The sequence below is a fragment of the Symphalangus syndactylus genome, chromosome 12 (assembly GCF_028878055.3).
Source record: "Symphalangus syndactylus isolate Jambi chromosome 12, NHGRI_mSymSyn1-v2.1_pri, whole genome shotgun sequence".
Taxonomy (NCBI): Eukaryota; Metazoa; Chordata; class Mammalia; order Primates; family Hylobatidae; genus Symphalangus; species Symphalangus syndactylus.
The window spans coordinates 86,688,738-86,749,685 of NC_072441.2; the positions used below are offsets into that span (position 1 = coordinate 86,688,738).

The 60,948-nt window shown below is 35.7% G+C and overlaps 2 protein-coding genes across 2 annotated transcripts; both read right to left on the reverse strand.

Annotated features, from left to right (window-relative positions):
• Positions 1–31,041: 31,041 nt before the first annotated feature.
• Positions 31,042–31,987, reverse strand: OR10T2 (olfactory receptor family 10 subfamily T member 2). Its single transcript, XM_063628150.1, is given in 2 exon segments — positions 31,042–31,456; positions 31,458–31,987. Coding segments are annotated over 2 exon segments (945 nt in total).
• A 19,917-nt stretch (positions 31,988–51,904) lies between these two features.
• On the reverse strand, positions 51,905–59,925 carry OR10K2 (olfactory receptor family 10 subfamily K member 2). The gene is made up of 2 exons (XM_063628151.1): positions 59,629–59,925; positions 51,905–54,597 (listed from the first exon to the last, which is right to left on the reverse strand). The coding sequence occupies exon 2, from the start codon at positions 54,534–54,536 to the stop codon at positions 53,598–53,600; it is 939 nt and encodes a 312-aa protein (XP_063484221.1). The 5' UTR covers positions 54,537–54,597; positions 59,629–59,925; the 3' UTR covers positions 51,905–53,597.
• Between the last annotated feature and the right edge of the window lie 1,023 nt (positions 59,926–60,948).

Sequence of the window (60,948 nt, forward strand, 5' to 3'; positions counted from 1 at the left end):
AGCCTCATATATTATCTATAAACATGACACAGTTTTTTTCAAAGGGGGCTATAGTGATTCTAGCATCCACATTTTGGGCTGTAATAGTAATACCATAGCCGAATAGGTGTCAATAGTGGCAAGGCACCACCAGTGCTTGTGGCTAGGGGCCATGGGTTTGATGTGGTCAATTTGTCAAATTCAGGCAGGTCCTAGTCTTTGGTTAATTTGTCGTTATTTTTCTCTTTGGATGATGTGGGTCCATTAGCAAGAGCCACCATATTATACAGTGTCCTTAATCTTTGCATTTTCTAGGATCATCTCTTGGATCTTATCCAATTTTTATATTTAAGATGAATGTCCATTTTAAGTCCATAGGGGTGGTAGGCTGCCTATTGGCCACAAGTTTCATCAGCAGGAGAGTTAATTTATATTTTGTTTTAAAAGATCATTTGTTATATGAGTAGCATATTTTTTTCCTCACAGGCAGCAAGATGCGGCCATAGTTCTTGTCCACACACAGGCAATCCTTTAATAGTTCAGTCATTTAGTTGACCTTCTCCTGGTCAGGTAGCTAGGCAGTTCTCTGCCTGGGATTCAAGAGCCTATGGAGCATCCTTCGAAATATAGCTGGAGGTAGCTAAGTCCCTGCAGCTCTTGAATTATGTGCATCTGAAAAGTTAGCACCATAGGATGCTGCCAAGATTTATCACTTGTGCACTTTGAAGGAGCGGTCTGAGCCATACCTGGACCCACTTGAGCCACAGCTGGATTGCCAAGGAACTTTGCTGTGGAGTGCAGAGAGCTTTGAAATCTTTCTGTCCCCAAGGTCCTGGGATTCTGGACATGTGATGGTTGGAGCAGCCCTGAAGATCTCAGAAATACCTTTGGGATCATTCTTCCATTGTCTTAATATTGCCAGGCTTCTGCGCATTCATACTAGTCTTCTTATTAGAAGGTTTCTTGGCCACATCCTTGGTGTCCTCTCCTGAACTTTTTTTTTATTTTTTACAAGATAGCCAGGTTGAGAATTTTCCCAGTCTTCAATGTCTGCTTCTCTTTTGATTATACATTCTATCTTTTTTCCCTTTCTTTTCACATTTTACTGTAAGCAGCCAAGAGTAGCCCGACTACATCCCAACACCTTGCTTAGAGATTTATTCCACCAAATATCTTTTTTCATTGTTTGTAAGTTCTGCCTTCCACAGAACACTAGGGCATAAATAGAATTTAGTGAAGTTCTTTGCCATTTTATAACAGGACTTTTTTTTTTCTTCAGGTTCCAATAATATTTTCCTAATTTTGGTCTGAGATCTTATCAGAATAGCCTTTACTGTAAATATTTCTGCCAATATTCTTCTGATCACAATCACTTAGGTAATCTCTAAGAAGAGACAAAGGCTTTCTCTACATCTTTCCTCTTCTTCTGAGCCTCCACGGGAATCACCCTTAATAACCTGTTCACAGCAATATAGGGGTTTTCTTGCATTAACATCCAAACTCTTCCAGTTTCTACTTACTACTCAATTCCAAAACTGCTTCCACAATTTTATGTATTTATTACAGCAGCACTCCACTTCTCAGTATCAATTTCTGTCTCAGTATGTTCAATTTACTGTAACAAAATACCTTAGAGTAGGTGATTTATAAACAACAGAAATTTATTGCTCACAGTTCTGAAGGCTGGGAAGTCCAAGATCAAGGCACCAGCAGATTTAGTGTCTGATGAGGGCATGTTTTTTCCTTCAAAGATTGTGCCTTTTGCTATGTTTTCACATGGTAGAAGAAAGAGATAAGCTCCCTCAGGCCTCAATGAGTCTGTAACAGGGAAAGATAATCCCACACAAGACGATAAGCCTGGTACAGGCTGTGTGGGTTGTTTGTCTCTTGGTAAGGAAGTGTTCCAGGCCCAGTGACCATTGTTCTTTAGCCTATTGTGGATCAAAAGACCAACTGTATAAGACTGCCTTTCCCAAAACAAGAACATGTAATAAACAAATACAAAGTAAAGTCAATGGTATGTTCTAATATTTAAATTAGCCAAGTGTAAAAAGCAGAACTAACTTTGCAACTTAAATCTTCATATCCAAGTAATGCTATTCAAAGTATGGTCCAAGGAATAGAGTCAGACTAAGAAACATTTGTTACTCATTGTTGAAAATATAAGTATAGAAGAGTAAATGTTTAGAAACTTTTATGGAAATTCAACAAAGTCATTTTACATCTGTTAATTTCATAGTAAGAAAGAAAGGTCTTGTATGTCCTGTTTCATTTCATTTTTAAAATAATAAGTTTCATTGTGTTTTACAAAGTCTACAATAAATCTGGGAGAAAACACTGGTCTTTCACCTTAGGTAGGTTGAGAAGCATAGACGTAGAATGTGAGAAGGAGGACATGGCCAGGTGTAAACAGTATATGGGTAGAATGTACAGGCCTTTGTGTGTCATGCTACAGTATTTGGATGTGATCTCATAGGAAGGGAAAAAAACATGTGTTTATAAACTATTTTTAAGAATTTCTTAGAAAAATTGATCTTGAGAATGTGTCCAAGTTTATTAACATGTTATCAAGGAAATCAGCAAAGTGATAAAAAAATTTTTAAGAAGTGCAAGTTTCAGAGATGTTATAAATTTGGAGCGGTGATAAATTTAAAAAATAATACTTAAAAATAATAGTGATTATAATTTTATTTGAAAAGTTCATAAAGGCGTAATAGCCAAGTACTTTATTTACACAGAGAGTCTGTAGCAAAATTATCTGAGATGCCAGATGTGCAGCCATAAAGTCAGAAGAAAAAAATAAAAAGAAGCAAATGAGAGATACAGTGTAACTAAAATTGAAATCACATGCTTTTACTCTCAAAACTAGCATAAGAGCATAAAAATGTATTAAACAGAGATCTGAAAAAAACAATTTCTGATTTCAAAGATGCCATTGCCAGGGGATTTCTTCTACCCTGAGCTACAAACAAAGATGCTGATGACACAGTTCACTCATTTCTTATTTTGGGACTATTTTACTTTTTTTTTTTTTTTGACACATGGAAGAGTTTTTGAAAGAGTAGCTATGATGTTTGCATCTTGGAAACATAACTGAGTCTGCCACGTAGAGGTTGATTTGAAGGGTGTCAACAAAGAGACGTCTGGGCTGGGTGTTGTGGCTCATGCCCATAATTCCAGCACTTAAGGAGGTAGCTGAAAAGATAGCTTGAGCCCAGGCATTCCAGACCTGGTGGGGCAACATGGTGAGACTATTCTCCACAAAAAGGAAAAAAGGACAAAAAACAGATTTCTGTAGTAATCAGGGTGCAAATTAAGAAAGGATTGAACTAAAAATAACAGTGGTAAATCTTGCTATACAATTTAACCTAAACTAGAAGTTAAACAATACATTATGGAAAAAAATGCCAACCTGTATTAAAATGAAGAAGAATTGTTCTCTATGAGCTCTACATTAATTCATTCTTGAAACATGACCAAAATAATATAAAGAGTTACAAAACGGTCTCAGCAGTCACTGTGATGGAATTAGGGAAAGGCTCTCAGCCTGTACTTGGGCCCTTACTACATCTTGCATCAGGACCATCTTTATGGGAATAGCACTACCATGGAAAAAGTTTGTCTTATGGGGCCCCAAGATAAGATGTCTGAGAGTATTAATAAAATAAACAGAAAGTTAAAGATTATTGGGATTTTGCTCTTGTCAAATAAATAAAGAGGCAAATAGAAAGTTGTTAATTATTAAAAGTAATTTTCAAGTTTTTCAGTTTAAGTATTGCCTATGATAAAGATGATGGTCCCTATTTTAAAGAGAGGTACAGTTTCATCAAAAAAGCTGATAATATTTAATAAATAGGCTGTTCAAATATATATGTCATGGGAAAATAGAAAAAGAACTGAAGTATATTTTTAAATTTTCAGATAGAAATTAAGGGAATACAAGATGTCAGAAAAGAACTGGTTACTGTAATTAGCATTACTGTAAATTTCTACGTTTGTCAAGAATATGAGAAAATTTTAGTTTTTTCCCTAAGAAAGAGGCTATTGAAATATTTCAGTTCAATATGGCTAACTTAAGACATCTTTGGAAAGAAGAAGAAAAATTATAAATTGATAATCGTACATTAAAGAGAACATCTAGAGGAGAACACTAGAGTCCAGCAGAGAATTGATGGGAAAGATCTGAGGTACAGAAGGAGAAGAAAGTCCCTGAGTAGCCAGCTTCACTGAGTTGGGCCAGGAGCCCAAAGGGGCTTGGTATAGCACACGCTTTTCAGAGCCCAAGAGCTCCCTGTCTAGAGCTTTGAGAAGTGATCTTGACCTTAGCAGCAGCAAAATCTCTGTCCTTAGCATTGCAAGGGAAGAACAAAATCCCCTCTCACTGGCAGAGTGACCTCTGTGCTTGGCTTCATGAACAGAGAATGAAGCCCTTCTGCCCCTCCACACATCCTCTCTTTCTGTTACCAGAGACTGGAGCGAATGAGCCAGTAGGCTACATGTCTGGGGGAATGAGTCACAGCTATGACTCCACTAGCAGCACAGGCTCCACAGCTGGGATTTTCCCCTCTTCGTGGTGCTGTAGTGCTGCTGCTACAGGGAGCAAGAGAGATTGAAAGCAGTGTATCTTGGGGTGTTGGGGACTACCCCATACCACAGACACCGCCAACACTAGCCCACATTATTTGGGACCTAAAGAGTCATTCCACTACTGCTACTTCCGTGGCCCTTACCATGCTGGCTGCCCAGAAACCTGAGAACCTGCTCACCTACCTGGATCACTGCTACCACTATAGTCATCCAAGCAAGCCACCTGGGGGCTCAAGAATCAGCCCACTGGTAACTGCCAACACAGGTGCCAGGGTACACCACCCTGGGGCACAAAGATAGGCATGCACAGCCCACTGCTGCTACTACTGAAGCCTGAAGACTGACCCTGCTGGCTTCCTAGTCCCCAGCACAACTTCACCACAACTTCCACTAATAACTAAAACTCAACCCTGATAGGAAACCACAGATACCCCTATCATTGTTTAGAGCCAAAGATATGCAAAGACTATACTACTACATACACCCAGAGTCAAATCCAAAGTGCCCAGACGAATTGATAGATATGTCTTCAGGAAAAATTGTCTCTAAAAAAGTAAATTCAAAAAATAAAAGGAAGCAACTGTTACATCAGATGTACAGATATCAATGTAAGGACACAATAAACATGAAAAAGCAAGAAAATACGACACCTTCAAGGGAATGCAATCATTCTCTAGCAATAGGTATTAATAAAAACATCTCAGAAATCTCAGACAAATAATTTAAAACATTGATTTTAAAGAGGCTCGCTGAGATAGAAGAAAATTCTGAAAAATAATACTGAGAAGTCAAAAAATACTTTATTGATGAGAAATTTGCCAAATACATAGATATTTTTAAAAAGAACCAAACAAAAATCTTGGAACTGAAAAATTCATTGAAGAAAATGCAAAATACATTTGAAATCTTCAGTAATAAATGAGATGAGGCAGAAAAAATTCTCAGAACTTTAAGGCAAGTCTTTGAAACAACTCAGACAAAATTAAGGAAAAAGTTAAAAAGATGAGCAAAGCATTTATTACATTTGGGAGTAAATAAAGTGACCAAATATGTGGCTTATCACTATCCCCAAGTGTATTACTCAGTTCTCACACTGTTAATAAAGACTTGTTTGAAACTGGGTAGTCTATAAAGAAAAAGAGGTTTAATGGATTCATAGTTCCACATGCTGGGGAGGCCTCGCAAACATGGCAGAAGGCAAAGGAGAAACAAAGCCATGTCTTACATGGTGACAGGCAAGAGAGCTTGTGCAGGGGAACTGCTGTTTATAAAACCATCAGATCTTGTGAGACATTCACTATCATGAGAACAGCACAGGAAAAACCTGCCCCCATGATTAAATTACCTCCCACTGGGTCTCTCCCTCAACACATGGGGATTATGGGAACTACAATTCAAGATGAGATTTGGGTGGGGACACTGCCAAACCATATCACTGAGAGTGAAAAGAAAATGAAAGAATTAGAAAACCTATTTATTATTTATAAATAGTATAAATTATCATTTATAACTGGTATAAAACTAGAAAACCTATTTATTATTTTTGTAAAATAATAGGTGAAAATCTCTGAAGTATAGAAAGAGATTTAAACATTCAGGTACAGGGTTCAATTATCCCCAGCCAGGTACAATACAAAAGGTCTTCATCATGGCACCTTACAATCAGACCATCTAAAGGAATTGATAAAGAGCAAATCCCCCAAACAGCAGAATTATCTAGTCACTGATAAAAGAAACTCTATCAGGTTAACAGTAGATTTATGAGCAGAAATCTCACAGGTCAGAAGAGAATGGGACAACACATTCAAAGTGCAAAAGAAAAAAAGAAAAACCATGCCAGCCAGGGAAACTATACCAAGCAAAATTACTCTACATAAATGAAGGAGAAATACTCTTTCCTAGAAAAGCAAATATTGAGGAAAATTTGTTAACACTAGGCATGTCCTATAAGAAATGCTCCAGGGATTAAAGCCTACAACAAGTTGACAAAAAAAAAAAAAAAAAAATGCTCAACTGAGTACTAAACCTGGAAGTGAAAGGAGTGCATTTACCATCATGAAAACACACAAAAGTATAAAACTCACTGGTAAAGCAACCACACAAAAGAGGAAGAGAAAGGACTGAAATGGTACCAATCTAGAAATCCACCAAACCACAATGACAAACAAGGAAAAAATAAAGGAATGAAGAATATACAAACCACCAGAAAACAATTTATAATGTGACAGGAATAAAGCCTCACGTGTCAATGGCAATTTTGAATTTAAATAGATTAAATTCTCCACTTATGAGATATAGAATGGCTAAATGGATAAAATTACATAATCCAATTATATGCTGCTTACAAAAATATTACCTTACCAGTAAATACACATAAAGATAGAAACTAAAAGAATGTAAAAAGATAAGCCACACAAATTGAAACCAAATACTAGTAGGAGAAGGTATTCTTATATCCGATAAAACAAACTTTTAGTCAAGAACACTAGAAAAAGACAAATAATATAATGATAAAGGATCAATCCAGCAAGAGGATATAAAATTTTGAAAATATATGCACCCAACATTGGATCACCCAGATCCGTAAAGCCAATATTACTAAATCAGAAGGGAGAGATTTAGTGCAATACAATAATAGTGAAAACTTCAACACCCGACTCTCAGTATTAAATATATCATCTAGCAAGAAAATCAACAAAGAAACATTACGTTTATATTGGACTTTAGGCCAATGGGCCTAAGAGATGTTTACAGAACACGTCACCTGACTGCTGCAGAATACAAGTTCTTTTCATTAGCACATGGAATATTCTCCATGGTAGACCATATATTAGACTACAAAACAAGTTTCAACAAATTAAAAATAAGCAAAATTATATCAAGCATCTTCTCATGCCACATTGGAATAAAACCAGAAATCAATACTAAGATAAGCTTTGGAAACTATACAAATACATGAAAATTAAAGAACATGCTCCTGAATGACCACTGGGTCAATGAATAAATTAACACGGAAATAAAAAATTTCTTGAAATAATTGAAAATGGAAACAGAACATACCAAAACCTGTGCGGGGCAGCAAAAGTAGTGTTGAGAGAAATTTATAGCAAGAAATGTCTAAATCAAAAGAGTAGAAATATTACAAATTAAGCAAGCAACACAACACAAAGAACTAAAAAAGATCTAATTAAACCCTAAATTAGCAGAACAAAAATAATAGAGATTAAAGCAAAATAAAATCAACTAGAGGCTGCCCAAAATACAGAAGACCAATGAAATGAAAAATTGCTTCTTTGAAAAGATAAGCAAAATGGATAAACCACTAGATAGACTAACCAAGAAAAGAAGAGAGAAGATTCAAAGAAACAAAATAAAAAATGAAAATGGAGATATTAAAATGAATATCACAAAGATACAAAAGATCATCAGAGATTATTATGAACAGCTCTATGCTGACAAACAGGAAATCCTAGAGGAAATAGAGAATTCCTGGAAATACACAAGCTACTGAGATTGAATCAGGAAGAAATAGTAAACCAGAGTAGATCAATAATGAGTAGTAGATTGAATCAGGAATAAAAGATCTTCCAACAAAGAAAAACTGAATTGCATGGATTCGCAGCTGAATTGTGCCAAATGTAAAAAGAAGAACTAAAACCAATTTCTGCCATTATTCCAAAATATTGAAGAGGAGAGAATTCTCCCTAGTCATTCAACGAGGCCAGCATCTCCCTGATACCCAAACTAGAAAAGGATACAACAAAAAAGAAAACTATAGACCAATATCTCTAATGAACATAGACATAAAAATTCTCAAAACTTAAAGTATAATAAAAAAAATTCTCAAGAACAAAACTAGCAAACAAAACTCAATAGCACATCCAAAAGGTAATCAAAAGTGGGTAATAAATTCCACTGCTATCAAGTGGGATTTATATCAGAGATGCAAAGTTAGTTCAACATACACAACTGAATAAACATGATACAACATATCAACAGACTGAAAACCATACTATAATCCCAGTAGATACAGAGAAATCATATGATAAAATTCAACACTCTTTTATGATAGAAACTTTCTACAAACCAAGCATAGAAGGAACTACCCCAAAATAATAAAAGCCGTATATGACAAACTCACAGGTGACATCATATCGAATGAAGAAAAGTTGAAAACATTCCAAGAACTTGAACAAGACAATGATGCTCATTTTCGCAACTCTTATTCGACATAGTACTAGAGGTCCTAGCCGGAGAAAATCAGGCAAGGAAAAGAAATAAAAGGTATTCAAAATGGAAAAGAGGAAGTCAAATTGTTTCTCTTTGCTCTTAATATGATCTTGTATCTGGAAAAACCTAAAGACTCCACCAAGAAACTCATTAGTTTGGTAAACACATTCAGTAATATTGCAGGATACAAAATGAAGATATGAAATTAGTAGCAGCAATAATGATTTAACCAAGAAAGAAATCAAGAAAGCCACCCCATTTACAATAGCTAGAAAAACAATAAAAACCTTAACAAATAATTTTAGCCAAGAAAGTGAAAGATCTCTACAATGAAAACTCTAAAACACTAATGAAAGAAATTGTAGATGACACAAACAAATTGAAAAACATCCTATGCTCATGTATCAGAAGGATTAATATCCTTAAAATAACCATATTGCCCCAAATAATCTACAGAGTCAATGCAATCTTTGTAAAAGTACAAATGTCATTCTTTATAGAATCAGAGAAAACAATCCTAACATTCATATAGGTCCAAAAAAGAGCCTAAATTGCTGAAGCAAGCCTGACTGGAGGCATCACATTATGTGACTTCAAAATGTATCACAAGGCTATCATAATAAAAAACAGCATGGAATTTTTATAAATATATACACACAGACCAGTGGAGCAGAATAAAAAACTCAGAAATAAAGGCATATGTTAATAGCAAACTAATCTCCTACAAACCTGACAAGAACTTACATTGGGGACACCCTATTCAATAAATGGTGCTGAGAAAATTGGATAGCCACACGTGGAAAAATAAAACTGGATCACTTTCTCTCACCTTATTAAAACAACTCAAGATGGGGATTAAAGACTTAAACATAAACCCCAAAACTGTAAAAATACTAGAGAAAACTCTCCTGTACATTGGTTTAGGCAAATAATTTATCACTAAGACCTTAAATGCACAGGTGACAAAAATAAAAATAGACACATGGGACTCTATTAAACTAAAGAGATTCTGCAGAGAAAAAGAAACAATTAACAAAGTGTAGAGACAATCTGTTAAATGGGAGAAAATATTTGCAATCTACTCACCTGGCAGGGGACTAATATCCAGAATATAGAAGGAACTCAAACAACTTAACAAAATATACAAGGAACTCAAACAACTCAACAGGCAAAAGAAAATAATCTCATGAAAAAGTGGGCAAAGAACATGAATAGACATTTTCCAAAAGAAGACATACAAATGGCTAACAGGATTTGAAAAAAAAGTTCAACATCGCCAGTCACCAGATAAATGCAAATCAAAACCGCAATGGACACAATCTTATCCCATTGAGAATTGCTATTATTAAAAAGTAAAACAAACAAACAAACAAAAAACAGATGTTGACAAAGATATAGAGAAAAAGGAACTCTCATATACTGCTGGTGGGAATGTAAACTAGCACTCACAGTATGAAAACAATATGAAGATTTTTCAAAAAATAACAATAGAATTTCTGTTCGATCTGGAAATCCCACTACTGGGTATCTACCCAGAGGAATAGAAACCAATATATCAAAGGGACACATGAACTTGCATGTTTCTTGCTGCATTATTCACAATAGCTAAGATATGGAATCAACCTAAACATACATCAATGGATGAATGGATAAAGAAAATGTGATATGTATACACAAAATGGAATACTGCTTGGCCCTGAAAAAGAATGATATTATGTCATTTGCAGCAACATGGATGGAACTGGAGATCATCTTAAGTGAAATAATTCAGGCCCAAAAAGACAAATACCACATGTTGTCACTTATATTTTGGAGCTAAAAAATTTGATCACATTGAGATAGAGAGGGGAAAGATTGATAAGAGAGACTAGGAAGGGTGAGTTGGAGGAAGAAGCAGGATAAAGGGAGGTGTTCTAAAGGGTGCAAACATAACGGTAAGATAGAAGAAACAAATTCAATGTTTGATGTCAGGGTAGAGTGCTTATACTTAACATTTTTGTAACAAAAATCCTATAAAAATGTTTTATATTCAGGTGATCAACACCCTAAATACAAAACCTGTGGGGGACAGCAAAAGTCATGTTGAGAGAAGTTTATAGCAAGAAATGTCAAAATCAAAAGAGTAGAAATATTACAAATTAATCAAGCAACACAACACAAAGAACCAAAAAAGATCTAATTAAACCCTAAATTAGCAGAACAAAAACAATAGAGATTAAAGCAAAATAAAATCAAATAGAGGCTGCCCCAAATACAGAAGACCATACAAATGGCTAACATGATTTGAAAAAAATGCTCAATGTCACTAATCACCAGATAAATGCAAATCAAAACTGCAATGGACACAATCTTATCCCATTGAGAATGGCTATTATTAAAAAGTAAAACAAACAAACAAAAACAGATGCTGACAAAGATATGGAAAAAAAGGAACACTCATATACTGCTGGTGGGAATGTAAACTAGCAGGCACACTATGAAAACAATATGAAGATTTCTCAAAAAATAAAAATAGAATTACTGTTTGATCTAGAAATCCCACTACTGGGTATCTATTCAGAGGAATAGAAACCAGTATATCAAAGGGACACATGAACTTGCATGTTTCTTGCAGCATTATTCACAATAGCTAAGATATGGAATCAACCTAAACATCCATCAATGGATCAAGTCCATCAATGGACTTGATAACTATGCATTATATATATAACAAAATTTCATATGTACCTCATACATATGTAGAAACAAAAAATATGGTGGCTATCTTTACAATTCTAAAATAATCATCGCCCAATCAGTGTATCCCTCACCCAGGAAATAAACTTTTTGTGTCTGGATTAATCTCTTAGCTACGTGGAACTTTATTCCAAAATAATTTTTATTTCATAGAAAGTTGCCTATCATCTTGATTCTGAAAACATAATAGCTTTCTCTCTTAATTTCTCTATCTAAATCTGCCTGAAATTATTAAATGTTTGAAGTGAACCATGCCAGAAATGTAGAATTATATATCTGTTCTTCTTTGAAAACATTGCTGAGGGCTGCTTAATTTTGAATTAGGGGTAGGGATTCTCAATTTTCCATTTAAAAGGTGATCATTTGGAATAAAAGAAAACTGTTTATTTGGTCCTCACCTTGGTCTTGTTTTAGGAAATAGTATAACTCTCTGTAGGTCTTTATTTGCTTATTCATAAAATAAGGCCACCTGGTACATTATCTTTATCTTACAAACAAATACAAACAAAAAAAACCCTTTCATTTTTCTGAAAGTAGAAATATGGGCCCTATGAACATGTGGTATTTATGCTGTGGTGAAAAAGCCATGCAATGTTTTCACTGTCAAGATACTGGGTTAGTCTCTAATAATCCAGTTGTTGCTTCTGACTGGGTGCTAAATGTTTTGTTACAAATCGTAGAGGGATTACAGAAAGGAGATAAGAGATCTCTGAGATCTAGAGACCTGAACCACATTACCAACCAACTTGACCTAGCTGACATAAACCTTCGATCTAACAACAGCAGAAAGCATAATCTTTTCAATAGCACAAAGAACATCACCAAGAAAGTCTATATTCCGAGTCATTAAACAAATCTTAATATATTTAAAAGGATTGAAATCATATGAAGAATGTTCTGTCACCATAATGCAATTAAGCAAGAACACAAAAATAGGAAATTTTCTGGAAAACTCCATATATTTGGAAATGCAAATAACTGCTGAGTCAAAGAAAATTAAAATAAAAACTGGAAAGTATTTTGAGTTAGAAGAAATTGAAAATGCAACATATTCAATTTGCGAGATGCACTTAATGCAGTGCACAGAGGACAAGTTATAGGTTTAAATAATTAAAATTTTAAAAAGCAATGTGTAAAATTAATAAGCTAAGCTTCTACCTTAAATAACTGGAAAAAAGAAGAACATGTTAAATCCAAAACAAGTGGAAAGAAAAAATAACAACAGGGGAAATAAATGAGTTAAAGATGTAAAAAATTAGAAAAAAATTATTTAAATCAAAAGATAGTTCTTTTGAAAAATCATTAATACAGTTACATCTCTATACAGGCAAAACAGAGAAGACGCAAGTTACTAATATCAGGAATGAAAGGGAGAAGACTGTACTATTCATGCAGATTTCATAAATATGATAAAAATAATAAAACAACTTTATGCTGGTAAGTTCAACAACTTAAAGAAATTTATTAAAAGAAACAACCTAGAGTCACTCAAAAATATATAGATAATCTGCATAACTTTATATATCTTTGAAAAACATGAATTTATAGTTGAAATACCTAACACAATGAAACTCTATGTCCAGATGTCTTTATTGTTGAATTCTACTAAATATATAAGAAGAAATAACGTTAATTCGTCACAATGTTTTCCAAAACGATAGAAGAGAAAATTAAGATGAGTCATAGACTTAAGAGTAATAGATGAAATTATAAACTTTCTAAAGGAAAACAGAAAAATTCGAGTGACTTTGAGTTAAGCAAAGATTTTTTTAGATAGTACACGAAAAAATAAGAGCCATTAAAATTTGATCTTCAGAAAACACTATTGAGAAGCAGAAAATGCAGAGCAGGGATGGGGAGAAAATATTTGTAAAATATATATCTCGTAAAGGATTAGTGGCCAAGGAATATTCTTTAAAAAACTCCTATATATCAATAACAGGAAAAACAATTCAATAACAAAAACGCAGCAAAATATTTGAACATATTTTTTTATCAAAGAAGATATATAAGTGGCTCATAAGTTCATGAAAAGATGCTCATCATCATTAGTCAAATGCTAATTGAAACCACAATGAGACATTGCTACACAACCACTAGAATGCTTAAAATAATAATTAAAAAAAACCCTGACAGTACTGTCTTAGTGCAGGCTGCTACAACAAAAAATCATATACTGGGTGGCTTATAAAATATAGAAATTTATTTCCCACAGTTCTAGAGACTGGAATTTCCAGATTCGAGTACCAGCCTAGTCAGGTTCTGGTGAGGGTCCTCTTCTGTGCTGCAGACTGCCATCTTCTTGTAGTATCCTCACGTAGTGTAAATACTACGTGAGAGGGGCTCTGGTGGTCCCTTTTATAAGGACACTAATCTTGTTAATGAGGGCTCCACTCTTATAACCTAATTTCCTCCCAAAGGCCCCAGCTCCTAACACCATCACATTGAAGGTTAGGATTTCAAAATACAAACTTTGGGAAGAGACAAAAATTCAGTCTATTGAAGCACCAAATGTTGAAGAGGATATGGAACAAAAGGAGATTTTGTACATCACTGATAAAATTGCAAAACGGTACAGCTATTTTTGAAACAGTTTTGAAAACAGTTTGGTAGTATTTTACAAAGTTAAACATACCTAGTATGTTATTGATTGATTTATTGTAAATGTGAATACATGTGACCTAGTAATCTCATTCCTAGTTATTTACTTAAGAGAAATAAAGAGAATTTTCTGCACAAAGACTCGTATGTGAATATTCTCAGCAGCTTTATTTATAACAGCCCCAAACTGGAGCAATCCAAATGTCCTTTGACTGGTGAATTCAGAAACAAATTGTGTCATAATCATACAATAGAGTACTACTCAGCCATAAAAAGATGGGGAAAAAACCCTATTAATATACTCAACAAAATGGATGACTATCAAGAGCATTATGCTAAGTGAAATAACTCAGACACGAGACTGCATAATGTATTTCTATACTGCAATGCATATTTTTATTTATATGAAATTATAAAAAAAGACAAGTTATAGTGAAAGAGGATTAGTGCTTGCCTAGGGTCATGGATGGGGGAAAGGTTTGAGTGCTAAGTGTACATGGAAACTTTTGGAGTGATGAAATTGAAATATCTTGAATGTGGTGTTGGTTACATGACTGTATCCACTTGTGAAAATTTGATCTTTACATTTAAAATGAATGAATTTGAATTTTGTGTATTATTGCTAGCAATTCAAAAGAGTAGTTGGAATCTCAAAGTTAGACAAAGATCCCTTCTGGGTGAATTCCACCTGCCTACTTAATAAGCAGATGTGATTATTCAATATTTGGGTAGGTGCAAATTAAGATTGATTTACAATAAAAATGCATCTGAAGAAAATTAAAAAGTATTACCTGTGCAATATTTTGAAGAATTTTTCTTCTCCTTTGTGTTTAATGAGTGTATGATATTCTACTTTACTGTCATATAATTTATTTAAAATATATCCTATTGTTATATTTAGTGTAATATTGTTTGAAATTTACTTTAAAATTCTTTACATAGCCCATCATATTTGTAAATTAATCTTGAATTTACAACATAGGGACAGCTGTTCACCAAGTCAATCATTCTATTAAGGAATACTTCCAGCAGCTGTTAGTTAGCATTTTTAAACACCCTATTGAGGAGCTCTCATTCAAGAGGAAGATTTGGAAATGGCAAGAACTTTAAATATTGCTACCTAAATCTATACTAGATAATACACTGTTCTGCATCAAAGATGCTTGAAATAATTTTTAATATGTGAAATCACAGGTATATCAAAGTCTGAAGTCTAAAGATATCTACTCATACTTGTGGGATGCTGTAGGAGAATTAGAGGAACCCGGGAACCTAACATCCTTCAGAATACTGCCCAGGGCTTAGGATTATTTTAGTTCCATATTCTACTATATAACAGGCTCTGTCTTCTAATCTGACCAGAAGTTTGACTGACTATCAAGGATACTATATTGTCATATCTGTCTGGAGAGAACCCTTTAAACAAACAACATAATAGAAAATTTACATGTATTGACTTAAACAAAATATCTGTCCATTTCTCTTTCATGAAAAGGATACATTCAGAGAGGGGCAGTTTATAACTTACAGGACAGCTTTATGATATTTTTAGGGCTCAGATTTATGATAGTTTATTTTCTGAGAGTCTTAACATGTGAATTCCTCCTCATGGTTTAAAAGAGACCACTGGTGTTTTGGCCATCACATCCACATTTCAGTTAGGGAGGTAGAGAAGATAAAGATTATTCCCCTACCGCCACCACTTTAATGACATTTTCTGGGGCATATGACATTTTCACTTACATTCTACATTTACAAGACATCTTAGTTACATTCTAGCTGCAAAGAAGCTGGGGAGTATCTTTATTTGGGTTAATCACTTGCTCATTAAAAATTGAGGATTTCCTTTACTAAGAAAGAGAATAAATGGGACATTTTAGGACCAACTAGAAATCTAAGCCCCAATATATTTTAACACAGAGTTATTTTAAAAAAGAACTTTAAGCAAATGCAAATTAGAATGGAATTTTCTTATCCTTGGTAAATGTTATAAACAAAAACTTATAGAAATGGCCATATTTATTAAAGATTCTTTATATACCTATCATTCAACATTAAGAACTAGACAAGAATGGTTATTATTTTACTATTAACTCTAATATACCATTGAAAATCCTATGAAATATTTGGAGACAAGAAAGATAAATGAAATATAACGATTTGAAGAGAAATTAAAATGTTCACTATTATTGGACAGTAAGGTCATTTGAAAGTTGTCAAATACAAGTAGTGGATAAACTATTGGCAGTAAAATAATTCAGTAAATTTGTTGGACACTAAATGAACTAACAAAAGTGAAGTCCATTTCTTTATGTAATTAACCATTAATAGAAAGTAAAGTCTAATATGGATATTACAAAAAGTAGCAATACAAACTATAAATTATCTAGAGATTAATTTATTAAGTAATTTATCATTACCATTAAATAAGTATTGTCATATAAAATATCTTAAATGGAAAATATGGTTCATATTTTTGGATGACTGAATTAAATGTTATAAAGAGAGTGACCTCCCTAAATTTCAGGTGACTAGTGTATGTGTGTGCTTGTGTGTATGTGCTACTCGAAAATGTTAAGCCTAATTTGAAAAAGAAGATATAGAGAGGAAAGTTACTCTGTAAGGTACAAAGCGTACTGCAAAGAAACAGCAATATAAAAAAAAGGAACATTAAGCAGTGAAGAGCATCAGGAATCTATGCTTTATAGTATTAAATGACATCCCATTCTGGGGTGGCCAGGGGAAATATAGTGCTACCTAAATTCCTAAAATTTAACTTTATTCATAGAAAAATATTCTGAAAGAAATATTGAACTTTCAAAAGAAAATACTTGAGATAATTTTGGAGTTGAAATTGTGGGTAAAATACCAAATTTTGTTTCCTTTTTTTATTATACTTTAAGTTTTAGGGTACATGTGCACAACGTGCAGGTTTGTTACATATGTATACATGTGCCATGTTGGTGTGCTGCACCCATTAACTCGTCATTTAACGTTAGGTATATCTCCTAATGCTATCCCTCTACCCGTCCCCCACCCCACAACAGGCCCTGGTGTGTGATGTTCCCCTTCCTGTGTCCATGTGTTCTCATTGTTCAATTCCCACCTATGAGTGAGAACATACGGTGTTTGGTTTTTTGTCCTTGCGATAGTTTGCTGAGAATGATGGTTTCCAGCTTCATCCATGTCCCTACAAAGGACATGAACTCATCATTTTTTATGGCTGCATAGTATTCCATGGTGTATATGTGCCACATTTTCTTTTTTTTTTTTTTATTATACTTTAGGGTTTTAGGGTACATGTGCACAATGTGCAGATTTGTTACATATGTATCCATGTGCCATGTTGATTTCCTGCACCCATTAACTCGTCATTTAGCATTAGGTGTATCTCCTAATGCTGTCCCTCCCCCCTCCCCCCACCCCACAACGGTCCCCGGAGCGTGATGTTCCCCTTCCTGTGTCCATGAGTTCTCATTGTTCAATTCCCACCTATGAGTGAGAACATGCGGTGTTTGGTTTTTTGTTCTTGCGATAGTTTACTGAGAATGATGTTTTCCAGTTTCATCCATGTCCCTACAAAGGACACGAACTCATCATTTTTTATGGCTGCATAGTATTCCATGGTGTATATGTGCCACATTTTCTTAATCCAGTCTATCGTTGTTGGACATTTGGGTTGGTTCCAACACATTTTCTTAATCCAGTCTATCATTGTTGGACATTTGGCTTGGTTCCAAGTCTTTGCTATTGTGAATAGTGCCACAATAAACATACGCGTGCATGTGTCTTTATAGCAGCATGATTTATAATCCTTTGGGTATATACCCAGTAATGGGATGGCTGGGTTAAATGGGATTTCTAGTTCTAGATCCCTGAGGAATCGCCATACTGACTTCCACAATGGTTGAACTAGCTTACAGTCCCACCAACAGTGTAAAAGTGTTCCTATTTCTCCACATCCTCTCCAGCACCTGTTGTTTCCTGACTTTTTAATGATCGTCATTCTAACTGGTGTGAGATGTTATCTCGTTGTGATTTTGATTTGCATTTCTCTGATGGCCAGTGATGATGAGCATTTTTTCATGTGTCTTTTGGCTGCATAAATGTCTTCTTTATAGAAGTTCCTGTTCATATCCTTTGACCACTTTTTGATGGGGTTGTTTGTTTTTTTCTTGTAAATTTGTTTGAGTTCATTGTAGATTCTGGATATTATTTCTTTGTCAGATGAGTAGATTGCAAAAATTTTCTCCCATTCTGTAGGTTCCCTGCTCACTCTGATGGTAGTTACTTTTGCTGTGCAGAAGCTCTTTTGTTTAATTAGATCCCATTTGTCAATTTTGGCTTCTGTTGCCATTGCTTTTGGTGTTTTAGACATGAAGTCCATACCTGGGATGCAAGGCTGGTTCAACATATGCAAATCAATAAACATAATCCAGCATATAAACAGAACCAAAGACAAAAACCACATGATTATCTCAATAGATGCAGAAAAGGCCTTTGACAAAATTCAACAACACTTCATGCTAAAAACTCTCAATAAATTAGGTATTGATGGGACATATCTCAAAATAATAAGAGCTATCTATGACAAACCCACAGCCAGTATCATACTGAATGGGCAAAAACTTCAAGCATTCCCTTTGAAAACTGGCACAAGACAGGGATGCCCTCTCTCACCACTCCTAGTCAACATAGTGTTGGAAGTTCTGGCCACGGCAATCAGGCAGAAGGAAATAAACAGAATTCAATTAGGAAAAGAGGAAGTCAAATTGTCCCTGTTTGCAGATGACATGATTGTATATCTAGAAAACCCCATTGCCTCAGCCCAAAATCTCCTTAAGCTGATAGGCAACTTCAGCAAAGTCTCAGGATACAAAATCAATGTGCAAAAGTCACAAGCATTCTTATACACCAATAACAAACAGAGAGCCAAATCATGAGTGAACTCCCATTCACAATTGCTTCAAAGAGAATAAAATACCTAGGAATCCAACTTACAAGGGACGTCAAGGACCTCTTCAAGAAGAACTACAAACCACTGCTCGATGAAATAAAAGAGGATACAAACAAAAGGAAGAACATTCCATGCTCATGGGTAGGAAGAATCAATATCGTGACAATGGCCATACTGCCCAAGGTAATTTATAGATTCAATGCCATCCCCATCAAACTACCAATTACTTTCTTCACAGAATTGGAAAAAATTACTTTAAAGTTCACATGGAACCAAAAATGAGCCCGCATTGCCAAGTTAATCCTAAGCCAAAAGAACAAAGCTGGAGGCGTCAGGCTACCTGACTTCAAACTATACTACAAGGCTACAGTAACCAAAACAGCATGGTACTGGTACCAAAACAGAGATATAGACAAATGGAACAGAACAGAGCCCTCAGAAGTAATACCACATATCCACAACCATCTGATCTTTGACAAACCTGACAAAAACAAGCAATGGGGAAAGGATTCCCTATTTAAAAATGGTGCTGGGAAAACTGGCTAGCCATATGTAGAAAGCTGGATCCCTTCCTTACAAAAATTAATTCAAGATGGATTAAAGACTTAAATGTTGGACCTGAAACCATAAAAACCCTAGAAGAAAACCTAGGCAATACCATTCAGGACATAGGCATGGGCAAGGACTTCATGTCTAAAACACCAAAAGCAATGGCAACAAAAGCCATAATTGACAAATGGGATCTAATTAAACTAAAGAGCTTCTGCACAGCAAAAGAAACTAGCATCAGAGTGAACAGGCAACATACAGAATGGGAGAAAATTTTCGCAATCTACTCATCTGACAAAGGGCTAATATCCAGAATCTACAATGAACTCAAACAAATTTACAAGAAAAAAACAACCCCATCAACAATTGGGCAAAGGATATGAACAGGCACTTCTCAAAAGAAGACATTCATGCAGCCAAAAGACACATGAAAAAATGCTCACCATCACTGGCCATCACAGAAATGCAAATCATAATCACAATGAGATACAATCTCACACCAGTTAGAATGGCGATCATTAAAAAGTCAGGAAACAACAGGTGCTGGAGAGGATGTGGAGAAACAGGAACACTTTTACACTGTTGGTGGGACTGTAAACTAGTTCAACCATTGTGGAAGTCAGTGTGGCGATTCCTCAGGGATCTAGAACTAGAAATCCCATTTGACCCAGCCATCCTATTACTGAGTATATACCCAAAGGATTATAAATCATGCTGCTATGAAGACACATGCACATGTATGTTTATTGTGGCAGTATTCACAATAGCAAAGACTTGGAACCAAGCCAAATGTCCAACAATGATAGACTGGATTAAGAAAATGTGGCACATATACACCATGGAATACTATGCAGCCATAAAAAATGATGAGTTCATGTCCTTTGTAGGGACATGGATGAAGCTGGAAACCATCATTCTCAGCAAATTATCGCAAGGACAAAAAACCAAACACCGTATGTTCTCACTCATAGGTGGGAATTGAACAATGAGAACACATGGACACAGGAAGGGGAACATCACACACCAGGGCCTGTTGTGGGATGGGGGGTGGGGTGAGGGATAGCATTAGGAGATATACCTAATGTTAAATGATGAGTTAATGGGTGCAGCACACCAACATGGCACATGTATACATATGTAACAAACCTGCACATTGTGCACGTGTACCCTAAAACTTAAAGTATAATCAAAAAAAGTAAAAATAAATAAGAATTTTCAAATGAAAAACAAACAAACAAAAAACACTCACCATATCAAGAATTAAAGCTGACAAGTGTTCTAATATTAGTATATTGGAATCATTACAAATAATCAAATTACATATTAAAGTATTTTTATTAAAAATCTATTTTCTAAAAACAGAAAATATTGAGAAGAGAAGCATTATTTTACATTTTTTTGAATCTATCTGGCTGAACAGAAGAAAGTTGGATTCCCTATTTGCTTCTGCATTCAATTTTTGAAATATGCTGTTTTAGTTGAAGTAAAATAAATCCAGACTCACACAGATAGGTAGTTGGAAAGGGGAGGAGAATTTTAATAGTCTTTTTGTATAGTTGTGGATATTTTTCTTTGATACTACACCACAATCTGAAAAATGATAAAGTTTTTCAAAGGTTATTTTCCAGGAGCATTCTGAAAACTTGTCAGTGAACTTTTTGTACTGCTACATTAAAATCCATTGGTCTGTCTTGCACACTGAATGGATCTTTCTCATATGTATAATTTTGTAAACATTATTAATTGGTCATTTGGAAAATATTGGTTCACTGTGTAATGTCGATTTTCCAAATGTTGACATATTTAATTATACAGTATAAAAATCACATTAGTTTATATCACTAATTTTGCCAGAAAAGCCTTTAAATATTGAGAAGCTATCAGGCTCACAGTACTAGATACAAGTTCTGTAAAAACCTAATTTTCACTTGATCCGTTGCCAATTTTATCATTGGCAACGAATACTATTAGTTATTAGCCTTGAAGAGACAGGCTCACTTTGTTCATTTTTGAGAAATATAGTTTGTCAGTCACTCTTTCAAATAAAAATGGTGATTCATGAAAGATAAAAATAAACTAGTTCAGCACACCACTCAATCACCCAAGTGTTTTTCCACAACCACTGTATTTCAGTATGTAACAGAAGTACCTTATGAACACTTACTATTTGGGCACAAAAATCATTAAAAAGAGGTATACTTAAGAGTCAAGATGTAATAAAATTAATAATTTTTACTACAAAAAAGTACTTGAAAAAATTGCATGTGTAATAAATACTTACAGACTTTTTTCTTATCATCATTCTTTTTTTTTTTTTTTTTTTTTGAGACGGATTCTTGCTCTGTCACCCAGGCTGGAGTGCAGTGGCAGGATCTCGGCTCACTGCAAGCTCCACCTCCCGGGTTCACGCCATTCTCCTGCCTCAGCCTCTCCGAGTAGCTGGGACTACAGGCGCCTAGCACCGCGCCTGGCTAATTTTTTTTTTTATATTTTTAGTAGAGACGGGGTTTCACCGTGGTCTCGATCTCCTGACCTCGTGATCTGCCCACCTCGGCCTCCCAAAGTGCTGGGATTACAAGCGTGAGCCATCGTGCCTGGCCTTCTTATCATCATTCTTTAAACAATTAGGTATAACAACTATTGACATAGCATTAGATATCATAAGTAATCTAGAGATAATTTAAAGTATACAGGAGTATGTGCACAGGTTTTATGCAACTACCATGCCATTTTATATTAGGTACTTGAGCATTCACAAATGTTGCTATCTGTAAGAGGTCTGGAACGAATCCCTATGGATACAGAGGGATGTCTGTAATACAAAAATATGTAATAAAGGATGTTAGAGTCCCTTAGTTTCAAGGTACAGAATTAATTGTTGGGAGATAATTGTCCATGTGCCTCACTTTTCTGCTCATTGTGGGAGCACTCTGGAACCTTTATTTCAGAATATTTTTTCCTTAGTGTTTCTGTGGTGACAGCATTAGAAGAGAGAGATATTGTCTTTTTTTCTGAGGTGTGCTTATTGTCCATATAAAAGTTTCAACTTCCCTATGTCAAAGCAAATTTGTGCTAGACAATGTTAAACGGCCAAGCAAAATTTTATTTAAGTGCATTTCAATAGAGAAGCAAGACCGAAACTTAATATGAACTAGACAACTTCATCTAAACAAGCAGCAAGATGGTTTTTAAAGGTTGAGGTAAGCTAGTAGAGAAGTATATCACAGAGAAGTAATATCAAAAGGAAAAATAAGCCTTTGATATCTGTATGACAGGAGGTAGAAGTTTTGTGATTTTAGTGAGGCATCCACTGAAGTTAGGCTGCTACTATCCCATAGAAACTGGGAGATAAGGGTACTGTCTTGTTTGATGATTACATGTCAAAGAGATGGCTCTCAGGTCCTTAAGAAAAATATTTCTGGATTCTAAAATTAACAAAGGCTTTTAAAAAGATTTGTATTACAGGGGGGCAGAGAAATAATTTACAATTACAAGTTTTCTAAAGTAAACCTTTTAAGAAAAAGGAGGGCAGGTGCCTGGAGTCAGGAAAAAGCCTGTCTAAAGTTTAGTCAAGCCGAAGGAAACATTAAGGCTGTCGTAGTCACTAAGCTCTGGGTTCCTGTCCTGTAATATACATCACTATATGTGCAGATGTTCCAGCCCTCTTCACATTTTTCTGTGGGAACTGATGCTTAGCACAAATTTTGATAGTCTGACTGCCACTACTACTGTGAGTAATAAGCTGTCCTTTGTTTCGAACCCAGGAGTCTTCTACTGGCATCCATGAAATTGAAGCAGACCTAACTCTGTAGGCTTGCAACAAGTGCAAAATCTCAGACTCTTTACAGTTCTTCAAATTTGATTATGTAAGTAAAAGTGACGATTTTTGAAAGGTTTGTGGACAGTTCATGCACATGAAGAAAGAACTCAGTAGCCAGGCCTTGTGAGGGAAACAGAACAACTCCAGAATATCTTAGCTGTAGCATCTTGTTAGTCATCTACTTAGGGAATTATCACTGGATGATTTGCAGCCCTCTCTGTCTCCACTCAAGATTTTAAATCCTGGGTAAGAGAAAAGGATTTGCTCTGCTGGGGTCACAAGCCCAAACTTGTGGTCAAAATAATGATTTCCTGTAATTTGTTTCCCCAGTTGGTTTTCATGGAGTCAGGAAAAGAATGTTCCCTGAAAGAGGCATACTGACAAAATGAAAATAGTAGATCTCCATTAAATTGTACTGCTGGGGTTTACAGCATGTACACGTGTTTGAATACACAGACATCTCTTCCTTTATATAGTTCCCAAAATGTCCATCCTTAATCTAATAAAATATTATTAAATAAAGACCTACTGTGTGTTAGCCACTTTTCTAGTCAAAGGATACATTAGTGAACAAAGGCACAGAATCCTGCCTTTAAGGAGTTTATATTCTAGTGCACAGAAAGAAACAAATAAACAGGATAAATCAGTAAATTATATAATATATTAGAGGTAATATGTACTATAGAAAAAAAGTGGAGTGAGGTAAAAGAGTAGAGGTGTTAGGAGTGATGATTTTAAATAGGGTATTCAGGAAGGCTTCATTAAGAAGGGGACATTTAAGCCAAGACATGAAAGAGGTGAGCAAGTTAGCAGTTGCACACGTAACTGGGAAAGAATACTCAGTTCAAAGGCTTGAAGCCTAGAGCATGCCTGGGGTTTTAGGGAGTCCGAGGAGACTGTGGTTATAATGGAGAGACGGAGGGAGAGAGGAGGAGCAGATGGATTCAGAGAGGTATCTGTGGAGATAAAGGTGGCAGCAGAGTGACCAGTTAGGAGGCAGTTGCAGTAATCTACGATACTCCAAAGTTAGGAAAAAGATGTGAATAGAGAATGACTCTTGGATTAAGCATCATAAAATAAAATGAAATGTATTTACTGCTCCTAAAAGGAGACTACCTAAAGTCACAAATGTAACCTGAAGTCACAAATTAGCCATAAGAAGGACCTCTGGATGATGTTCATGTGCTTTAGTCCTGTCATAGTACCATCTCAGAATTACACAGTCTTTGGACTAGGTGGAAAATTTAAGTACCACCATCATACTGTTAAATAACATGAATTTTAGAAGAAATTTAAAGAAAAAATTTTTAAAAACTGGAAATACTGTTAGGGGTTATAATCCTCATTTCTTCCATGGATTATTGCTGTTTATTTATGCTTGATCTACTCATTTGCTCTTGCCATTTTTTTAACTTCCTTTAGCTTAGTAGTTGATTGGCTTTTGGTGTAAATATTTATTCCAGACAAGTCAGACTTCTTGGAGAAACTGCCTTGATGAGATTGTGGGTGTCTTCTTTTATCTCTAGGCAGGGTAGTGCAGTAAGGCCTGCAAAAAGATTCTCAACATTCTGTCTCTTCTTCTCATCTTAATAATATAATTGTAACCTAATTTCTATCTGATGCTCAGATAAGCCACCCTAAGTGACACCATATTCCTTTATTTTCTTGGTTGTTCAATAGCTTGGGAAACCTGAAATGACCAGTGGTCTCATTGATCCAATGACTGCTTTTGAGGAAGTGCTCTTTCTTTGGGCTCCAAATTCTGTAGGCCAATAAAGAATTGGGTTAGGGCAGAGAGAAATGGTTGAGAAGAAAATATTTTGAGTAAAATTAGACATTAATGGTTGAGAGTTGAACCCTCTACCTCACTCCTAGGGTTCCCACAAGCCAACCATATATCAATTACTGTTTCATATTAAATGTTTCTTCCACAACGATGGCATACTTTGGCTTCGAGATGTTTTATTGAAGTTAACATCATACTGAGTTCTCCATAGGTCATTTCAGCAAATGTAAGACAGAGTTGCACCAAACTGAAAAAAATACAAAATATCAGGGTTAATAGGTATTGTTGTCATCTAGCAGTGAGCAGTAGCCAGGTGAGCTTTTATGAGGCAAATAAATCTTGCTGAGTATGTAGATAGCTTTCCCCACTGCCAACATAGCCACTTTGTCCATCGTCCCGTTAATCCACACTAGGTAGTCTGCCAAGAATGATGACTGATGATCTGAAAGTAGGTTACCATACCTACTGGATTATTAAGACTGTTTGTGTTTTGGGGTCTTAATGATGAACATTTATGTAGATGCAATCATATTCAAGGATTATCCTTAGAGGTTTTTCTATCTATTTCTTCCCCCAAATATCCTTTTTCCAATGGTCTGATTTTGTCCTAGTTTTGTCAGAATATGGCAAGACCAAAGTAACTTTCCAGGATTTGTTGTAAACCTCATCTCTGGATGTTTCTTCACCCAGATAAAGTGAGAAAACACACGTTCTGCCTGGAGCGCTGCCCTCTGATGGTTCAGGTCCATCTCTGACTGACCACAGCGTCCACTTCTTCTTGGTATGGCTATATCAAGCAGAACTAGCTGGAAACCAGGCTTTGGAGTTTTCATGCCGAGTCATACATTCATGGAAAACTCCCTTAAATGCCATAGTTGCAGACTGAAAGAAGAGTAGGAGTATGATTTTTAGAAAATATGTGTTCTGGGATTGGAAACTCTATGCACATATCATATACTTCTGTATTTGGTTTTTTTTTTTTTTTTTTTTTTTTTTTTTTTTTTTTTTTTACCTCAGTAACATATATACTTCTTCCAATTCGTTAAAAGTTGCTGATTATCTCCAGTTTTGTCGTTATACACGTCAAATATCTGATAGTGTTGCCTGGCCACTTAGTTTCTACCAAGGACCAGTAAGCAGTAAGCCAGAAACTTTTTAAAAACATTTTTAAAATTTTTATTTCAACAGTTTTAGGGGAACAGGTGGTGTTTGGTTACATGATTAAGTTCTTTAGTGGTGATTTCTGAGATTTTGGCACACCCATCACAGGAGCAGTGTACACTGTACCCAGTGTGTAGTCTTTTATACCTCACTCCCTCCCAACCTTCCCCTCCAGTCCCAAAAGTCCATTGTATCATTATGCCTTTGCATCCTCATAGCTTAACTCCCACTTGTAAGTGAGAACATGTGATGTTTGGTTTTCCATTCCTGAGTTACTTTACTTAGAATAATGGTCTCCGACTCCATCCAGGTTGCTGCAAATGCCATTATTTTGTTTCTTTTTATGGGTGAGTAGTATTGGAAGCTTTTTATTAAATAAAAATAAATACTTGCTAAAAGAGCCAGAATTTTAATGTGACATCAGTATTGTAGTATGAAAAATATTTTTTCTTTATTATTCAGTTTCTTCTTTTTTTTTATGGGTGAGTAGTATCGGAAGCTTTTTATTAAATAAAAATAAATACTTGCTAAAAGAGCCAGAATTTGAATCTGACATCAGTATTGTAGTATGAAAAATATTTTTCTTTATTATTCAGTTTCTTATTTTTCTTTATTATTCAGTTTATTAGTTGCAAAAATAACTATATAATACAAAGGGAATAATTTTAAAAAATAAGCAAATTTAGTTTTGAAATAATAAAAAACTCAAAAGAACCATTTACATTTTGAAATGTTTGTTAAAACAAACACCTACATTTATAATAAAATATTAATTATTTAACATTTATATTAATGTATGATTTCAGAAAAACAATGGACAAAAAAATAAAAAATCTTACAATCTCTTCTTTCAAGAGAGCTTTTCTTCCTCCACGATAAAAATGTGATATTCACATCATTAAAAGTGAAAGAAAACTGTGACTTCCTCTTTTGAGTCATGAAATAGGTACTTTCCTAGGTTACTTAATGGAGACAGCAAGTATAAATTGTTTTCCTTAAAATTAACGCTCTATTGAGACCATCCTGGCTAACACAGTGAAACCTCGTCTCTACTAAAAATACAAAAAATTAGCCAGGCGTGGTGGTGGGCGCCTGTAGTCCCAGCTACTCGGGAGGCTGAGGCAGGAGAATAGCATGAACCCAGGAGGCGGAGCTTGCAGTGAGTGGAGATCGCACCACTGCACTCCAGCCTGGGTGACAGACTGAGACTCCGTCAAAAAAAAAAAAAAAAAAAAAAAATATATATATATATATATATACGCTCTAGTTAAATGTAACATTTTATGGAACACTTCAAGTAATCTTCCTTTTCAAGCTTATATTTTCATTATTACTGAAAAGATAACAGCTGCTATGGAATACCCTGCTAGAGGAAGTATACTGCCAGTTCTAATTTCAAATTTTTTTCTTTGATTTTCTCATTTTTCTAGTGAGAAAATCACCTTCAAATCACCAGAAGCAATTTTCACAGGTAGGTAGACACACTTGAAAAGGTATACAGAGGAGACCCTAAAGTTGCAAGTGTATATTTGCCTTATTTGTCCCATTGTTTTGGGGAAAACAAGGGTAATTAGATCTTTCAACTTTTTTCTTGTACATATTTAGTGGATACAGTGTAATGTTTTGATACATGTACACGTAATGTTATGATCAAATTGTCTTCTGAGAGTTTGAAAGGAGCAGCTCTTCTGTAGTAGACACTTATGTCCATGGAGAAAAGAGTGAAGGTAACTTGGGGTCTGAAATGCTTACACAACAGAACAAATTCTGACTCAGTGTTCTTGAGGAAAGCTGGTGGTTCATACAGAATTGTGAATGGGAATTAAAGGGGGGCATAGTTAAAACCTGGAGAGAACAAGTGTGAGAGAGTCTTAATTTACCTGGGAGAAATTAATATCCCTCAAAGAACCATGCCTATTGGGAAGCCCATTGCGATGAGTGAGAAAACCAGCACTGCCTGTCAGTCATGCAGGAACAATCCTACTGATGATATTGTGGATGGCAGGAGGGACAGCGGCATATAGCGAACCAGCCATCTCCTGTCTTTGGTATGGAAACCACTCTGATTCCCCTTTTAAATGTGTAAATCCCCAGGGTTTCCAAAAAATTCAGTATAGAACGCCTCAAGAAGGAAATAGTGAATTTCTTGCTAACAAGGCATGTAGGGGGTTGAGGGATAACTTGGACAAACAAGAGTTGTAACTGCATACGCATCTTTCTTGAATTGTAGAACAGTTTATAAAATCATATGGACTTAGTTTTAAAGGAAAACTAATAAACCATACACCCACAATATTAGCACACTTCCTTTTGCATGTTACATATCTATTCTCATCTATAGAAAGATACTTTTTTACATAGTTAAAAATAAACAATAGAATCCTCACATCTGCCCAACGGGACCAGGCAATTGGTTGACTAATCCAAAGTCTGACAGAGTTGAAAATAAAAAAGATGATTCATATACTAAAATATTTTATTTTAACTCAAACCACTTAAAATGCATATATTTGTGGGTATATTCATGTAGGGACAAATCTTTTACTTTGAGTGTTGGACTACTTGACTAGAGTTCTTCAGAGTACCTCTAGCACAAGCCCACTCATAACGCATTACATTCATTTTGGTGAATTTAAATATAAGCAGCAACTTAGAGACACTTGCAAATCCAAATGAATAGGACTTCTAGAATTTTTGATTTTATTTTCTTCCTCATATTTAGTCTTTCCAAAATACTCACCTGGACCTTATTAAAAACAAATGATTTTTTTTGCGATCATACTTTATTAGGTTACATAGTACAAAATTACATTTTACAAGTAGAATAAATAGAATAATAAATACAACTGTTAGAAGTGGTTTTGAGCACAACCCCCAACCCCCACCCCAACTTGTAGGGGCAGAAATATGCAGGCACAAGAGAAAGTAATCTGTTAAACATGAGTATTCATTGTGCCATGGAAATCAGTCAGGGTGATTTACAGAGGGAAGAGAGCATGCTGGTTAGTTTGTTATATAAAAATATTTTTGGCCAGGTGTGGTGGCTCACTCCTATAATTCCAGCACTTTGGGAGGGTGAGGCAGGCATATCTCTTGAGGACAGAAGTTTGAAACCAGCCTAGCCAACATGGTGAAACCCCGTCTCTACAAAAACTACAAAAATTAGCTGGGCATGGTGGTGGGTGCCTGTGGTCCCAGCTACTCGGGAGGCTGAAGCTCGAGAATAGCTTGAATCCGGGAGGTGGAGGCTGCAGTGAGCCAAGATGGAGCCACTGCACTCCAGCCTGGGTGATAGGAGTGAAACCCTGTCTCAAAAAAAATTTACATGTAATTTTCACAGTCATACAAAAAATGATATTTCAGCTTTTCATTTGTGAGATATAACATAATTTTAACAAATCAGCATGTTTTAATTATAATATGGATTGGGTCTCTGGGCAGAACAAGGATCTAATTAATAGTAATTGACTCCCTCAACTAGAATCCAAGCACTGTGAGAATGAGATAGTTCATATATTTACTCAAAAAGAAATCTTAGTTGTCCAGATGAAAAAATTCGAGGCTCATTGGTTTTAATAGTTTTAAATAACATTTCTTAAATTATGTAGCTTGAAAATGATAGTTTAGATTTAAAATCAATCCTGACCAGTGTTTATAATTCAAACTATACTATTGTAATCAATAAAATGTTAGGTTCTTATAAGTATTACACTATGATCATCATAGAGATTATGGCCATTTTTGCCTCTTCAGAGCACTGTGTTCTATTTGATCAGCAAGCATGAGGATGTCATTATTGTTTATTTTTAGTCTATTATTAAATAAAATTACACCATCTGAAAGAGTTAAACACATAGCTAAGTGAAAACAAAACAAGAACTACAAACAAAAATAATGTTTAATTTATAATTAACATAATACAAATCTACAATTATCAACAATTCTGATAATATTGACTAACATTTTTGTCACTGTAAAATCCAGTTTCTTAGTATTAAGATCTTGTTCCCCATTTAAGGTCCAGTTTAAATTTTCTCTCCTTTCTTTTCATCCCACTTATTGTAAATCTTTTTCTCTTTCAGATGGAATAAATACTTGTTCCTTTGATTCTCATAACCTTTACTTACATTCTTTTAACTGATCTGATTATCTTGCATTATCATATTTTTTCAGTGTTCATCTTTTCACCTAACCAGTACCAACCACCATAAACTATACATTTGTTCATTTTAATTTTTCCTCTTTGAATGGGACTTGGTACACAGATGAATGTATTACTAGATGAATGCCTGTGTCCCAGATAAAAATGCTCCCAGCCACCTCAGACCCTGTTCTGTCCCTCCAACCGGAAAAGCAATTCTTATCCTTATATTTGTTTTGGTTGTGTCTTTCCTTGAAAAACTCTCATGCTTTTCTCTTTTTGCCAAGTGTGAATTCTTCTTTTTTTAACTAGACATTGGACAATATAGAGTGTAGATTGACTTGCATTTTTTTTTCTTTTTGGAATAGGAGAAAATAAAAAGGCAACACTAGTCTTGATCCCTGGAAACACTGAGACATGCCTTAAAGGTCAGAAAATTTTATGCCTTTGATTTCTTCTGTGACTGTCCTAGTTAATTTTATTATTATTTTTTGTTAGCTCATCTTGGTTGCCACAGGCATTCCAAGAACTTTTTTCAATGCAGTTTTTACCTCTTTGTTCCTCAGACTGTAGACAAGAGGATTAAGTAAGGGAGTAACCACTGTGTAGGTCACTGCCACTAACTGATCCTTGTCTGAGGCAGACTTGGACTTGGGCCTCAGAGAGATGATAGAGGCACAGCCATAGTGGACAAAGACCACAGTGAGATGTGAGGCACAGGTGGCAAAGGCCTTCTTCTTGCCCTCAGCTGAGGGGATCTTCAGGATGGTGTTAACTATGAAGCCATAGGGTATGAGAATTAACAGAAAAGGCACCATAATTACCAGGATGCTGAGGCTAAATAAAGCCAACTCTTTCACATGAGTGTCAGTGCAGGCTAACTTGATAACAGGTGCCATGTTACAGAAAGTGGTTAACCTTGTTGGGGACACAAAAAGGCATGTCACAAATGAGGTTGGTGGCCACCAAAGCAATAAAGAAACCTGTGGCTCCTGAGAGAGAAATCAACCCCAACTCCAGCCTTTTGTTCATGATGAGTGTGTACCTCAGAGGGTGACAAATTGCTACATAGCGATCATATCCTTTCCCAGCAGTGAGGAGGCAGTTGGTGCAAGCAAAGCCAATGAAGAAGAAGAGCTAGGTGGCACAGGCCATGAAGGAGATAGTCTTGGTGTCTGAGAGCAGGTGGACCAGCAGCTGAGGGATGATGACAAAAGTGTAGCAGGACTCAGAAAATGAAAGGATGAATAGAAAGCCATACATGGGAGTGTGGAGAGTCCAGCTGAAGCAAATAATGGCCATGATGGTTACAATGGCCACCAGGATTGTCAAGTATAGGAGAAGAAAGATGACAAAAAGCAGCAGCTGGAGCTCCCCCAGGCTGGAGAAACCCACTAGGATGAACTGTGTAACCACAGTGGTTTTGTTGAAACCTTGCATCTGAAGAACTTCTTTCTGTGAATGTGTTTGAAAGAGACAAAATGATAACTATCATTGTAATAAGAACATTCTCGCAATGCCTTCACTTTAAGCGTATTGTCAGATTCATAATATTAACATCTCTTCCTCTTACTCTATCTAGATATAGACATCTCTTTAATGATTTTTCCAATAAATTATTAATCTGAAGTAACAGAGAAATGATTATCTACAGTATATAAATACCCCAAAGTTAAAAGGACTCAACTATTTGACAAAGTGATAAAATTCTCTCAGTTTAAGAAGAACATTACCTTTAATATGGAATAGAAAATTTAAATTCATTTTCTTGTACTGTATGTATTTGGTCCTTGGGTGTATATTCTATCCTAGTAATTTGGTTTCTTTTCCTAATATCACAATCCATTTAATTAGCATTATTGTAAAGGCATTAAAACACTGTGCCTCAGAGCATGAACTCAGGAAGCAGAATGCTAGAGTTTGAAACTTGCCTTTGCCACTTAGAGCTATGAACTTCAGTGTGACAATTTTTGTCATTTGTAAGACATAAATAATAATAGAACATATTATATAAGATTGTTATAAGAATTAACTTAGATGGTATCAGTAAAGTACTTGAAACAGAACTTAACACATAGTAACTCCAATCTATGTGTCAGCTGCTTATGCAGTTAAGGAGTTGAGAGGCAAATATCCTGGTTTGATACTTGAACACTAGAAGAGCCTGGACCCTTAAATCAGGACAGAGTTTCCCTGCATTTGACTCAAGTGTTCTTATCCTTGAGATCCTTTTTTAAAAATTGAGCAAAAATTTAAATATGCACAGTTAAAGAAAGAACTGTCACTTTTACATTAAAATTATTTTCTTTTTAATTTATTTTTTATTAGCAACTAATAATTATACCTATTTATGGGGTATTATGTGATGTTTGGATACATGTATACATTGTGGGATGATTAAATCAGGATTCTTTAATAAATCTACCCTTTTTTATCTAAGGATTCTATGGCCTTTGAATACTCTTTTATGATTCTACGACACTTGTTCTGTATGTTTCTGGAATTGTGAAGGGACCCAAGTGTAAAACCTGGGTCACAAGGTTATGACATACCTGTCTATGAAACAAAATAGATTGATGATCACTAGGGATAGGGGTGGAGCAGGTTAAGTCTTCTTTGTATTGAAGAAAGGAGAGAAAATAACGTGAATACACCTTCAATCTCTTGCAAATCAAATAGCCAGAAAGTGCTAAATGGAAACAGAAGAAACTATCTCAGGAACTTCCCATTATTTTGTAGTCTAGGTTATTCCTCCTCCCAGAGCCCTAATCATTTTTACTTTCAGAATCAGCTTCAGAGATTCAGGAGAAACCAGATGTAATATTTGCACAACTCAACATCTCCCATCTTGTTGGCTACTTTAATGGCTATAAGATGTTAGGGGTTGTTTGACATGACACACTTGGGTTTGTTCATTGTTCATCATCTCTGTTGTGGTTTATTTGCTTAGGTAGTTCCACACACCTGCTACAACAGCTTTTTCCTTTGTTTCAGAACTTGCAGAAAATAAGATGCTTTCGTGTAAGCTACTTCATTTTGACTCTAACATCCTGGTAGCTAGCAAAAGTGTCTGTCTCTATCTCACAGGTGAGGCAAGTGTACTAAGTGCCCTTTCCTGGGCAGAGTAACCCGTGAACATTTAACATGTTGCATTGAACATACCTCTTTATATATTTGGCACTCTTTACAGATTATAAGGTTCTCACATGCAGGAATAACTTTTTTTTAATTAAAAAACGAGTCCCTAGAATGTAACATAGTTTGTGATTTATCATGTGCTCAAAGATTTTGACTTGATTAGAATGTCAAAAATTAAATATTATGCTCAAGTGGTAGATCCAGTATCAGAATTCAAGTCTTCTAACTTCAAATCCACTTTCTATTTACCGCATTTTATGGCACCCATTCTTTACCTTTTGAGAAGATGATCTGCTCATATACTTTTTCCAAGGGACTAAAGCATAGTTCCACACTGCTTGTTCAAGTAAAACTTATTTGAGCATTTCTGACTTTTCTGGAATAATCCAATTTTAATTATCCAAGTTTTTGAATCATCAAATTTTACAATATGAGCTTTATTCTCTTTAATCCTAATATTAGGGAGATAAGAAAAAAAGGAAAAAGGGTTAGGAAAGTAGGCACATCAACGATATGATTGATGAAAACACTCAAAAGCAAGGAAGGTCAAGAGGATGTTGCTTAATTTCAATCACAGTTTTATGAACCAAGTAATTTCAATGTCTCCCTAAATCATTAGCTTCTTTTTCTGTAACTTACATGAGAATATGGTTATATGAAAAATATCCTCTAATCTTGTCCACAACACTAGTACTGTTTTTGCATCTTTTTTCAGGTTGCTTCATATACTTGTTTTGCTCATTGTTTTTCACATTCAAATCCCCGTCATGTCCCATGTTCTCCAATAAACCTTCCCTGCCTGCTAGAGTCCATACAGATGCTCATTCTCTTCATAGCCCTTAGGGACTTTAAAATCATGCATGTATGGGAACAGGTTAGGTACTATCTTGTATTACTTTATAACCAATTTTCCTATGTGGATGCCTCATAACCCTATTTACATTCTTTCTTTGAGGCAGGGGGCATAGCAACGTATTCTAAACAATCCGCAGCAGCTGCAAACAATATTGGGCACATAACAGACACTAATTAAATACTTAATAAATTGTGGCATGGTTTATTTAATTCTTCTTTTGTTTATGAGCTTTCTCATATGCCATTTTTTTCTGGAATATATTCTCTGTTCTACTATAATCTGTATTATTTTTAAATTTTTATTTTTTTCAAAATCATCTTTTACTTTAAAAGGAGAAATCTACACTGCTGAGTTTTCCTGCCTTTCTAGTTACTTCTGTTGCTTGGCATCTCAGCATTTAAATTTGATATATTAAGACGGAGTAGGTGTATATGTGTGTGTGTGTGTGTATGTGTCTGTATCTGTGTGTGTGCACTCTATCAGAGTGGAAGCTTTTTCATTTCAAGAAAAGAGCAAATAAAGTTTTACTTTGGCTCAGAATCCTTTTTATTACAATAAAAACTGCAAATGAACTCACATCTGAATTTTTGGTAGAAAATATTTCTTTCTTTAGATAGTAACTGACAAAGAAAATAGACTTACCTACTTATGTTCAAAAGATCAAGGAAGCTGCCATGTGACTTTGTTGACTTATACTCTGGTAGGTCTTTTAAATATTGAAAGAGGCAGCAGAAAGTCTGTTGTAAAATCAATGACATCTGTCCCAGAAGATTAAATAATTGGAAGAAAATGTACTGAAGCATTTCATAAAGGGCTTATATGGAGACTTAGTTGTCCAAACCTTTTTAAGTCTTAAATAAGAGCTGAAAATAGTCTGGTTTATATTAATATGTCAATTCAGATTCTATGTAATTGTATTTGAGAGTATTTATAGCCTTCTGGGATTCTAAGGAGTAAGGCCTTCTGAGACTTAGTAAGAGCTAAAACAAGAGAGAAAATAAATGACTAACCTTGAACAAGGACATATTATTTAATACCAGGAGAAAAAAACTCAAATCGCAATAAAACATTCCATCTCTGCAAATAACTACAAATGTAGATAAGTATTCTAGTGATTTTCTGACATCAAGACTACAAAATGTTGAAATGCCAGGAGAAACCAAATTCTCCAACCAGGAGATATACAATAAAACTACCTTGATAAGGCCTAAGAGATGAAGGCAGGTGTTGGTGAGTGCAGGTTGCTTGGCACTTTTGGAAATTACCTAAGTAGTCTCTGTTCTCCTAAATCAAAACCTGGAAAAAATTCAAATAACTGAATTTCTGAATTCTCTCCTAGGAATTATTGTAAGGAAATGACTTTCTTCCAGCAACCATTCATTGAGTACCATGATTTAGAGAGCAGTATATGAGACATTATAGTGATACAAAGATAAAATATATGAATTGATCTGCTCTAGTAGAGAAGACAGATGTAAGCAGAGCTGTGTGTAATAAGAGGTAAAATGATGCTCAGTGTTATCGTGACATTAACAACAGGGCAGCCACAAGGATGAGCACCCCCAGCAGGGATTGCCTTGACCACAGCCAAGGCTGAGATTCAGCAAATGACTTTATGAATAAAAACATTCTGGAAAAATAAGCCAAGTAGAAATATAAGAATTAGGAATAAAAAGTCAATACTGAATGTTTTGTGCCTAGGACACTCAAAGGAAAAAGGGGTGAGGAGGAAGACTGAGAACTATTTCTTGTAGTGGCTTGGCTGGTCACATGAGAAAACTTTCTGAAAACAAAATTGCTGGGAAAAATTTTTAAAAATTTTAGAAATCTATTGACAAGTTGAAGGTATACTAGGAATTTTTAGGCCAAAATCTGAAGAAAATAAAATCCACAGAGGAACGCTGGAAATTGCTTCTGTTCTGAGGACATTTATTTATCTGTATGAAATTACAAACTCAAGCTGTTGATTAGAGAGAATCACAGGATGAGGCTGACAGAAATTAAAGACCAGAATCTAACAAATGGAGGAGTCAAAAATTAGATATTAAAGATATTTTCTAGTTTCCATATTTGAGGCTTTGACATCTGGACCTTCCTGACCAGGAAAAAAATAGCCCTCCTAGGGTTAGCAGATTCATAGAGATAGAAAATGAGTTTAATTTCATGTGCAATCGAACACATCCAGAAGTCATACCCACAATTGCCTATTTTTGCATGCTCTTGGACTGAGGGACACTATTTCCTTTTCCTAATCCCCCCAGGCCCAGGCGTCAGACAACTAAGGATAGTCCTGGAACCCAGTGAAACTGTTTAAACTAGCCAATTCTAAACCTGCTCAAAACCACTTACCCTGCTTTGCCTCAAAACAACTATGAAGGCCCTCCAAAACTTCCCTTCGCTTTCTGCCTACAACTGAACTTTGTGCTCTGGTGTTCTCCCCATGGTACTTCGTGTGTGGCGTTATATGCCACCTTCCCACTCAGGCACTCCGGAACTCTAAGTAATCAACTATCTTTCAATGGCAGTCATCTCTTGATCTGCTGGTCTTACCCTATCTGAATAAAAATAAAATCAACATTTTAAAACATATTGAAAGAGAGGAACAAAGTTGAAGAACTGACGCTATCTGACCTCAAGACTTACTGCAAAGCTACAGTAATCAAGACAGTGTGGTATTGGTGAAAGAACAGATAAATAGAAAAATAAATGGGCTATTAAGCCAGGAAAAGTCATTGAGGAATCTTAAATGTGTATTGCTAAGTGGAAAAAAGCTGTCTGAAAAGCCTATATACTATGTGATCCCAACTACATGACATTCTGGAAAAAGCAGCATTATTGAAATAATAAAATGACCACTGGTGGTTTCCAGGAAATCAGAGAAGGAGGGGAGGGAAAAATAAGTGGGGCCCAAGGCATTTTTAGGACAGTTAAACTATTCTGTATAATACTATAATTGTGACATATTACATTATGCAGTTCTGAAAATATGTAGCATGAACCCAAATGTAAAATATATGGACTTAGGTTAATAATAATGTGTCAACATTGGTTTAATAAATTAAAAATGTACAGCAATAATTCAGAATGTTAATAATAAGAAAAACTGTGCAGGAGAGGGAGGCCACATGGGAACTTGATATTTTCTGTGCATTTTTTCTGTGAACCTAAATATGCTCTAAAAATAAAGTCTACTGAAGAAAAACAAAAGAAAATAAGATTCTCACAGACATGTTATGTAGAGATACAGGCCAAGTACAGTATGATTCCATTTATATAATGATCAAGGAAAGGTCACAATGATGGTGGTAGAAGTCAGGATAGAAGTTATATTTATAAATGCAATACCTGAGAGGCAGTAAAATGGAGCCCTACAGTGTTCTCATAATATTTAATTTATTTATTAGATATGTTCAATTTGTAACACTTTCATCAAGCTAAACCCTTATGATTTATGTACCATTTAGTGTATATACTATGTTTTAAGGTATTTACTTTAGTTAAAATATACAAATTAGAGTTTCTCTTTGGGGAATAGTGAGCTAGAAATTTTCAGTCAGCCCACAGACTAGTAATAACAAGAACAACTACAAAAATATTGGAAAAAATCAGATCGAAGACATCAGACTTTAACAAAGAATTAGTATTCAGGAAAAGCAAGTAATCTGTGATGTTGTCCTGGTATTTGAGAGTAATTACCTCCCAAGGAGAATCTGACAATTCTGGAAGATATTACCAAAAAGTCAAGAAGTTGAGACACATGGAGGTAAAGGGCAAATAATAGATCATGAACCACTGAAGAGTGATGGGGCTGGTGAACTTCCCAAGCTTTGAATTGACATTTAAAAGGAAATATAATAGGAACAAGATTAAACAAGAAAAATATCAACTTTCACAGGAGCCAAACTCAGTTTCAAACAGCCTTAAACTGTGGTGAACTTGAGCCAAGACTCCATTTAATACTCTATCTCCATAAGTCCCTACTCTGAAAAGTAGATCATAGCAGCATTTTGGGTCTCTTGGGATCTGAATAGGTTAATACACAGTGTATCTTATGATCCCTAGAAGGCCTGGGTATTTTTCTTTATCCAATACACAGATACCTTAGTAGATGGCAAAGTTATCTAGGGAAATATTGGAACAAGATTCTCAGGATATAATTGTGGCCATGCTGTTGTGTCTTTCCTCAAAATTCCCCATCTACCCTCACAATCAAGGGGTTTTGGGTTTGGGAATTGGTGTTGAATTGGCAATTGGGTGGGAAGACGTGAATTAAAACACTAATAACTTACTTTTATCTGTTTGTCAGACATGAAATAAATGTCAAACATCACTTTAGTTTTCTGCTCATCTGCTTCATTGCTAGAAATCCCTTATCCATTAGCCATTTCTACAGATCTCTGCAGGACAAAACTCCTCTCATTACTCTGAACTTCAGGTTTATATTTGTTATTTTCCATATCTTCTCCCTGACAGTTTCATGTAACCTCCTGCCTTCCATCCTCTGAAATACTATTATTCTTATTGATAGCAGTGAGCTCAATTTCTCTGTAGCATCATCACCATCATCTCTAGTTTACTAATGACGATTTCTTTAGAACGCTTCAAAGATGTTTATATTCTCATCACCAATGCATTTATTGATGCATTTATTAATGCATTGGTGGGTGATTATTTTCCAGGTCCCCTGTGTAACAGTGGTTAGGGATTAGCCAAGGAGGCTGTCCAAATAATTCATTCCAACACATTCATTTCTCTGAACCTTTGAATTAATTCCTTTACAGTGAGTTAAAAGATGTGACATTTCCAACTTATTAACCATAAATCAATGTTTAGTTTAGGCTTTGTTTAGTCTATTAGCTAGCAAAATATTAATGCCACTTTTGGATGCATGAGCCAATATATTAAATTCTGAAGCCCAAGGGAATACTCCCATAGCAATGAGTTTGACTGAATTCCAATTTATGTTTCTTCTCCCTTGGCTAAAATCTTGACAATTCTTTCCTAAATATACTCTCCTAACTCCCACAGATACAAATTGGAAGGCATTTTATTATTATTATTATTATTATTTTTGCAGTTTATCTGTTCTCAGAGCCAACCTTGTACCTCTTTATCTGATTATACCGTGATCTAGTTCCTGTTGTAGGCCTAGAAACAAAGTTAAGTGATGGGGCAATTATTTCAGGTGCAACCCCTGAGTCTTTTATGTAGAGGACGGTTGATTACCTTAGATGTGGTGTGTGTGCCTGTGTGTGTGTGGGGGTGAGGGGGACGGTAAGGGTAATTTAAAGGAAATGGGTCATCAAGATCTCAGCCTCACATGGATCTACTGAAAAATGTCCATTTCATGTCTCAAAGTCTTACTTCTTATTGAGTAGAAGAGCGCTGGTCAGGCTGATATTTGAAAGCTAAATGTATAATCAGTTTGTGTGCTTCATCCTTAGCCATGGCTGCCCTAAACCCCCGGATGATCCTTCAAATCTGTCATAAAAACATTTTGATTTTTTCATACATCTTTTAAAATGCTTATTACTTATAATTTCCCTTTCGTCTATGCTTACTCTCGATGATAGTAAAGAAAAGCCAGAAGCTTAATACATCTCTGAAATCTCTGTTATTGCCAACAACCACATGATCACCCAATGTCTTGCCCTCCCTCTGTAATTCATCCTATGCTATTACTGGTGCTTATTTGTTAATTAAAATGGTATTAGGTCAGGAGTTTGAGACCAGCCTGGCCAACATGATGAAACCTCATCTCTACTAAAAATACAAAAAAAATTAGCCGGGCATGGTGGTGTGCGCTTGTAGTCCGAGCTACTTGAGAGGCTGAGGCAGGAGAATTGCTTGAACCTGGGAGATGGAAGTTGCAGTGAGGGGAAATCGTGCCACTGCACTCCAGCCTGGGCGACAGAGCGAGACTCCGTCTCAAAAAAAAAAAAAAAAAAAAAAAAAAAAAAAAAAAAAAAAGTTTTAAATGCTGGGATGAACTCATCCTTTTTTACCCCAACAAGGAAGTTATCTGTGTACTCATTAGATATACAAGCAACCCAATCCAAGCATCCCATTTTCAGGAATTTTTTTCTTAAGTTACTCTTGCTCCTAATCACAGTTTCAGCCAAGGTCCACTAGAAAATAAATAGCACATCAAAATAAAGGAAATTCAAGAGATAGGAAAATACCATAGACAATGGAATAATCTGGGATTAGCAACATCCCAGTTTTTGTATCTTCTATATTTATATCCTGTTTCTGTGATCCATATAGATCAGACTTCTGAGGAAGAAAGCTGGGTGAAGAATGGTAGAGAGTAGATATGGAGTGAATACGTACATACTGAACATCAGCATAATATTGACTAAAAATCCTGACAAAAATAGTACAATAAAAGAAAATTTCAAGCCAATCTCTTGGCCATGGGTGCTGTGAAAATTAAGCAGAAGCTTTAAGAACTATGGCACAGCTCTACCATCCCGTTTTTTCTCCCTTGGTGAGAACAGCATGCTATTCTCTTAAGGACTGTTTCTTCAGTCTTAATCACAGAATAAAAAAAAGAAGAACTGTTTGAGGGTTGATACCTACACACAACTTGTTTAAGAAACAGAGCTTTGTGGTTCTAAGCCATTTAGGGTTTAGCATTATTTGCTGTTGGAGAATAACCTAACAAAGGCTGACTAATAGAGATGTAAATATTAAATAACCAAAGGCTTACAAAACCCCAAGGAATGTAGTACAGATGTATTAAAATGTGATATACTAGGTTTTATAACAAAATTACCAATGATGGGGGGGTTCAGTTTATAATGCACGAATTTTAATCCATTAGGAAGCCACCAGTATATATATACACACACACTCAGAACTGAAGAAAGAAATGCAAAAATCTAGAATCATTTGGGAGGTTTAACAAATCTTTTAAAGTAATACCATTATCTATACATACATAATATATTTATGGCTTTATATTTCCTTCTAAGTACTATTTTAGTTAAATATCACAAGTTTTCATGTACAGTATTTAAAAATATTTTCTTGTGAAAATATGATTTCTTTTTAAACTTATTTACAAGTATGCTTTCTAAGTTTTAAACATATGGGGATTTTCTTTTTTTTTCTTTTTCATTATACTTTAAGTTCTGGGGTACATGTGCAGAACGTGCAGTTTTGTTACATAGCTATACACATGCCATGGTGGTTTGCTGCACCCATCAACCCATCACCTACATTAGGTATTCCTCCTAATGCTATCCCTCTCCTAGCCCCCCACCCCCCGACAGGCCCCAGTGTGTGATGTTCCCCTCCCTGTGTTCATGTGTTCTCATTTTTCAACTCCCACTTATGAGTGAGAACATGCGGTGTTTGGTTTCCTGTTCTTGTGTTAGTTTGCTGAGAATGATGGTTTCCAGCTTCATCCATGTCCCTTCAAAGGACATGAACTCATCCTTTCTTATGGCTGCATAGTAATCCATGGTTTATACAAACATATGGGGATTTTCTAGTAATATATTCTACTCATTTTGTATGCAATAAATATTTATTGCCTGTTACGTACCATGTACCCTTCCAGCTCTAGACATGCATCAGTGAGCAAAATGAATAAATATCCCTATAAATATATTTATGGCTACATATTTCTAAGTACTTCCTTTTCAACATAGAAAGGAAGAAAGACCAAAAGCTGCATGTAGAGCCTTAAAGTTATATAGGATTTGAATAGTTAAAATAGGAAACAAACTTACCATACAGATACCAACAAAACCAAAAATTTGTTCTTTTTAAAAAACTTATAAAATTGACAAATCTCTAGTGAGACTGATTAGTGAAAGAAAAGCCCAATATACATTATCAGAAATGATAAAAGAACTATAACTACTGATGCTGCAGAGAATAACAAGGTAATAAGGACATACTGTAAAAGATATTATATATAGCTATGTATAATTTAGATGAAAATAAATGAATTATTAGTAAAATAAACAACAGCATGATTTATTCTGGAAGAAATTGGGGACTTGTACAAACATTTAACAACTGAATTATTTGTAAACTTTTCAATAAAGAAATATCCAGTCCCCAATGGCTTAAACAAAGATAATAAAATTTCAGTGATTCAGAAATATTTCAGAGAATATACAAGAAAAATCCCAAGTCATTTTATGAGGCCAGAAAAACCTTGATTTAAAGCCTTAATGAGAATTGTTAAGAGAGATAAAAATTTCATACCAATATTCATTCGTAAGTACATACAACATACACACACACACACACACACACACACACACAAATATGGCATATCTAAATTGTCTCAGTCTAAATGTGGGTGTGTGTGGGTGCACCTTGTGATGGAATGGTGTTCTGCTCAGGCTTGGCTCCTGCTTTGTGCTTCGGCCTTCCAGAACCCTGAACTGAAATAAACGAGTTGGAAAATGAATGAAAAATACAAATTATTTCAAGATAAAAATTTGTAAATTATACAATAATGATAGAAATGCATGACAATAAATGATGTGATCTGAAAGTGTTCAGCAAGCCTGCCATATTTGTGATTGTTTTGAACTGCCTGGTGGTAGGAGGTGCTCTTTACTATGTTCTCTTTGCAAGCATTTATTCCTTAATTTAACCTCCACTACTATGATCACCATTACTTACTGATTTGCCTAAAATTGGGTAAATAATTATCCTGGTTTTATTAATCTTTTGCAAACGTATGGATAGCTCAAATTTATTACAATATTTATTGTAATATTATTATTATAGTGAGGACTTACTGTACAAAGGTGATTTGGGAGGGTTCATTAATTTCTCCATTATCCTGTTCTGTCTTTTTTTACTCCCTCTTCCACTTTAGCTATCTTTCTTTTGTTTTTAAGTAGCAAGCCCCCCTTGGACATTCTAGGGTTGGGGAGGCATTGTGAATAACACTGGCCATCACTTGTTGACCTAATATGTGTAAGGAAATTACTTAAAACTTTACACAAATTGTCTTATTCAATCTTCATGATCAGAAAATAAAAGAAAAATATTATGTCAATTGTGAGGTAATAAATGGTATGTGTGAAAGTCAGGATAGAAGTCCTGGGTTCCCCCTTACACTCTGGGGACTGTTGTGGGGTGGGGGGAGGGGGGAGGGATAGCATTAGGAGATATAACTAATGCTAAATGACGAGTTAATGGGTGCAGCACACCAACACGGCACATGTATATATATGTAACAAACCTGCACATTGTGCACATGTACCCTAAAACTTAAAGTATGATAATAATAACAAATAAAATAAAATAAAATAAATTAAAACACTTGTTCTACAAGTTTTAATTCAAGGATGACTTGAATATGGAGGAGGAAATATAGTACAATTTAAGGAAAGAACTGAACTGGAACACATAACACATTCCTTCCCATAACACATGCACTGTGTTATGGTTTTCTGATTCATCTTCATGATAAATTAGCCAAAGGGTCTTGGGTGAGTCACTTAACCTCTCTGGACCCCAGTTTCCTCATTTATAAAGCCAGAAGTCCAACAAAAGAGCTACTGAGACTCTTCTCTGGTTAAAGTAAGGAGTCGCAGAGGCAGAGCCTGCCTCTTTTGACCTATTTGCCCCCAGACTTTCTTCTGGCAATGCCAGCGTTCCTTGGGGGCCTCTCTTTGGAACTCAGGCTTCTCAAACCACTGAAAGTAGCTCATCTAGAAAAAAATAAAAATCCATTACTGGATTTATATCCAAAGGGATAAAAATCATTCTATTTTAAAGACATATGCACGTGTATGTTCATTGCAGCTGTATTCACAACAGCAAAGACATGAAATCAACCTAAATGCCCATCAGTGGCAGACTGGATAAAGAAAATGTGGTACATATACACTATGGAACACTATGCAGCCATGAAAAAAGAACAAGATCATGTCCTTGGCAGGAACATGGATGGAGCTTGAGATCATTATCCTCAGCAAACTAACACAGAAACAGAAAACCAAATACTGCATAATTCTCACTTATAAGTGGGAGCTAAATGATGAGAACACATGGACACATAGAGGAGAGCAACACATATTGGGACCTTTTGGAGGGTGGAGGGTGGAGGGTGGCAAGAGGGAGAAGATCAGGAAAAATAAATAATGGATATTAGGCTTAACACCTGTGTGATGCAATAATCTGTACAATAAACCTCTATGACACGTTTACCTATATAACAAACCTGCACTGTACTCCTGAACTTAAAATAAAAGTTAAATTTAAAAAAGGGAAAAAAAAAGAAGTCCTGGGTTCCCCCTTACAGTGTTAATGGGAGCAATGGAATTCTTGATCTAGACAGACCTCACATCAGGACCTACAAGGCTTCCCCCTGGGCAGGGTCTGCAATACTTGCCCAGCTCATGGGTTGCATGAGATATCAGGGAAGTTTATAAGTTTTGTCTGGGCATAGAACAAAGTGGTCTAAGTACTAATCTTGCCTGCCATCAAGCAGCTGTGTGGGACATTGCACAACCTATATTACCGCTCTAGCCTTGGTTTTCTTCTCTGTGAAATAGAGATTACATAAAGACATTTGATATCTTTGAGATTCTAAAACATTCCTGGATAAGATACCTGACTAGACAGTCTATGCTTGGGGAGAAATAGAAGAAAAGGTTGAATCCAAGGAATGGCTACAGGGAAAGACCAAGTGGATTTACCTAGCTAAGGAGTTGAGAGATGATACAAAATTATTCTGCCTCCTGCATACTTTGCCTGGATCTGGGTGCTAGCATACAACCAATTTCCATGTGACAGACCCTGAGACCTTCTGGGCTGTAAAAAGCCTTATAACCATCTGATACTGCTTTTGCTAGCCTTTGGAGGTTTGTTCATCAGAATCAGCCAATTTCTGCACAGGAGAACACAGGAAAAATAGAAATAGAGTGTCTAACTGGTTATGCGGAACTAGCGTCTTATATTTGATCAGCACTAATATTATTGGCTTTTCAATTTTTTAATTTTATATGTGGGCATATTCTTAAGTTTTGGGAACACCTAAGATAGTGAAGATTGCTGAGAAAGCAACGTTTTTTTATTTTTCTTTTTCAGTTCCTTCAAGTTCAATGCACCATAGCAATTAGGAAGTATTAGCATTGGTTTCTAGTAAGGGGTTAGGATACATTACTGCAGGTTAGAGATGTTCTGTAAGCAAAACACCCTGAGCCAATAGGGAGAAAGAACTAACTCAAGGTCAGCGTGAAACAGGGATAGAGAAAGGTTTAACAATCTGGACCAAGGTCCAAACAAGTAAATAAAAAATGCAGCAAATCCTGACACAGGTATCAAAACAAAGAAAGAGCCAAGCCAGAGGCAAATGCATCATTTTGTTATGCAGAATGAAGTGAAATGGGTAAGAATATAACTTTAACACTTGTGTTATACTTAATATAAGAACCAAAGAAATGAGACGAGAAAAAGTCCTTTGCTGTAGGAAAAGGGCATTGACATTCATTCACTGCAGATTTAGCTTCGGAAACTATAAAATGGGAGACAGAAGATCAAGCGCTCACGTAGGAGGAGGAGTAATAAGTTCCCAGTCAGTGCCAAGTGAAGTGTGCCTGGGAACAACATGGCCATAAACAGCACCAGGCAGTTTAAACTGTGTTATCAAGAAAAACATCAGGTTTCCCAGCTGGTGACAGACTCCGAAATCCATTCACTTTACTCTTAGGGTGCATAACGCAGTCCCCATTAATGACTATAAAAATAAAACATTTAAAATAAATAAATATAATATATTAAGAAGACAATAAACTTTATCTGTACTCTTACCACCCAGATATCAATCACTTCTATTAACATGTTCACATATGTTTCTGACTTTTCTATGTGCACGCTGTGGAGAAAAGAGTTTTATGACAGGCCTGAACTGCTATTCTTAGGAAAGCCTGCTTGCAAGATTGGCCATTGGCTAGCATCTGAAAACTTGGCTGGCAAACAGTTCCTTACACAAAACTTTCCCTAATTGATAAGGTGGCTCGCTGTCTCTCTCTGTTTGTACAAAGAATGCAGAATTTAGGTACATGCTAGGCAGAGATTGCCAATGTGGTCAATTCTGAAAGAAGTCCTCGGACACTGCGTTTCTAGTGGGTTTTCCTGGGTAGAAACATAACCTAGATGTTGCTGCATTTTTGTTGCTGGGGAAGGATGCACTATGACTCTTACGGGGAGAGGTAGCATAAGAAGTCTGCACATAGATTCCTGCAGACACTGCCTGTGTCTTATGATTTGACTGTGTGGTGAATTCTCATTAAACTCCTGTAATCAAAATAAGCTGTGAAGACAACCCTATTGTGAGTCTTGAGTCCTGGTAGTAAAGCTTTCAATGTGGGGTTGGTCTTGGGAACTCCCCAACAAAACAAACATATGTAATATTTTTAAAAGAAGAGATCGTATTATCTGCACCTTTTTCTATCTTTTTATATAGAATACATAGAAAATATGTTTCTACATCAATAAATATAGACCTATAATAATATCATAAATTATTGCATAGCATTATAGTTAGCCTTGGACTTTTAAGTTTTGCACATTTTACCACACTGTGACTTAAAAAAATACCTTGAGATACAGCAACACTTAATCCTTATTAATTATTACTTCTGAAGAAATTTAAAAAATAGTAATTCCAGGTCTACATACATTTTTATGATTTTTGATACATATTGTAAGCTGGCCTTTAGAAAGCATGTGTCAGTGTCCACATAAAGATAATGCGTAATCAAAAGTCTCATTTCCAGAACAATAAAATCATTAATTTAGAAAAAATTTGATTGATGCAGCAGAGTGATAATTCTTTGTTTTAAATTGCATTACTTCAATTGTTTACGCAATTGGACATTTTTCAAAATTCTTCTAAAAATTGACTATGATTTCTTCTTTTAGAAATGCTTATTTATTTATATTTTTCATTTAAAATTATTTGGCTTTACTTTTATGATATTTACATTTCTTTCTACATTAAAGAAGTAATTATCTTTCATAAGTGTTTAAAATATTTTTTACTCATTTTTAAGTTTTATTTAATAGCCACTTCATATTGTTATATAAATAATTTACACATTCAAATCTTTTCCTTCATGCTTACAACTTCTATTTTCATGTTTGTAGAGCTCGTCTATGTTTAGAGAACTCTCCAACATTAGATGCATTTACCCAAATTTGCTTTTTAACTCACTATAATTTTGAAAATATGGTAATATCTGATCTATTTTATTTTAGATTATATTGTGAACATAATCTAATTGGCATACTTTAGTATTAAACAATGTGCATACTTCTATTTCTTTAAAAAATAACCTTTCCTCACTAATTGAATATTACTTTTGAATATTCCATTCTGTGCTTCGATTTGTGTGCATAGTTTGCTCTAATATCACACTGGTTGAGTAGTTATTTTATAGCACATTTTACTTTCTGTCAGAGCAAATCTTATCACTATTCTTTAGAAGCTCTTTGAATATTAATTCATGACCAATCTTGCACTTGAAATTCAAGGATATTTATCATATTATGAAAAATAGGTATTTGATTGGAATTTATTTAAATTTTGAAGTGAAATAAGAATTAATTGGCATCTCTAAAATTGAGAAATTCTATCCTTGTTATAATGTGTGCCTGTATTCATTCATTTTTCATTCTGTATTCCTATGAAAAGTTTTTAATGGCTTCACTTTAATAGGCCTTCACTAGAAATTGTTAAATGTGTTTCTGGAAGTTTTGTGAGCTGACTAATTTAAATTTCCTATTTTTCAACCACTTTCCGTCTACCTCACACAGGTGTGTTGAGCTCCCTAAAGGATCTCATATATCTCATACCTTACACTGTCCTCTTGCTTTCCTCATTTGTAGGGTGTTCAGGGATTTACTCTTAAACTATCAGAGTTCTGTGGTCTCTAGCACATTCCCCTACTTTGTTGAATCACTGCTTTGTGGAGTTTGTCTCTTCTACGGGTCCTTCTGAGATGTTTTCCCACTGATGACCAGTGATGTCCCCTTTGGTCTCTTGCCAACCACACATACAACATCTGCTTTGTAGAGGTGCTATCATATCCTTTGGGAATGATTACTGCATTATGTTTTAACACCAGTTCTTTCTACCTTGCTAATAAAGATTAATCAAAGGAAATGAACAGCTTTCCTAAGACATGAAAGTGAAGAAGCAAAAAAAGTGGAATCAAATTCCAAAAGGTTTTCATGATGGAAAGTTAAAAGTAGAGTGAAATGGTTGGGAAAATCATCTCAGGAATCACAGAGGTTTTGGGGGAAGGACATAGGAAGTCACCTCACTGAGCATTGAGAGACGATGAATCAATGCGTGGAAGTTGAGTCAGTTAGTGTCAGGTAATTTGCTAGAGAATGACTTTCTAAAATCTTATTTTGCCATGATTTAATTACTCTTCCCGTTACATGTAGTCATACTACATTTTCTGGTCGCTGGACTCAACATCCTATTAAAAACATGTATACTTGTGCTACAGACGCATTTTATTTTATTTTTATTTTTTCAGGCTGGAGTGCAGTGAGGCAATCATAGTGCACTGCAGCCTCAAACTCCTGAACTCAACCAATTCTCCTACCTCAGCCTCCCGAGTAGCTGGGACTACAGATCTGCCAACATGCCGAGCTAATTTATGTATTTATTTACTTTAGAGATGAGTGGGGAGTCATTTTGTTGTCCAGGCTGGTCTCAAGCTCCTGGCCTCAAGTTATCCTCCTGCCTCAGCTTCTCCAGTAGCTGGGATTACAGGTGTGAGCCACCATGCCCAACCACAGGCACAATTTAATCATGAGGGATTATAAGAAGAGGATAGCTCTACACATTTTTAAATGTGCATGGGCACTTTTGTAAGGAATAGCCTTTTCAAATGAAAGATCCCTACTGTCCCAGAAAAGTGGCCAGGACTCAGCTAGCCTATGTAAAACTAAACGTTTTATTTTACAATGGCTGACTTTCTAAAAAATGTGTGAAACTATTAATATCTCACTAAAATCAGCAGGAAATAAACTGATTTAGAATAATTATGAGTTGGATTTTTTCTTTGAGTATTATCTACCCAATCAACCTAATTAACTCTTGATCTTTGTAACCGTTTAGACTGTTATACATTAATGCATAGGAAAACAAACTGTATCTTTAAATAGCCTCTCACTAACTTGTATGGAAGATATATCCTTGATGTGGAAGACCTTTTATTGCTGAACACAAACCTACTCATCTTCCTCGGTATAAATGCCTTCTATGACAGTTATTTACCTGTTGCCCCTCAGCAATACCCCATTCTTCTGTATTTTGCAAATTGCCTTTTCTTTAACTCTCTTGCCTTCTGGCTTTTGATGCTTATTAAACACTGAAAAAAAGGATGTAAGAGAAGGTGCTTCCCTTCTGCTTCCAGCTCCTGTTGGCATTTCCTAGCAGCAGTAGATAGCTGTGGATCCAGCCTCCAGTTTCCTTTAACATTCTTAGTGCCAGTCTTGCTGTGTTCCCTCAGAGGTACCAGCCACATCCACGCCAGTCCTCTGGGTAATCATGATACTACTGCATGCTCCCACACCCACTGGGTATACCCAATAGATCACTTAATCAACTGTCAGGCCATTCCCACTCCTGGAAAGTTCTAGCATTGGACCTCCAAGGTTTCTTCTCTGAACTCCTGGTTTCTATTAACCCCACATTTTCTCCATCCATTGCAAGTCTAAGCAGAGTAGCCATTTTCCTTAATTATGCATATGTGTTCCCCTAGCATCCCTTTTTGCTTTTACAAATTTTCACACTCATGTAAGCAATTCCCTATATTAAACCAGTTCTGTTTGAAATAATTGCCATTACTTTTGTTTTATTGGCTTACCCTTGAGAGTTAGAGCCTCAGACACACCAGAATATAACATTGAATATTGGGTGTGGGTAAGCACATTAGACTTCCATGGTATGTGGGAGAAATGGAATGCTCAGCATAAGATGGAGTAACGGAAGTGGTACTCTGGTAGAGATTCAGGATTGGCGCATGTTCTCACAAGTGGGAGCTAAACAGTGGGTACACATGGACATAAAGATGGAAATGACAGACACTGAGGACTCCACATGAGGGAGGGTGAGAGGGAGGTTAGTGTTGAAAAATTATCTATTGGGTACAATGTTCACTGTTTGGGTGTTGAGTACACTAGAAGCCCAAACCTCAGCATCACACAATATATCTATGTAACAAACCTGCACATGTGCCTGTTGAATCTATTTTCAAAAACGCTTTTGGTTTGAGAAAGAGAAAGTAGGATCAATTGAAGGAGTAGGAGGCTGGCAGTCTAGGGGAGAGGTTTGGGAAGAGATATCTAAAGGTGATAGTTGGAGTGGAATGTGATTCTTCACTAAATGTTTTTTTGAAAATAAAAATTTATCCGAGGGGTTGGATATTGGTTTATATGGGGCACTGAAAACAGCTATTACATGGGTTGCCTTCTGTTAGTGTAAATGTGTATTTGTCCTGGCACTTGGTGAGAGCTGTCTTATGAGTTCGATTGTCATTGATCTGTTCAATGTTAAAGGATGTCTTAGAAAATCAGTTGAAAGCCAACCTCATAGGCTACAAATCTAGTTTTAGTGCTGTTATAATTTTTTGTGGCCAAGGTAACAGAAATTCCATAATCCTAACTTGGTATAACTTTTTCTCTTCCCTATAATGTATTCAAAAACATACATACATAATAGACTATGATGAATGGGAATTCAAAACATCAATTTATTCTTATTGGTTGAGTTTATGCTTAAAACTCAAGTGCAGATTTCTCTATAAGCTAAACAGGCATATGTGGCCTAGTTAGAAGGCCTAAGGGATTTTACTCTCTTGCTAAAGCCAACTACAAATCTAAAAATCTTACCACTCTCCTGCAAATTACATATGACTGGACAATAGAGATATGTGTGTATGCACATGTGTGAAAAGAGGAACAGAGAGAGCAAGATGTTCAGTTTTAACACATGGGAGTGCAGGCCCACATGGAAAAAATAAGAGGAAGGATAAAATGCCAGGAGAGTCATTTTTTATATTCACGATCTTTTAACACAAAGTGATCCTGCCCACTTGTCAGTGTTGTGGTGTCAGACCCCAAAATAATAGTATCCACAGCTCTTGGAAAGGAACAAGGTTTAAAAGACTATTTATTTAACATCAAGGGTATATCTTCCCACAGATGACGCATGGCTTAATCTTCTATTGTTAAAGGTGAATACTTATACATTCCACTCCATTAATTTAAAAAATCACAGTCTTTTCAAGAGATCATGTGAGAGCATTATAAAAGCATTAATAAAGAAAATAGATCATGTGGACTCAGTATTAATTCTTTTACTTATTAGTAGGCAAGTCATTTTATTTGTTTGAGTGTCATTTTTCTCATCTACAAAATGTCGATTATAATATATACTTCCCAGGGGTGCTCTAAAGTTTAGATGAAGTAACAGTTTTAAACTGTAGCACACGATGCAGATATAAATAATTAACACATTAAACTTAACTCATTTACTTTTCATGAATCAACTGAATAGACTGGAGGCCTGGGATGGGCAATATGACCAAGGAAAAGACAACTTGGGGGCCACTGAAATTAATTTTGCATCTATCTGTGATTTTCAACCCCCATCAGCAGCAAGTTTCAAGCTTCAAAGAAATGGAAGAAATGCAATTGACTTACATTCTTGGCAGACGTCCTACAATAAACAGGGCCTGTGAACAAAACGTTCCACTTCCTTCCCTCCTGCTTCAACCCCTAAAAGGTATATGGCATTGATGAAGAGACTGGTGGAAGAAAAGGAAAAAAACTTAGAAACAAAATAAATCAATCAGGAGACTTGTATTGACAGGTGGAGCTTGAAAAGAGTTATAATGTGAGAAATCATCAATATTGTGAAACTTCCTTTTTGCTATCACTCCTGCAGAAAGAGCAGAGAATGAAAATATCAAATTCAAGTTCTGGTCTCGAATGTACATGCAAACTCTTGAGTTGCATGGAGAACAGACTGATTGTTCCATAGGCAAAGCTTTAGAGTTGGTGAATATTTAGTGAAATTGACTTAAGCTTTAGCTTGCCTTGTCTGGTCATTTTGGGTGATTTTAGATCTTGTCATTAATCCATTCCCCTGTGAATATCTTCAGGGTATGCTGACCAAATTTAGATGTGTGCCACTGCATGCAAAATTAGAAATGATCATATTTCGTTAATACACTAGAAGCATGGAAATGGATAACCTTTCATAATTTTCTAACTTGAACATTATTTGGATATATCTTATGCATCAAACATTGTAATGGCACTTAACAAGTATCTAATTTAACAATTGTGATCTGATGATTTTGGAAGACTGAGGTTCAGAAAACATCTAGAAAAATCCCAGAGATAGAAGCTTCCTGAGTCCCTAGAACAGAGAGTTAGGGTTGTGCCACATTTTGCAGGGTTAGTTTTCAGCCTGGCTGAGATTGGGTGACAGTATTTACTAGAGCCTAAAATTCTGAACATATATATGCTTTCCTATAATAACCATCTGTTATTTTTCACTCAACTGAAAAAAAAACCTTCAATAGGCAATAATTCATGTGAGTGTGGCAAGCAGTTGTATTTTTCTAAATTTTATATTTGGAAATGAAGGGAAATGATCTCTGTTCCTGAACATAATGTGCAATTGCTTGATCATTTGTATTATAACTTGTGCTTTACAGTTTGGAAAGAGCAGAATCAAGATTTTTTTTTTTTTGAGACAGTCTTACTCTGTCACCCAGGCTGGAGTGCAGTGACACAATCTCACTGCAACCTTCTGCCTCCTGGGTTCAAGCGGTTCTCCTGTCTCAGGCTCCTGAGTAGGTGAGATTACAGGAGCCCACCACGGCATCCGGTGAATTTGTGTATTTTTTGGTAGAGACAGGATTTCACTATGTTGGCCAGGCTGGTCTTGAACTCCTGACCTCAGATGATCCACCTGCCTCAGCCTTCCAAAATGCTGGGATTACAGTTGTGAGAAACCGCGCCTGGCCAGAATCAAGATTAATTTCACGACAGGGAAATTGTTCTTCTCACAATTTTATAAAGAGCTGATTTGAACTCTTTATTTCTCAAGCTATAAATCATTGGGTTGAACAATGGAGTTATAATAGTGTAGGATACTGATATTAGAGCATCCTGGCTTGAGGAGTAGTTGAACTGAGGCCTTAAGTAGATAAAGGAGGCACAGCCATAGTGGTTAGTGACAATAATGAGGTGAGATACACAGGTGGAAAAAGCTTTGCACCTACCCAACGTGGAAGGAAACTGAAGTATGACAGAGAGGATGTGAACATAGGACACCAAGATCAACAATAAGGGGATAGCCAGGACCAATGTACAGAGCATGAAGATGACAATCTGACTAAAGTGGTTATGGTGAGATGCCAGCTTGAGGACAGGAGAGATGTCACAGAAGAAGTGATGTAGTTGATTGGAGGAATAAAACGGCAGGTGAAATACCAAGGATGTGATGATCTGTGCAACAGTGAAGCCACAGGCACAGGCAGCAGCCACTAGTCCCACACACATCCCATGTCCCATGAGCACTGAGTAGCGCAGTGGATTACAGATGGCCACGTAACGATCATAACCCATGACTGCCAGCAGGAAGGAGTGAGAACAGCCAAGGAAGAGGAAGGAAAACATTTGGATGGCACAGCCCAGGAAAGAAATGGTCTTCTTCTGGGCCAGCAGGTCAACCAGCATCTTGGGTACAATGACGAAGGTGTAGCAAATCTCAGAGCAGGAAAGGATGGCAAGGAAGAAGTACATGGGGATATGAAGGGCCCTGTCCAGCACAATGGTGGAAATGATGATTGCATTGGTGCCCAGAGTGAACACGTAGAGGAGCAGGAAGATAACAAAGAGCAGCTGCTGCAGCCTGGCCAGGGATGAGAAGCCGAGGAAGATGAACTCTCTCACCACAGTCTCATTGACCCGCTCCATGGAGCATACATCATCAGGAGACAATTCAGGAGAGAAGAGGAATCAGCACCAAAAGAAATCTCTGAAAATTAGTAGATTCACAGAAAATTGATCATCAGCATGTGTTTTCAGATTTTGAGTTCTAAACTCATCTTTTCTCCTCCCTCTTGTTTTTCCAAGACATGATGTTGCTAAAATCAGGCAAGCTTTCATCAAACTTTGAGTCTCTATAGTAGTTCTAACACCATAGCCAAACAGTTCTTGCAATGTTTCAGATTCAAACAGCCCTTCACCTCCATTCCCATGATGAGGCTGTTACTCAGATTCTTAGCCTCTCACTCTTAGATTATCTTGCAAAGCTTGTCTTTCTGGCTTTCTTGTATCCATATCCATATCTCATAAAAAAATCTTTCCTGCAGTTGCAAAGTAAACCATCTGAATATACCATAGTTATCTATAACTCAATGGTTCTTAACTGTCATTCTCCTTACACCTAAACCCCCACTCTTAGTTTTAATCTCTCCATAACTTAGATGCAAATTCTCTTCAACAGTGTTTTCCTTACCTCCTGGCAGGAATTGTCAGTTATACTTTTATTATGCTGGCTCTTGCTTCTGTAGCTTTATCCTGGTCCCAAAGTGGAAGAAAATGCTCTTCTTTCTATTCATTAATTTCAAGATGGAATATATCTATACCTCCTCCAATACCTATATCAGAGTCTTTCCTCTGTTAGGGAGGACGACAGTCTTTCTTCAGGATTCTGTCCATTTTCGTCACTTCCCTTAACTCGTTCTGAAGTCACATTATGGCTCCTTTCCCATGGCCACTGTTACATCTCTGCAACCCATCTTTCCCCTGATGACAGCCTAATCTTTTAAAATATAAATTGTATTATATTGCTTCACTCTTCAAAAATTTTACTTACGGCTATAGTATAGAGTTCAAACTCTTCATTGTTTCCAAAAGTCTTTCCTCAGGGGAAATAAACTATGTTTCTATGCTCATTTTCAAACCTTTATGGGATATATCACTATTGCCCAAATATGTTCTGTACTTCCTTGCCTCTATTCCCTGCTCATATTCGTTTGTTATTCACTTTTATTTACAGATATTTTATGGTTCTTCTGAAGCCTCCATTAAAATCTACCTTTTTGAAAGCTTCCTTGCTACCTCCTGGTGAAAGGAGTTGTTTCTTCCTCAGAACTCACATAAGACATTGATTGCCAAAATTATGTGATATTTACTTAATTTTGAAATATTCTAATGAATTGTTCTTATATCTATTTTCTCTACCAGATTTTGTGCCTTTGAGGAAAAGACGTGAATTGTATGTATCTTTACCTGAGCTCTCCTCAGCATCTAGAACCATATTAAGTACTTAACACCTTCTCAATAAATAATTGTTATATAAATAAGAGAGTTAACTTGCCACATTATCTATTTTATTCATGGGCAGCACAAACTTCTTAGAACTAACAGAGTAAGAAAATTCTCAGTGTTATTTCATACTAGGCACAAGAATTGCTCAGTATCAAGAATGTTAAGAATGTCTGCACCACATAAAACTAAGTCTGGCCCATTTAAACCTGAAAGAGAAATCTCTGTTTACAATAGAAAACTGGCACTGAAGAGAGCATCTGGTCATCAGAATTCTGTGTACCTAAGATGACTCCCAATTCCTAGTACATTTGCTGCTCTTTAGAGCATATTAGAACTCAAATAAGTGAGAGAAAAATCATAAAGATAACCTTACAATTATCCTGTTAAAAAGTATATTACTGAAATTACCTTAACTAATATTAACAACAAAATTAATAACAATGCATTTTTATGTTACCTAAGAACCACTGAATCAAGAGTATCAGATAGTACACATGTATTAAGCAGTGTGATTATAACAATGTGTCAGCTACCAGGTCTGCAATGAAGATACACATTTAAATAAGACCCAGTCCCGAGCCTCTAGTTCATGTTTCAAGGGTGAGACACATTCAGAAGAAGATGTTATTAAAAATGTGGTGATTGAGATGATAGATATGCATTTGAAATTATAGGAGCACTCAGGAGACAAATCTTGTATACATTCTTGAAAAATGATATGTATTTTTTATTTATTTTTGGGTTTCTTTATATATGTTATGAAAAGGCTGAACTAAGTGTACTTGGAGAAATATCATAACACAGGCATTGTTTAGTTTCTAAAACTTTTAATCTAAATATATAAATAGGGCAAGTAAGTACATTTGCTTCTCCTTGCTTCTGGAAGAGTACAAGGATGTTTTCTGCTTGCATATTCTACTTTATATCACTCCCTTCCTCAACCCCATGAAAGGGACAAATACCCTCCTCCTCCTCTATCTTATTCCTCTGGTTCTTCACTCAATATCTAGCACAAGGTTTTTTCTTTTTTATTGCCTAGGTGTTTGGCATATTTATTACTAATATACTATTAACTTTCAAATTCTATATTCTCTAGTTTTTAGTACCACTAATAAATTTCTATGTATAGAATCTGAAATTTTACTCTCACAAGCACATGTAAAGTTGAGTAATGTAGGAATAAAATAGGCTTTAAATTTAGACAGATGTAGGCTTTAATCCTGACTCTGGCAAGTTCTAGTGGTAAAACCTTAATAAATTCTCTAAGGCCTATTTTCTCATTTGTACAGTAAGAATAATTCCTGCCTCCTGGGCTATCATGAGAATTAATTCAGGTAATATATATGAAAGAGATTTGTCCCATAAATAAGGAGTGCTTAGTAAGTACTTCTGTTTTATTACTTTATTGTTGTTTTATAGGCATTGGTATTAGAAATATTTTCATTAGTGAGGTAATAAGCATTTAACTCATGCCAAGTTATTGAAACTGATTTTTCTGTATTTTCCAAGGAGGAGAAAATTTAAGAGAAATTATTCTTCCCTTGAGGCTCTCCAAACCTGACTGAAAGTAACTTGGTTTTCCATGGAGTTCTGTTTTGCTCTTGGAGGGAGGCCATATATATTTAGGCATCAATCTCAACAATTTATTGAGTTCCTAAAGACTGGAGCAGATTGTCTAAGAATTCTCATGTTTTACAATTTCATGATTTCTGTTACTATCTAAGCACTATAGATATAATTATGAATAAAATCATTGCCTTTTTCTCAGAGAAGAAAGAATCAAACACCTATTCATATTATAAAACAGCCTATAAACATTATAAAACAAGTATAAACAAAATGTCCTGAAAATCTGGAGGAAAAACCCAATAATTTTAGGGAAGGCTTTGAAGAACAAGTAGTATTCGAATTTCTCCTTTAAGAATTTTAATAAAAATACTGGCTGAGTCTAAATGACATTACTTATCTAGATATTTTGATTGAACTAACTAATCTTTTTTTTAATGTCGATTGGCCTTTCAGAATTAAAATGTCAGTTTACAAAGGCCCATGAAACAAGAGACACTAATTATTCTCCCTGTTCTCTTCTGTTTCCTTACAATAAACTTCATTTTTCATGTTGAGGTCACAAACTCAAAAAACTAGCAAACAAGTAGACAAAAACAAAGAAAAAATAAACTCAATTATGTTTTTTGGGAGCATTATTCCATTTTATCAGTCTATCAATGTTGCTTTTGATGTTTCCAGGAAGAAAAAATAGAACACAATTATGGTATGAGTTTATTAATCAAAATTTAGAATTATCTTGTAATAATGTAGGCAAGTTGACATTTATTACATGCTCTGTTTGTTCTAGATTTGGTGAAAATACTGTTACATATATTCTCTCATTTGGTCCTCATGACAACCTTATGAAGTATTTATTACTTTTAATATCTTTATTATAAAGATAAGAAATTTGAGAATCAGAGTTTGGGGGACTCCTCTTAAGTTCACACAGCTGGTGGAACCAACACTAGACTACAGTACAATCCGTGTGTGTGTGTGTGTGTGTGTGGTGAGAAAGGGAAAGCAGTATTCAACACTCTCCTTCCAGATAAAGCCATTTAAAGGAAAAGACTTCTGCTACTATTTTGTTATGGGCTCAGTTTTCAACTTTGCTATGTATTAGCTATAGGACTTTGATGTGTCTGAATCAATTTTCTCATCTTTGTAGTGGGGTTCATTTATTCTGATGTCAGCTAACCTAACTTTTAAGATTTCTTTAAAATGGATGAGACAATGCTTTTTTAACAGTTGAGTGGTTTCACAGATATTATTTATGTAAGTATAACTTGGAATTGAAAAGGGGCAGATAGCGCTGGTAGTTTTGAGAAGAACATACCTTTCATACTGCTTCTTGTACCTTTGTTGGTTTTGGGAGGGATTTAATAAAATAAAGATCATTTCACTTTTCAGGACTGGGAAAGGTATGTTGCGGTAGTTCTCGTCTCTTACTCAAGAGGTCTCCAGAAAGCCAGAGTCACAGTTACAGCTGTATATGGTCTTAAAGATCTAGCTTAGTAGTTTCATCGGACAGATGCAGAAATTGAGCTTCAGAGAGTGCTATGAAGTTTCTAAGACTAGAAAGCAACTGAGTGGATGTGTTAGCAATGGAACAGAGGTCTTTTCTCTTTCAGAAGAATGTGATTGCCACAGTATTATCCTGCCTTCTGAGGATATTTATTTCATCGATAATTACTCTCTCTTTTTTGGCAGCAGTTACTTATGGTGTTCTTTTCCTAAGTCTACGTCCTTGTGCTAGTGTTTTTGCCTGTTTCTGTTTTAGGGTTCCCAGAGGGCAGGGTTTCTTAGTCTTTATATCTGTCAATTATAACTATTTTCAGAGCATTTATTAAGTTCTCAGCCATATATTAGGTATTATATCTTTGTGTAGATCCTATCTAATACAGTCCTTTCTACAAAAACGTCATTATTTAAAATTTTGTAATTAAAATATTGTTGAATGCCCTGTCAAATTAAATCAGAACCAAGAGAGTGCATATATAAATTTAGAAAGAAAAATGAATCAGTTAATTTAAAAATATATAAAATTTATATGCACAATTCTGCAGAAAAGCACTTTAAAACTTAAATAATCCTGATTAACATTATTGGATGTACTTTAATTGTGAGTCTCTCTTTCTGTTACTGGTAGTATACTTTCATAGGCTCATCACCCTTCTTCTCTTACCTGAAATGTGAGTCCTGCCAGAGAATAGATGTTTGCTTTCATTTCCTGTCCATTGCCCAGTTTCTCAATGTTGTAGATGCTTAGTCCAAGCAAGATGGATGTCTGTTATTCATAGAGTGCTTCCACTTTCCTCTACCTCTCTCTAAGAGAAGCCAGGGACATAGAGGCTACAAGAGACAGAATTCAAGTTGACGTGTAGAATGGAAAAAGGTCAAAATGGGTCACAGGCTACTGATCTTTACTCAGAGGTAGAGATGTGATGATGGTCTAGGGTCTTAGACCCAGACCGAAGTCAAATGTTACCAGTCTCCTGCCATTTTATGTCAATTGACTAAAGATCACAAGCCACAGCTAACAGTCACCATTAAGCAGTAGGAATTTTCATTATATTTGTTGGCAGCAGGTGGTTCTTCTGTGGGTCTCCTGATGCCATAGCCATTGCCATGGAGACATTGCACTGGGTTTAATTAACTACTGAGTTGATTGTGGAAAATAGAGGCAAGTCACTAAATGCCCAATTGCTCAAAATGGGGCCCAGACATTAGGGCTTAGGGAGCAGAAGGCTCTAAGCCATCCTCAGATGCAGCAATTTTAGAAAATGTGACTAATTTTAAGCTTATTTCTCATTTTGTTATGTTATTGAAGAGACAAAAGAGAATTTTTATGTAGACATTTTACAATAATAGGTGTATTGTAAAACATGTTGGTTTAACTGAAAATCTTTTTGTACTCATAATTGAAAGATAGTTCTTTGTTAGGCTGAGAAGGTAAACTGGGCAATGGCTTTTTAGAGTGAAGATTGTGCTCAGAATAAGCTGGAGGAAGATTCATTTCACCGTCTTACCCCCTGAGTTGATTTTGTCTACCTTTCTACTCCGTCATCCATAAATGAATATAGTGTGCTGTTATATGTATGAGACACTAAATAAACATGTGCTGAATGTTGAGTGAATAAATGGTTGTATTCAACAATACCCCAACTACATAAATCCCTCAGCTAAATAAAAATACCATCATTCATTTTCTAATCTCCAATATTTCTGGTTTCCACTTTCCTCATTGTTCAACTGGCAAGTAATATAATTTCTTTTTTTTATTATACATTGAGTTCCGGCATACATGTGCAGAACGTGCAGGTTTGATATATAGGTATACGTGTGCCATGGTGGTTTGCTTTACCCATCAACCCATCATCTACATTAGGTATTTCTCATAATGCTATCCCTCCCCTACCCCCCAACCCCTGACAGGCCTCAATGTGTGATGTTCCTCTCCCTGTGTCCATGTGTTCTCGTTGTTCAACTCCCACTTACGAGTGAG

What these genes read in the sequence shown, in the direction of transcription:
- OR10K2 (XM_063628151.1), bottom strand. Translation starts at nt 54,536, where the DNA reads ATGGAGCGGGTCAATGAGACTGTGGTGAGAGAGTTCATCTTCCTCGGC.